Raw genomic sequence first — 72,089 nt, 5'->3', positions numbered from 1 at the left:
AGTATGTCCTTTTGCCTGTCCTGAATCTACTGCTGATCTTCATTGGGTGCCCTTGAATTCTAGTATTATGAGAGAGGGAGAAAAAGATCTGTTTGTCAACTCTCTCCACCCCATGCATAATTTTATAAACCTGTATCATGACACCCTTTAGTTGTCTCTTTTCTAAACTGAAAAAGTCCAAGGTTCTTCAGCTTTTTTCATAGTGCTCCAAACCCTTTAATCATTTTGATTTCCCTCTTCAGTACTTTTTCCAGCTCTGAAATGTCCTTTTTGAGTTAAGGTGCCCAGAACTGCACACAGTATTCCAAATGAGACTACACTGTTGATCTATACAGAGGCCTTATAATATCAGCTGTTTTATTTTCAGTCCCTTTCCTACTGTCTCCGACACACAATTTACCTTTTTAACTGCTGCAGCACCCTGGACTGACACTTTCATTGAGTTATGTACTATGACTTGAAGATCTTTCTCCCTCTCAATGTCAGACCTCATTAGCCTATACCTGAAGCTGGGATTTTTTTCCCTCCACTGTGCATCACCTTGTCTAGTCTTACACTTACTAACACTAAACTTCATCTGCCACATTGTGGTCTGCTCATCCAGTTTGTGGAGATCATCGTGGAGCTCTTCATAGTCACTGTTGGTTTTCACCATCCTGAATTTTTTGTGTCATCTGCAAACCTGGCCACTACACTGCCCATCCTCAGTTCCAGATGCTTTATATTAAATAGTACCAGCCCCAGTACCAGTCCTTTGGGATCCTTCTGCTTGCTTACCTCCATTGTGAAAACTGTCCATTTATTCCTACACCTTGCTTCCTCTCATTTCACCAATTTTTAATTAATAAGGTAACTTGATTGTGTCTTCCTGCATGGCAGGGGGTTGGACTTGACGGCTGGCCCTTGTGGTCTCTTCCATCTCTATGATTCTGTCCTCTTATTCCATGACTGCTAAGTTTACTCAGCAGTTTTTGGTGAGGTACCTTGTCAAAAATCTTTTGAGAGTCCAAATACTGTATCACAGTTATCTACATGTGTTTACTTTCTCAAAGAACTCCAAAAGTATGGTGAGCAGGACTTCCTTTTGCAGAAGCCTTGCTGATTTTTCCTCAGCAGGCTTCATTCCTCTGTATGCCTAATAATTTTATTTTTTATTTCAGTTTCTACTAATTTTGCCTTAGGTTGACTGGCCTGTAATTTCCTGGTCCCCCTGTGGACCCTTTTTTAAACAACAACAACAACAACAACAACAACAACAACAACAACAACAACAACAACAACTGGTGTAACATTTGCAGCTGGTGCACCAGTTACATAAGTGGGTTAGTAGATCAACAAATTCATATTTGAGTTCTCTCTGAACTCTTGGGTGTGTGTCCTAAAGACCCAGAGACTTATTGTTTTTTTAAATTTCCCCAACTCTCATCACCTCAATTTGACTCAGTTTTTCAGACTCCCTGAAAATTGTTATTATGGAATTTCCACAGTGAACACAGAAGCCAAAAAACAATTGAGTCTGCCATCTCACCATCTTCCTTTAGCAATCCCTGTGTTCCTTGGTTATCCAAGGGCCCAACTATTTCCCTGGCTGGTTTCTTGCTCCATATAACTTTGAAAATGTTTGTATTGCTTGTCTTCGTGCTTTTAGTAACCAGCTCATCAAATTCTCTTTTTGTATGCCTAATTATTGTTTTACATTTCTTTTGCTATGGTCTCTTTTGTTCAGTTCATTGGGGCAGACATTCTACTTCTTTAAAAAAGCCTTTTTACTTTTTATAGCTTCCTTGAATTGCATTGTTAACCAGACAGGCATTCTTTTGGACCTGCAGTGCTGTTACTAACCCAGGGAATACATTCTATCTGTTTCAGTTTGTGCGGTTTTAAATATCGCCCAAGCATCCCCTGCATGGATTTGACCCTCTTGCGTTTTCCTTTCAGCTTCATTCTAACTATTCCTTCTTCTCTAGTCCCCTTTACTGAAACTGAATGTTACAGTTTTGACTTTAAGAATAATTTTCAATTGTCATGAATGCTGAACAATAGAATTGTGGCCACTGTTCCTAATGGGTGCAACAACCTCTAAATCTCTGACCAGAACCTGAGCCCCAGTGGGAACAAAGTCCGAGATCGCTGCCCTTCTGTTTGGCACTGGGACATCCTCTATTTCAATGAGATGACACCCGGCGGGGGTGGGGGCGAAGGCATGAAAATTGCTATCAAGAAGTAATAATTCTCAGTTTGGTTTCGGAGGGTCACAGTCTGATGCACTCACTGAGACGGCTCATACGAGGAAAATCTGGAGTCTGTTGCCCCCCCCCCCCGCAAGAATCCCCGCTCCTCAAGCGGTAGGTAGTTCCTTGGAGGCGGAGGGCGATGTGTCATCTGGACCCCAGGCAGACTCAGGCTGGGAGTGAAGGGGGGGGGGGGCGAGGAGCGGAGGGTGCTGCCGGGAGTCACTTGGCAGGCAAATTGGTGGCAATTACTTTGCCGGGGTCGGGATCAAGCGTCCACCCCCACCTCCACCCCCCCTCCGGAGGTGGCGGCTGATTGGAGCCGGGCGGCTGCGGGCGCGGGATAAAAAGCCCGGGCGCGCCTTGCCCCTGGCCCAACGCGCCAGGATGACGGGCCGTGAGGAGCCGGCCGAGGGCGCGCCGGGCAAGGGGAAGGCTGCGCTGGCGCCCAGCGCGGAGAAGGCGGGCGCCCGCCTGGCCAGCGGCAGCCTCCGCTCCAAGGGCTTCGCCATCACCGACCTGCTGGGCTTGGAGGCCGAGCTGCAGCCGCCCGGCCCGGCCGCCTCGTCCGGCTGCGATAGCGGCGGGCCGGTCGGCGGCGGAGGCGCCCTGCCGCTGGGCTTGGGCTTCCTCTGCGGCTTCGCCCCGCAGCAGCCGGCAGGCGCGCATTGCCTCCTGCCGGCCCACCTGCCCTTCCTGCAGCCGCGCCTGGAGCCCTCGCATCAGCCCCACCACCCCTACGGGCCGGCAGCCGAGAAACGCAAGGAGAACCTCTCCGGTAAGCTGGGCGGCGGGCAGCCGGGAAGGCCGGGGTAGAGTGCCTCTGGCGAGGGGGGCTCCACTCGGCGAACGGTGGAGGGAGAAGCAGCGCGTCAGCCTGGAGAGAAGCAGGCAGTGGTGCCCCCGCAGCTTGCCGCACGATGTTCGCTCCCGGTTTGGTGGTTTTGGTTAACGCTGAACCGGCCGGAGCCGAGCGGCGCTTGAGGGCGGCACAAAAGCGCTCTGGGCAAAGTCCGCCTCTGCGGTGCCCGCCGAAGAAGCCCTGCGCTGAACTGCCGTGGGCAGAGACGCCGCCCAAGTGGCTCGCAGCAGCCGTCCCGCCGATCGCCCCTCGCGCCTCAGGGCCGCCTGCCTGCAGGGGTTGCCGCCGCCGCCGCCGCCGCCTCCGGGGCTGTAGCTGCGCCCCTGAAGACCGGGGGGTGTTGGTGGCCTGCCCGCCTTTCCCGCCCCCGAGGCCCGCGCCTTGTTCCCGCCACTGCCGGCGGTGCTTCTAGTTAGTTAGACCGACATGTAGCTTCTGGAAGAGGCGATTTCGATTTCCCTCAAATTCGGCCAGGAGAAAAACCTGTTCGATTCTCTCCCACCACTAACAACAGCTTGTCTTTTGAAGCTGCTTCTCTTTCACACAAGCAGTGTTAAAAAAAAACACCCTGTATTTGCATTTAAAGTAATATACTTTGTCTGGAGGGGTTGCTTCAGTTTTCTCCTCAGTATGATGCCGCTGGAGTCCAGCGAGGTCTGCCTCTCCCACGAATTACCTGAGCCCCAGATTGTGTTTTTGGTGTCAGTGACCTTCCTTTGGAAGAGACAGGCTTCCTTTGGCCCCAACTTGCAACCCCCATGTTTCTAGAATTTTAGAGCCCTGAGTTGCCCCCCCCCCCCAAATGTACACTCTGTTCTACCAGTTGCTGACCCACTTTTTCCTGTACCCTGACAGGATCCAGGGTCTTGGCTTCAAGCATCACTATGGGCTACATCCTCTGAACTGAAACTAGGTGGGGAAAGTAACTTGGGGAGGGAAACTTTTGGGTGAGGAAAAAACCAAGGCACTCTCTTTGGTCCTGTCTCAGGGCTCAGTTCTTGTAAGGTACCAGAACTTAAATCCTGCCTTGAATACAGTATTTCCGGCACCTTCTCTTTTAGGTGGATTTCATGGTGGCAATGGTTAGCCACTTCCATGGAGTCAGTGGGCAAATCCGACCTAACACTTTTGAAATGGTTAACTTTCAAAACAAATCTCCAACATGCATCTCTGAATGCTGGGATATTGTACAGCTGAGAACTGTGAGCTCTAAACTCATATTACATTACTAGTATAGTTGCGGGGGTGGGGGGGGGTGTCCCAAAAGCAGCTTGTTATAACCATTTGGGTGACATCTCTTCATGTGTGGGAACACACGTAAACCAAAGTTTCACATGTGAGGTTTCACTCTGACCCTCTTCACATGTATGCCAAACCAAGCTTAGCAATGACTCTTCTCTGTTGTCCTCTCACACAACTAACTGGCATCCTACCAAATGGGGCAATTTGGTGTTAGACAATAAAGAATCTGCCTAAAACAAGAGATATCTGGCAACTTCTGCTGTGGTTCAAAGAAGGCTTCTTATGGGGTCAACCGGGTTTGCCTTGGTTATTCCACGCCTGTTTCTATTGGTCTTTCGGTAGATGAATTGGGCTGCCTCTAATTCTTTTCCCGCCCTAGCCTTACAGAGAGCTGTGCTGTCCATCTGTTCTTACTGCTCTCCTGGTGCTGAAAACTAGGGTTTGTGCCAGCACTCCCCACTCCTTTCTTTTGCTTGGCAGAGGAGATGGATGAAGTTGACCTATATTCCTGATGACTGGGAAGAGTGGGTTTAATCAACTCTGGCCACTTGCCAACCCTGCTTGCTCTCCTAGCTGGCAGTCATCTGCCCCCTCTCCTCAGTTCCTGGTACAGCAGGCATCCTTGAGTATGGCCTAACTGAAAGGTTGCTTACATAGCGGCACAGGTGGACTTCCTGCTGCATCCCTCTTATGCTTTCTTTTTTCTTTTTCACTGGAATCAAACTGAAAAAAAGAGATTTGATCAGTTTTCATTTTCTTTAAAATATTTAACAGATGAAGATAGTTTGTCAGGGGACAAGAGTGACCTCAAGACTTCTGGGTCCCAGATCAAAAGAAAGAAACGACGACACAGGTAACAAAGCAAACAACACGGGGCATTACCTGGAGTTCTGCTAACCTTAAGTTGTAATTGTAGATTTCAAATTAATTGTCCAAAGAAAATGACATGGTCTCTTCAAGTCCCATTTGGTGGCTCTGCTTTAAAAAAAATTATTTATGCCTGTAGAAGATAGTGGGGCAAGACTCAAACACTTGCATGAACTATCCACTGCTTAATTTCTACAGTGAATTGTTTTGGAGCTCAAGACTATCTGCCAGCCAAGTCTTGTATGCAGGAAGCCTTAAGTAGCTACTTAATAAACTGTTAATCATACTTATGAACTGAGTTTTAGCAGTGAAAATAGGATCCATAGTTAAACCCAGAATACGCAAGTGTCACTTTCTCAGCAACATGAGATCTGATTGAGCTAAGAGACCATCATCTTGTTTAATCACAAGTCTGGAAAGAAAAGTGGCATCTTGATTATGGACATATTTCTCAAGGCTGTTCACCTGAGATTTGGTCTATTTAGTGTAGTTATCAAGTTTAAAAACCATTTTTGGAGATGAAGGATGATTGTGGTGTGTGTGACCATGCAGAATTTTTTTGAAATTAGATTTTCATTGCTAGATGTTGATATTTTTATATAATTGTTTTTAGATGCTGATGTTATGTGGAAACTACTTCTGAAGGCTTTGGTTGAGGCATAATTTTTTAAAAATGCAGTTATCCTCAAGTTTTCATTTACTTGAGAAAGTTGTTTCAGGTAACCAGGAGGCAGAGTGTGAAAAGGTTGTAGCAATTGAGATGAGGAGAATGCAGTAGTTGTGTTAAGGAACACTCTAGTGGTCAGAGTAACCTATGCTAGCATCTTGTTTCCCAGCATACCCGACAAAATACCCCAGAACTCACCAGCAGGACATGACATTAGCTGCCATCAGTTGGCATTCACAGACATGGGGGTGTGGAGTAATTAGAACAATATGGCATAGGTAGAAGAAGAGTTTGGATTTATACACCCCTTTCTGTCCTGCAAGGAGACTCAGGCTTACAAACTCCTTTCCCTTTCTCTCCTCACAACAGACACCTTGTGAGGTAAGTGGGGCTGAGAGAGTTCTGAACAAACTGTGACTAGCCCAAGGTCACTCAGTAGGAATGCAGGAGTGGGAAAATAAATCCAGTTCATCAGATAAGTATCTACTGCTCATATGGAGGACAGGGGAATCAAACCCAGTTTTCCAGATTAGAGTCGGCTGTTCTCACCCACAACACCATGCTGACTGTCAAGGTCCACGATGCTTTCAGTTGTACCTATGTTGGATGCTGCTACCCACTCAGCAGCCATTCAGCTGCACAGTGCTGCTGTAGTACTGGAGCCTCTCTTCTGCTCTGACACCCCTAGTAAGAGTGCTCAGTTCTTTCGTCTTTACTTAGCAGCACTGAGAGGCAAAACTTGTTAGACGCACAAGGGATTTCCATTTTAGCGGTCATTAATTACCAATCAATCTCATTAGATGAATCCTAGTATGATAGGAGAGAAATTGTTTATTCCCACCCCAACCCACTGATAACTTTATACAAATCTAACATATGCTCCAGATTCTAAGCTACGGATTGTAATGCTGTCTCCCTCCTCCTTTCTCATTTCCTCAGAATGGGGGAAGATCTATTTGCCAGCCAAGGTTTTAGACGTGCCTGGATAACTTGTGCCCAAACAAACTGAACATAGTTATGCAGGCGGCATGACCTTCCAGAGTCTTGGTATATCTACTACTTTTGCTCTCAGAGCAGGATGGCTGCCAAATGTGTAACAAGCCATCACATACTTACTTTGAATGGTCAGAAATTGTGCTGGTCTTAAACTGGGAGGTTTAAAGGATAACACAATTTGTTCTACTGAGAGTTTACAGCTTGCCATGACTGTGTCTCATCTGTCCATTTTTTACACTGTTTGGGAAATATGTTATTCATTTATACTTTTTAAGATGCAACAGGCCACTTTGATTACTTTTTGTGATATCTTGTACTTTCAGGACAGTATTTACTGCCCACCAACTGGAGGAACTGGAAAGGGCATTCAATGAAGCTCATTATCCTGATGTGTATGCCAGGGAAATGTTAGCAATGAAAACTGAGCTCCCTGAGGACAGGATACAGGTATGTTGCTACGTATCCACAAACTACGCTCAGATGATCATGGGAAATGCATTGGCAGCCTTGTGAACCTAATAGTAACTTGTATACAGTATTGAAGACCACATGGTATAGCGCCTGATCTTGTCCGATCTCAGAGGCTAAGCAGCGATGGATAGAATGGGCTCTGCAGAAGAAGGCAATGGCAAACCAACTCTGCTTCTCACTTGCCTTGAAAGCCCCTTGTTGGGTCACCATAAGCCAGTCAGTGTTGCTATACATCTATTCACATTACTGACGAAGCTCAGCACTTGAGAACCGATGCCCTTGGTAGGAATGGCTCCTCAATGACTGCTGTGTGCAACAGGAATTTACTCCCCACCCCCGTCGTTGAACAGTGATGGGCATGATGCTTTCTGGGATTTTGACCTTCCAGCCTGTTTGAATCTGACATCCATAGGTTAAGGACAGGATGGGTCTTTTTCCCCCAGAAAGTCCTGTCACAATACAGGTGGCTGATGATGATCAGTATAATTGTTGTGCTGCCTGGTTCCAATTCAGCACCATAAAAATATTTATAGATTGGGATTGTCTATTGAAATGTACAGAGAAACATTTGTTGGTAGTTGCAAACTGCTCCTTATTCAAAGGCATTTCCATTGCCTTAAAAAAGCCATCCTGAATGTTGTTACAGTGATAGTGGAGCTGGTTGGTACCTATGGACATTCTGCACAAGGAAACTACAACACATTCCCTACACAAGGCACAGACTGCATAGCAAGAACACCAGAGTCTATAGCAACCCCAGCAACAGTCACCGATCTAGCAGTGGTCCACAACATTCCTCTGAGTGACACACAGGCACAGTCAATTACCATCTGGTCCTCAAAGCCACTGCCCCCATAGAGCTCCTGAGGAAAGCCCAAATAACAGTGCAACACCAACAGAGGCATGTGGCCTCAGTATCCCCCCCACCCAATAGCCCACAGGGGGAAGGGTGTTATATTTTGTGGCTACATAAAAGATAGGTCTAGTGGCACAATGAAGACTGAAATCATCAATCCCAACATGAACTCCCCTGTGCTCACCTCATAATCAGCATCCTGTGCTAAGCCAGGATTTGTAGGTGAGGCTGCGCCTGTGTGTAGGAGATTGCCTTTTCCATAGCATGAATACCTAGGGCAGTGGTGGCAATTGGCCATGCTGGCAGGGGCTGATGGGAATTGTAGTCCATAACATCTGGAGTGCCAAAGGTTCGCCACCACGGACCTAGGGACTACATTGCAGTTTTTGATGGCATAACTAGCATTCCCCAGCAGAGGTGGTTCAGGGAGCTGGCTAATTCCTGCCACGCCCCTTCCTCCATTGATACAGATGGTGTTGTAGCCAAGGTCCAGTGCATCTCTGAGATACACTAGTGTAGTGGCTTCTCAGGCCCCTGAGCACTGCCCTCCCACTATTATGGTTTTGATCTCTATCCATTCATATAACTCACTAGCAGCTTGAACCTAAGTACATTTTGTTTCAATGCCAGAGAATGATCTTCAAGTAATTGGTCAGAATCCAACCTTAGAACAAAACCTTGTGGATAGGCTGGGGAATTAGTGCAGTATGCTCCAAACTTTTAAGGACCAACACTGGTAATGGGATTGGCCTACTACACTGTAAAAGTTGGTCCTTAAAAGTTTGGAGCATAATCTGTGGCGCAGTGTAGCGCAGATAACTAATGTTATGTGGAATCTCTTTTCCCATAATTTGAATCCATTACTCTGGTTCCTAGTTTCTGGAGCAACAGAAAACAAGGTTGCTCCATTTTCAACATGACATCCCTTCAAATATTTAAACATGGCTATCATGTCACCCTTTAACCCTCTCTTCTAACAGATTAAATATACCCGACTCCTTAAGTCTCTCCTCATAGGGATCCAGGCCTTGATGTAACAGGAAAACAGAGCAGGAATTAATTAGTAGTATTATCATACTCAAGAAGTGCCTTCACTTGGAACTGACTGAAAGGAAAAGGAAATTACCTTCAGTAGGATCAAAACTGAGATGCTGTTACTTTGGGCCAAAGTCATGTATCAAGTGCTTCATTATTATCTTATTTGTGCTGAGAAGTCAGATCTTGCTCAGAACATATGCATGCCTTCACTTCTAAAATATACGCATTAGCTGATGATCTCATCCTGCTGTCTCTCAAATATACATACAAACATTGATAATGTAATACACTGCTGTTATTACACATGTATTCCTGCAATAGGTCTGGTTTCAAAACCGAAGAGCCAAATGGCGGAAGCGCGAGAAGTGCTGGGGCCGCAGCAGTGTCATGGCGGAATATGGTCTTTATGGTGCTATGGTGAGACACTCCATCCCACTGCCTGAATCCATCATCAATTCAGCCAAAAGTGGGTTAGTGGGCTCCTGTGCCCCTTGGCTGCTTGGTAAGAAATGATGTAGTGCCATGTGTAAATCCATTGTGCTAAAACTGTTTTCATTAACAGAAAAAGCTTTAGGCATGAAGCTGTTATAAATGCCTCTCACTCCTGTCAGTGTAGACTACATTAGAGTCACCAAGGCAGAGCGTTAATTAGCCCCTGCTCTTAGTCCCTTTAGCTGTAAGGGAAAAATTGTACTGGAAAAAACCATCAAGCCGCAGCTGACTTATAGTGACCCCTGTAGTGTTTTCAAGGCAAAAGATGTTGTCCTTGTCGGCCTTTGCATAGTGACCCTGGACTTCCTTGGCAATCTCCCATCCAAATACAAACCAGGGCCAACCCACCCTGCTTAGCTTTTATGATCTGATGAGATCAGGTTAGCCTGTGCCATCCAGGTCAGGGGGAAAACAGTGCTAAATTAAGGTAAACTGTTCAGTTAAAGTAAAATTTGCCATGCCCAATCCCTGACAGAGGAAGGTGTGGCCTTCACTGACAGGCATCCCATAGTGCACTTGGCACATGCCCCCCCCCCAGTCATTATAATGGTCAAGCCTTTCCCCCATATATATCCAACCCATCAATGTGTCAAGTATTTTAGTAGTAAATACATATTACAAAGAGGTAACTTGACTATTTAAATATTATTTTAAAATTACGACTTAACACTTATTTGGCACTTATTTTTTATGTTTGAGAAAAAGAAAATGATTGATAGGTGACACTGCATGACCTTATAAGTGTCTACAGAGAACTATCAGATGCCATTAGGTACAGCAGTATTTGTTCTTGCATTAAGTGTAAATTAACTATCTCAAAGCTGATTGGGTGGATCCTATCCTGATCCTACTGCTCCAATGAGTAAAGTTGGAAGACTTCCTCCAAGTTATGTGACTCCTCTACTGGATTAAGAACTACTTAAATTGGAGAAAGGATTCTTGGAAAATGTTTGGATCCACTCCAATGAAATGACTCCCATTTCAGTCTAACTCTCTTTGCATGGTATGGCTGTTGCAAACACAGAAGAGTTGACCAGCTTGTGAAATTTTTATATACTCAGTAGAGGTGGAGCGCTCAGGGGACATGTGGGGTCACATGTCCCCGGTCTCATGCCATCTGGTCACGTGGGAGAATCGCTCCACACACTTCTCCCCTCGGCCCTGCCCCACCAGGCCGCTCCTTCAGCTGGTGGAGCCTCCACTGGCTGAAGGAGCAGCTGGGTGGGGTTGAGGGACGCCTGGCGGCAGTCCAGCCAAATAAGTGGGGTGCAGGGGCAGGTGGGGGGCGCCCTGAGTAGGCTTTGCCCCGGGCACCATTTCCTCCCCCCCCCACACCTCTAATACTCAGATATACTTGGATAATAATGATGGATCTGAACAGCAGATCTACTTAGCCATTGTTCAAGCTTCTGCGTATGCAGAAGTCAATCCAGCAGGATTAAACCTGCACTCCTGTTTCCAATCCAGCACTATGACAGTGTTGCCTCTGGATAGAAATGACACGGCGCTGCTTTACCACATCGGATCTCCAATAGATAATGTGTTTATGTATTACCGAAGGCTTTCATGGCCAGAATCAACTGGGTGTGTGTGTTTTCTGGGTTGTGTGGCCGTACTTTGGTAGTTTTTGCTCCTAACATTTCACCTACGTCTGTGGCTGGCATTTTCAGAGGCATATCATGATAAGATGTGTTTCTCTCCATGGCACAGTCTGAAGGTATATGTTTTATCCTCCTCACAGGATGCAACACACAAACACACCCACAAAACATTAGGAGCAAAAATTACTAGACCAAGGCAACACATCCTGGAAAACCCAAAACACCCAGATAATACGACTGTTTATTGAGTGTCTGGATTGGTATGCATGAATGGGGAGCCGCTGTGTGCCATGCAAACGCTAAAATTAAGAAAGAAGGAAAATGATGAACAAAGAGATTGATCAACTGAGAACTAATCATATATAAAGAAAAAAAATAGTACAACTGCACATGGAAATAAATGTGGCCCAGATCTATAAAGGCACGGATGAGTACATAAATGAGTACATAAAAAACAAACATAAATTGCCTTTGATATTTATTTTTGATAAAAATTGGTAATTAGTCAGGAGAAGTTACAGCATCCTGTTGTAACAGATACATTTTCCCATCGTTTAAGATGAATGCACGGTGATGGAAAAGCTGAAATGAAACTTGACCTGCCCAGTTTCAGTGGACTTTGGACATGCCTGTTTTTAAAAGAAAAGTAAATAATGACAAAGAAACAATTAATGGTGATATAGTTTAATAAAGTTACAGTGCTAGTATTCCCCACTATGGTTTAATCAGTGTTCTCTTTCAATCTGGTCTTTTTGTTGTTTTTTGAAGGAATGCATAAAAAATCAATGGACATTTCGAGAAAGTCTGACTGTGAGGAAAAGGGGGATGGTGGCTGCTGGAAATCTGAACACCCTGGTGAGGAATTTAAAAATAAACAGACAGAGCAGGAGAGAAGTTCCAGTGACAAATTCCACTCAATGGATAATTCTGAAGATATTGCAATTGATCTCTCTAGTACCGCAAAGCATGAGAAAAAGGGCAACACTTTGAGACAGTGTCTCAGTGGAGGGCCACAGCCAAAAATGAATGACAGCAAGCATTAAACATGGGAAAGAAGATATACATAGGACAACTACAAAAAATCTCCAATATTCTGGGAAAAAATTAAAATTTTATTTTAATATTTATTAGTATTTTTCAACTAACAATACAGTATTTCACATTAAATGGAAATTTTTATGAGATGGGGTCCATCTAAGATATTTATTTATTTTTTCAACTTGAACGTTGTTTATATGTAAACATGGTAATATTTAGAGGTAGCAGAAATTGTTTCTTAATATGTTTCACTAACAACCCCATCCAAAGGGGGGTGGGGTGAATAGGGCTGCAAAAGTGGTACATTCCTGTTCCAGCGGATTTGCCCTCCTTGGGGTACTTACCCTGGCGGAGGGGCAGAAATGCTGCAAAGGTGGCCTTTGTCGCACCCTGATGCAGCACTCAGTACCATGTCAGCACTTCCATGCCACTGCAAGCTATGTTGGCACTGCAAGCTACGTAGGGCATGGAGGAGGGCAGTCCCGGGGTGGAGCCAACTTCCACCCTGGGTTTATGGCAGTTAAGCCATGGCCCTGGCTCTCAGATTTACACCACCTTCTCTGGCGGTGCGATTTTTTCTTGGTTGTTTGCCTCCTGGCACCACTGGAAAGCCCTCTTGGAGGTGGCAGGGCAGCGCTGTTGCGGGGGGGGGTGTGTCCTGCCACCAGGGCTCTGAATGGGGCTGCGCATCACCTTTTTTAGCATCCCTAGAAAATTATCACAAAGCTCTATAATAGGGGGAAAAATGGAAGACTACTCTGCAAGCTGAATTAAGGATATGCTAGTAATAAAACAGTGAAAAAAATCAGAGCTGATGATCGAAGCTGGTTTTAGGCAGCAGTTACCAAAATGATAGAACAAGAATAGGTAACATGGGGATGTTAAATTTTCCAGACACTTAATAGGAAGATAGAATATTCCAACTTCATCCAGTAGAGAATGACTTTGCCTACTGGAGAATCACTTTGCCTAACCATTAAGGGCCTCACAAATATGGAAATAAAACTATGGATATTTCCTTTTGCTGTACCAATTAGCATTTGGTGAGGCCAAGTAAAGACACTTCAGATGCTAGAAGTGGCCTGCAGGCTATCAGTTGGTTATCTGTACTGTGTGTGTGTTATGTGCTGTCAAGTTGCTCCCCAACGTATGGTGACCCTAACAATAAAGGTAAAGTTAGTCCCCCGTGCCTATAAATTAATAACTTTCAAAATGTCCTATCATTAACAGCCTTGCTCAGGTCTTGCAAACTGAAGGCTGTGGCTTCCTTTATAGAGCCACATTTGTACTACAGGACATTATCAATGATAGTTCTACACCAAAATTTGCAAGGCATCAGACCGTTGATATAATTTAATTTCAGAGGGGTTTCCTCAATGCAACACAATTGGAGTGAACTATATTCAAAACTCTCAGTACACACTGAGCTACATTTTCATGTATGCCAGAGGATGTTGCGTGCATCTCCAAAAATCATCAGGAAAACCATATTCTGTAATGGATACAGAACAGGCATATATTCCATATGTGTTTCTTATTGCACATCTGAAAAGTTTCTTGACCCTGAGCAAAACTGATAGATGCTGCTTGTACAGAGCTCTGTGGTTATAGCAAGCCTCCTTGGTTTGCACAGGAGATGCTGCATTGGGATTCATGTGTTTACAATGTGCTACTGACCAGTTGCTGCAGAGAAGCAGAAGGCCTCCAGAAACAGTGTGGCCTATATCCTCAGCCACTGTAAATTGTTACAGAAGTCTTTAGAGCTGCAGCACATGACACCAGATAAAGAGTTGGTCCTTTTAAATATTTATATCAGTCTAGGAAATTAATTAATTTAGAAACTAATTTATATCAGCCTAAGAAATTAATTACAGTTTTTCTTAATATAAATTTGTATTTTGGAAAAAATATGCAATAAATCTATATTTTGAATGTTATTATTTTACTTACTATGCATATCAAGCCATAGAACCCAGCAATAAAATGTTACTATTTTGTAAAATGCCATAAGAAAATATTTTGTAATTATTATGTTTGTAAAAGTATTAACCTTTGACCCTTTTCTTGGTCTTTTTCTATTTGTCTGAAGGCACTTTAGATACCTGCATTTTTCTGAATATCTGACCTATTTTGTTTCATCACTTATTTATCATGTGTTCATAAATAAAAAAATGTGTTTCTTTTTTGTGTTTTCTTTTTTGTTTGGGGTTAGAGTAGCAACTTTATGATTAATTCACAGCCATTTGTATTGCAAAAATTGTACCTGTGAAGAATTCCAAAATGTGGCACTGGGGGGGCGGGGGCGAGGGGCAGCCAATTTGTGAGACCCTTCCTTCAGTTTTTTTTGCTAATCTACGATGATGTTATGCACAGTTAATAAACATGGTAATTTTTTAAGTTGACTATGATATAAATTGTGGATTAACAGTACTATTTCAGTGGAGAATGAAAGATCAGAGGGGCTGAAGAAAACTCACAAATCCCCTAGAAAGAGGAGGAGCTGTACAGACAAGATGAAAGCTGGAAGCAATAAAATCAGAAAAGACAGAAGTGAGGCAAGCTGAGTGACAAATATCTCAAAGGTAGAATGGCTTTCAAAAATCAAAGTTGGCAGGAATGGGAACAATGCCTGAGGAAAGAAGATCAGAGAACAAAAAGAGCTGAATTAACGAAAGAAAATATTAAGCAGGGTCTCAGAAGCTGTATGCATGGGGTGGAAAGCAGAGACCTCATCTTGGAGACATGTGGCCACTGGCCAGAGAAAATATTAGAATGAGGCATGGAGTTGCAAACACAAACTGGAAGGAAGTTGCTGTCAAAAGGGAGTAAATTAAAACAACCATAATAAGTCAAAAACTTATAAAGCAGTCAGCAGATAAAGGCCATAAAACTCATAGGAGGTCATAAAACTGTTAGGAATAGGCAAATACCTTTCTAAAAGCCACCAAGGAACATGCTAAATGAACCTCATAAAGGATGCTATTCCAAAATCTCTATGGCACCACCAAAAAGTCCTTGTCATGCATTGTGCTCTGTTGAAAGGATGGAGCACAAATGATCCTTAGTTCTGTATAGTTGTTGGAATCCCATAGCTAGCACATGATAAAACGTATGACTTCTGGGAATTGATGACTAACTTTATAAATACTATATTTCTGAGATACAAAAAGCACAATTCACTGTCACAGTCACAATTCACAATGATCTCAATGCAAGTCATTTTGCCAAAAGAGCCACCATTTCTTCTGTCACAAGTATGGCAAAAATGAAATCGAGTAAAACGGACATTATCTCAGAATAATTTGTTACACTTTGTACCATTTTACAAGGTCACCGTTCATGTTCATGTCCCCTTTCCAAGCCAAAAAAAATGGCCCATAGTCATGTTCTACCAGACACTGAAATATTTCCAATTTTTTCCACCAGCCAAATTTTATCTGAAAATTATCTAAAGGTTTTATTAAAAATTAGGTAATTCTAGTCTGGAAAGATTCCTAATATAGATTACTGTGTGAACAGAAGAGTAATGATGTCTGACAAACACATGTACACAGAACCTGAGCTAGGAAAGTAATGGACAGTAATATTCAGAAGATCATAAAAACTGATCAACAGATTTTCCATATTTCTATTGTACATATTTTAAAATAGTCTATAAAAACTTAAATGGACTTGTGGAGAAATTATTTGTAACAGATTCAGATCCTGATTTTCTGAAATTGTTCTGGACATGATACATAATGACTGGTTAGGGATTATTTAAGCGGAAATTAGGCTTCACAGAAGCCGAGGTCTGGCACATTTAAAGCCTAATCCTGATTCGGCAGCATTTGCTAACAAATTTATCTGGGCCGTGGCACTAGTATTTTGTTGCATTTATGAGTCTATCTCCTGAATGGCACAGATGGCAATATATCTCTTTGGTGATCACATTAAATAACAGCAGCCAGCTATTACTGAAAACATAAAAGCAAATAAAATGTACTGTAAATGTAAAGCACAGGTGTCCACACACGGGGTTTTTCATTCTCCCCTCTTTTAAGCAACAGAAATCACCCTAACCAAAACCCACACTACTATTCAGACTCTTCTGCCTGTTGCATCAGGAAATCCCTTTACTTTTCTGTTGCTCGACCCTCTCATTTCTCTCCACGAGCCTTCACGCTAATACACACCATCAATGTGCTATTCTTTCTTCCTACTCTTTCATCATTTATTTTCCACAGCAAGTATCTACTTGTATATTTGAATAAGCCATCACAGATGGATCACCACAGACAGAACATTCCTGTCACCCAGCACAGCACCCTTTAGTAAAGACTTACACTTGCCTAAGATTCATAATGCTAAATAATGATGTGATGCATCTGCATGTCACATATTTTGTTTTAAATTGACTGCTTTTGCATGTTTTCTGTCTCCCAAACATTTAAACAGTTCTGTCCCAGTGCTAGCATCTGATCTGTTTGAAACAGTCATATTTTAGAATAAATCAGCATATGCCATGAAGGGTCTTTTCCTCTCTGTATCTGGGGATGTGGAATGGTATAGTATAATCTGATCTTGGGAGGTAAGCTGATTTAGTATTTGGATGGGAGACCACTCAGGAAGACTTTGCAGAGGAAAACAATGACAAACCACCTCTGCTTAATCACCAGCCTTGAAAACTCCATAAAGGGTTGCAATATCTCGGCTGTGATTTGATGACACGCAACATACACACGAGTACCTGACACTGTATTTTTAGCTAATACACCATTCCATTGTTGAACAACGCTGTAGGAAAGCTACAATCTTTTAAGAAGGGATGATGTTTCTATCAGATACAGTTCTCAGATGTGAGGCTGTGTCCCTGATCCTGGCTAAAGGCCAACTCTGGTTGATTCAGGCTCTCCTAGGTACATGCTGAATAAGGCAGAGAAGGAAGTTCAGTGACAAAGTCAACAATCTGGGCCAAATGACAGTCCAGAACAAAGACTTCTACTACTACTTGAGTGGGACAGGCACAATCCAAAGGGGGGAAGATGCACGGCAGCTGGGGACCTTCCTTAAGGAGTCCGAGGGAATCTGCCCCTAGAGAGGCTGCTGACAGGATGCGGCGGGTCAGACTGGAATTACCACATTACACCTTTGAAGGGGAAACTGAGAGAAGATTACTGGTTCTGGTTGGTTTTCCGGGCTGTGTGGCCATGGTCTGGTGGATCTTGTTCCTAATGTTTTGCCTGCATCTGTGACTGGCATTTTCAGAGGTGTATCACAGAGGGAAGTCTGTTACACACTTTCCAGTGAGAAGGGAATGTTTAGCGGGGTATATATTGTCCATGTCCCAGGGTGGGGAACTAATCAGTAAGTGTTGAATGGAACTTGCTATGCAAAGATGTGGCTGATAGTATTGTATTGCGGGTGGGGTTTTTCAGTCCAGGGAGTGATTCACATTTGCATGCCCTGCAGCAGCAGCAGTATTAGTGGAGTCCACTGTTCATGAACTTAGCATGCTCTTGAGGTTTGCTTTTGGTGTTTTTAAGTACTGGTAGCCAAGCTTTGTTAATTCTCGGAGTCTCTTCTTTCCTGTTGAAGTTGTCTTGGTGTTTGTGAATTTCAATGGCCTCCCTATACAGTCTGACAAGGTAACCTTCTGAATTGTCCAGAATTTCAGTGTTTTCAAATAAAATGTTATGTACAGTTATGTTTAAGACATGTTCTGCAACTGCAGATTTTTCAGGATAGTTCTGACAGTGTCTTTTGTGCTCCTTAATGTGAGTCTGAATGCTGTGTTTTGTGGTTCCTATGTAGACCTTTCCACAGCTGCAGGGTATGTGATAGACTCCTGCAGAAGTGAGGGGGGTCTCTCTTGTCCTTTGCTGAGTGTAGCATCTGCTGTATTTTCCTGGCTGGTTTGAAGATGGTTTGTAGGTTATGTTTCTTCATCAGTTTCCCTATTTAATCAGTGATTCCCTTGATGTACAGTAGAAATATTTTTCCTGTGGTGGGCTGTTTCTCCTCAGTCCTTTGGGTTTCTCTTGGTCTTAAAGCTCTTCTGATTTCTGTTGTGGAGTAGCCACTAGCCTCCAGAGCCCAGTCTAGATGACTGATTTCATCAGGGAGGAGGTGAGGTTAGTTAAGAGAAGATTAGTTAATTGGCAGTTAACCACTAACTTCCTAGCAAAAAAGCATTTAAACCATAGGTAATTTGTGGCTGTGGTGCCCAACATAATGGCAGTCACCAAGTCCTACTGATGTGTGATTTATGAAGATACTGTTTGATGGCACAGTGGTGCTCTGGAATAAGGAAAAACTCTTTAAAAAGCTAGAGCCCCATTTTGGTGGGCAGAATCCACCAAGAGAAGTGGTGTACAGCAGAACCAGTGGATTTGCCCCCCGAGGGGGGCACTTACCCCAGTGGAAGGGCAAAGCTACTGGTGTACAGCTGCTGTGGCCCTTCCCGGCACTGAGATGCAATGCTGGGCACTGTGCCAGCAACGCCCCTGCTGCCACCAGCGAAACAGGGGCAGGCAGGGGGAGGAGCCAACATTATGTCGGTAATTGGGAACTGAGACTTAAGTCACCCTTTTGGGTGGTGCCAGTCTATTAAACCCCACAGAGGCTTCTCTGCAGCAGGGAGGCATTTTCACTTTTCCAGTTTCCCCACACTGCCAGGAAGCCTCTTTGGCAGCAGTGGCCTGGTGCAGCTGTGGCTGGGCACCTGGCTCTTTGGTGGGGCTGCCTGTTATACAACTAGTATTTTCAACAGCTATCTTGTCAGAAGAGTAACCATTTCTTATAACGTCAAGTTCTGTTAATATAACATTTATCCTGGAGAGTGTGTGGCTAAGTGGTGGAACGTGGGAACTCTCAGACCAAAAACACATTGGTTCGAGCATAAATTGTGATTTCAATCATCAGTAGTTTTGTTTTTTGCTATCTTTAAGCTACACTCACCAATTCACCTTTGACAAAGAAAAGCATCTACTTGTAGTATGCTTACTTGGCACCAGTGGTGGGATTCAGCAGGTTTGCACCACTTCAGCAGAAATGGTTGTTAAAATGGTGCTTGCAAACAACCAGTTAAATTATTTGAATCCCGCCACCAGAACCGGTTCTTAAATTATTTGAATCCCACCACTGCTTGGCACCATACACTATACTTCAGTTATACCCAGGCAACTCCAGGCAACATTGTTTAAACACTCAACTCCTTTCAGTCATATTTCAGGAAATCAATTTTCATTGTCGTAACAGTGTTTGGGTTGCAGACTCCGGAAAAGATCTGGGAGTTTGAGCCTGGGAGGGACCTCAGGAGAGCATAATGCCATAAAATCTATCCTCCAAGGCAGACATTTTCTCTAAGGGAGCTGATTTCTATAGTCTAGAGACGAGCCATAATTCTATAAGATCTCCAGGTCCCACCTAGAAATTGGCAACCCTAAATGATTGCTTAGGTGACCAATGTGAGTGGGATGGCTGCAGTAAACTGCAAAAAAGAAACGGCACAAGCGTAGTTCTAGAAACCACTGCTTCCACATCTGGAATGCTGAAAATAGATATATGCACAATGCTGTAAGTAATTCCACATTCTTTTTTAATTTATCTGGCCTACCACGACATTTTCTGTCATAGTTACATCTTTTCACTTTTGCCATATGGACACTTAGATCCTAGGATTTAAAAGTATTTACTGAATTAATAATAGAAGATAAGACAGCGTGCATGAAAATGACATGTGAAAAAATGTGATTATTTATATTTTAATTTGGGGGAAAGGGGGAGTTCTGAGATTGACTGGATTATGCCTTTACCTTTGATAATAAAGACTCTGCCCCTTTTTGATAATGAGTGATTTGTGCAAGTTAGCATGTTCTGAAAGCGAAGGCTTTGGTTTAGAAACATCTGTATTATGCCATTACAGAATGGCTTAGTGATATTAATTTTTAACTGGCATTTTATCTAGGTTTATCCCATCTTGTTGCTTGATGGAGTTCTAGATTGAAAGATTAAGCAAATGGAAGTTTTAAGAGATTGCCCTCCAGAGGATAATATGAGTTATTGCACTTGAAAATATGTGGCTCATTTTTACTACAAACCTGGAAAAAAAACATGTTGTGATTTATTTTCTCCACAGACCCATGTATAAACTCTAGGATTTCATGCAGGTACATAATTCCCGAAGTGCACTTTGCACTGCTTGCAGCAAATCTGCTTTGACTTTTGTGCTCTTCTCGCGTTTATCTATCAAATGTGGATTTTCTTTTCTGTATGTTCACATAAGCAAATGACTGTACTGAAGATATGTATGTATATGTGCAGACATGGTTCATAACTCCTATTTTGTTTTCCTTTTGCTGATTTATGGGAAATTAAGAATAATCTTTGTGGGGTCAGTCTTCTTCAAAGTAGAGTGCATTCAAGATATATGACATCTTTATAAGAAATTATGCAATTTGACCAATCAAAATAAGAAGTATTTGTTCCAAACTGCCTCCAGGTCCATTAATCCAGTTGAGATTCCCTCTAAATACTTCAACCAGTTTCCTTTTGGGACCCTAATCAAAACAGAACCAGACAAAATAAACACATCATGTTTCTTATTTATTTTCCATGTTTGTTTCTTGTCCTTATACAGTATACTCAGAGTCGGTATCTTTGGTTTCCAGCAGTTCTATTTATTCTGTTATGACATCCCCAAACAAGATACATACTTCATTCTTTGGTTAGTGACTGCTCATAGAAAACAACACAGAACTGTAAATCAGCCTAGATGGAAATTAACCCAGGAAATGGCATCCTGGGATCATTTGCGTAGGTTAATAGCTCTGTTGTCTCTTTTGGCACGTGGAAGTGACCATCATCATTTTTTAAAAAAACATTTGCCACAACTGCTGCATTGTTAGATGTGCTTTCCACATCAGAACCAAAAAAAAAACAGAGAAGTAAGAAACATGCATAAAACCCTTTTAAGATGAGCAAGGGGGCATCTGCTACCCCAAAGAAGCATACACAACCAGATGTAATTGGCTTTGCTTCCAAGCAAAATGCTACAATGTTCCTTCTACAAGTTTACTACATTGTAGCTTTTTTAATTTTAAAGAAAAGTTTATTTTCATTTGCAAAATTACAGAAAATTAACAGTTATAAACATTTAAAATTAGCAAAACATAAATAAAAAAGAGATAATGTATATACTACAATCCCCTAGAATAGGGGTTATCATATGTAGTTATCCATATAGTTTCCCCATTTCGTTCCAGTGACTTCACCAATTGTTAGTTAATTTAATCAAAAGAGAAAAAGTTGGTTAGTTATTTACTAGCCTGTTAAATAAGTCCAAATATAACAAAGGTTATCATTTTAAGTCAAAAAGTTGACAAATCTTCAAATCAGAGATAAAGTTTTTCAAGTAATATTAAACCTAGTCTCAAAAAAACTCTTTCAGTGGAGTCCAGCTGCTTATTTTAAGTGCAGAAACTGCATGCATCAGAGCTGTACAGTTGATAACAAGGCAACACTTACAAGGTTCCTGAAACCCTTCTTATCAGGAACATGTTTAACTGCTTTTTTATTTAAGATTCATTATAGTCCAAAGGTTATTCATCATGAAATAAGGGTTAGTTTTTTAAGTACATAGCATGAAACTGTATATACATGCAATGTTTAATTTTTTTGGTAAATGAACTCCATCAATCCATTCACAATGTCATGGTCTTCTAAAAGTTTCTGTAAGATTATTTTGGGCAGTTTTTCCATCTAGAAGATATTATCACAAGTGCTTGATTTTGCAATTCTCAAAATTGAATTTGTGTCTGCAGAGATAACATGCATTTTCATCAAAGCAAAAATGTTATAAAATAAACATATAGAAAAATAAACATATAGAATAGAGAAAAAGATCTTAAACCCATTGACCCTTTACAAATCTATGTAAACAGAATCAACCCCTTACCTGTTAAGTGCTATCTTTTAAGAAGTTGAATGAATAGGGTGACCATTGGTACTTCTCTTCTGAGTGTAACAAGGACAACTTATGGGTGGTTCCCATCATCCCATTGGAGAGGCATGAAATGAAATGTCTTCTTCCTGTGGAGAGGGACCACCCCTTTACTGCAGTTTGGAGACTCCGAGAAGCAGTAGGCTAAAATGATTAAGACTAATCAAAAACTTAACTTGAACTTAACCATAAACTTTTGCTTAACTTGGTCCCATTATAACTGTGCACTGGAAGAGGAACAACAAACATTAACTAACTGCATGGATTACCTGTGAGGTCATGAGCTGTTAGTAGGTGAGGACTGAGGACAAGAAAGTGAGAGAGAGAAAAACAGACAATGACATGGGGAGGGAAAGATGTCCTCGTTATGCTCAGAGGAGAAGGACCTCCCAGAGCAGTGTCCCCTTAGTTGGGTGGGTCATCACTGTAAGAGGACAGAACGTGTAGCAAGACCTTGTGCCTGAAGGCTGCATCGGAAGAGCTGAAGAGATTAATTTTGTAGTGTTTGATAATGGTTGAAACAGAGGACAATGTGGCGGCCTTTCAGATCTCCTCCATAAAAGCATTCTTTGAAAAGGTGGCTGCAGCCCCTCTGGCAGAGTGGGCTGTGATGCCCGGAGGGGGTACCAGCTTCATGGCCCTGTACACATTTCTGCCCTGTACACATTTCTTGTTCTTTAAATGGAATTTGCTCTCTTGTCATAAGTTATAGTGCAATCCCTCCCTAAAATTCTGAGGTGGGACAAACCAGAAACTGGGTTGACCCTGGTCAGGTAGGTTTAGTCTGCATGCCTTTTAATTTTACCTCTGCCAGGTAAAATTATTCATTATACTGCAGAACTTGTACAGACCTGCCTCCTATTATGTTCACTCATGCATCTTGCTCTTTTATATATTCTCTTTTAAATAAACCAGTACATGATTTTTCTGGTTAAACTGTTTTCAGAATTTCAGAAGCAATATTGCTCACTAAATATGTAATACAGAATAATGAACATAAGAGGGCAATGTTCAACAATCACTCATTTCATAGAAGGGAAGTCTTGAAGGTTACCTACTGGGGCAGAGAGAAGTCCACTAGTGGATTACTGGCCAATTCCCTTCATGAGCAAAATAAGGCTGCCTGTGCTGCCAGCATGAGAAATCAAGACACCTTGGTTTAGGGGCCACCTGTTGCTGGTTGACAATGGTGGTTAAAGATGGCTTAAACTGAATGTGAAACTTATTTTTAATGTAGATGAATTACACTTTTATGTACTCTTCAGAGTCTTGGGGCTTAATACCAGTATATTGGAAAGCACTTGTACTGAGGGAACAGCACTCCTTATCTGTTCAGAGTCCCATCCTTCTTTATCATCACTTTGCATCTGCTGGTTCCACAGAGGCAAAGTTTGAACCAAGGCCAAAACTTTAACCTCCTGCATTTCTGATAGATTTTGTCCTGACAAAGAGGAAATTAATGGATAAAACATTTCAAATGTGATAAAGTTAACTGGGAAATAAAGACCTTCAAATATCTAAACATAGCTAGCATGTCACCTCTTAACCTTCTCTTCACCAAACTAAACACACCCAGCTCCATAAGTCTCTCCTCTTGGGCATAGATTCCAGACCTTGTACCATTTTGGTTTTCCTCCCCTGGACCCGTTCCAGCTTGTCAGTATCCTTCTTGAATTGTGGTGCCCAGAACTTTACACAATATTCCAAGTGAGGTCTAACCAATTCAGAATAGAGAGGTACAATTACATCCGTCATTCTAGACACTATACTCCTATTGATACAGTCCAGAATTGTATTGGCTCCCTTGGTTGCTACATCACACTGCTGACTCATGTTCAATTTGTGGTCTACTAAGATTCCGAGATCCCTTTTGCATGTAGTGTTGTCAAGCCAGGTGTCACCCATCCTATATCTGTGCATAGATTTATCAATCTATCAATGTGGTTATTCATATTTTTAATCAAAAGATATTCAGCAGCAGGGGGAGGGGCATGGGCAATAGAAATGATACTGTAGGACAAAAAGCAGAAGTAGTCAGCAACAAGGAGGAGGGTGAGGGGGAACCATACAAAGCTGGAAGGAGTGGGGATGAGTAAGACTAGATGGGCTGTCTGTGGGCAGAGGGAAGAGGTCCAGGGCAAACCTGTGCCCACTGGCAAATGTGTCCTGCTCTGAAAGTGAAGCAAAATCAAAATCTTGCTATAAGTGGATTTGCTTGCTGGGGAGAAAGAGGAAAGGGAAAGCGGAGCTAGAGGAAATACTTCTGTACAAGAAATCTGCTCCGACAGGCAGCAAAAACCTTGTGCGTAGTGCGCCACCAGACTCCATAAAAGTACAGAAAAGCAGGGTATAAATCCAGACTCTTTTTCCTCCCCATGATGTGGGCTTAGCAGCCTAAAGACGGTCATTCTTTCTTATCCTGAAGTACCTTTTGAGGTCTCAAAACGCAACCATTAATAACAAAAAGGCAGTTGACGGCGGTTTCTATTTCAAAAAGCAGAACCAAACCACACAAGCTGACACAGACCCCCTCCCCCTCCCCCTCCCCCTCCCCCTCCCCCTGCGAGTGCTGTTGAGCAACTCAACGGCCACTTGGCTTCCCTCGGGTCCAGGTGAGCCGGCGCGAGCGAAGGGCGGGGCCAGGGGGAAGTGGGCGGGGCCGATCGTGCTTGGGGGAGCGGCCCCAGTGAGTGAGTGAGCGCGGGCGGGCGGGCAGCGGTTGGCCAAAACTTCCCGGCCTCGAGGCGGAGCTTCCTTGCGGCTCAGATCTCTCGCAGAAGGATTCCTCGGGGGCCCGATGGCAACACCGACGGTGCGAACCTGCCTCCTGCGCGCCCTGAGCGGGCAGCCCCACCACAGGCTCTGGAGCTGGCCAAGCCCCCCCTGGGTGTCTTCCTTCGCCCGCGTTGCCAGCAGCAGCAGCAGGGCCGGCAAGGGCGACGAGTCCCGCGCTGGGTGGAGCACGCCCTGCCTGCAGGGGGAGTACCGGGAGTGGCGCGCGCGGGCGCTCAGGGACCCCGGGCCTTTTTGGGGGGCGCTGGCGCGGGAGGCGCTGCTGTGGGACACCCCGCACCACACCGACTGCGAGTGGGACTTCGCTCGGGGCCACATCCACTGGTTCCTGGGCGGCCGCTTAAATGTGGCGGGTAAGAAGCTCCCATTTCCTTGCCTGAGTGCGTGGCGAGATGCGCCCTGATACTCATCCGCCACGCAAACACTTTGCCTCTTCTCTCCCCGTTTCTTTCCTCCTGGTTTTCCAGCCTTCAGGCTCCTCCAGGAGTCCTGCGGTGCTGTCTCAAGGAATTGCTGCTGCCTATTTCCACCGAAGTCAGTGGACTTGGAAGGAAGTAGCAGTTTAGGATGGCACGTAATAAAAACAACTATAGTGTAAATTCAGCCACAGTAAAGAAAGTGCAAGGATTTGAAAGTGAAAGATGTTCTGTCTTAGTCTTGTACTTGGAGGCCTAAACCAATTCATGTGAAATCTTGGCCTTAAAGCTTAGATATTCCTTATGTGTGCTGAACGAATTACTTACTGATAAAGATTGCTCAATTGCTGCCACCCTTCTGCAGAATCATATTCAAAAGAACTGCAGACGTAAATCAGGTCTGATCAATAAAAAGTATTTATAACATGACTTCAGCTCAGAAAGGGTTGCAGAGCTTGATATCATCCCACCCCAAAAGCTGTAAGATGTGTCATCCTGTTAAAAAATGGCATAACAATTACAAAAGTGTTGTATTGACATGTATTTCAACCTAGAAAACTGCCAACAGGGGTGCTTCTTAAGTACTCTTCTATGGAACACCTTCATTCCTAGGAGGAGGGGAGAGAGGGTGAGCAAGCTAAGGTCCAGCTCACAGGTTCTGCGGCTGCATTTAATGATGAAGCTCATGTTTTAAAGGGCGGTTCTGTCAATGCCAATTAACAGGGGTCCAAACAGCAGGGCCTCCGGATCTTTTGCTGCCAGAGATGTTCACTGTGTCAATGAATTGCTGAGCTGATTGGTCTTATGGTCTGGCAGTATGATATATCTTCAAATGTTCCTGTGCTGCCCCTCCCGGTGCTTGGCTTACAGCCATGCAAACTAATGTGATCTTGTAGCTAGAATAAAGTGTGCTGAAGATGAGGTTCCCATCAGTGTTCAAATATGATCTTTAATTGTGTAGTCTTTGGCAAGTTACTGTCTTTCAAGACTTCTAATAATTGTTTTTCTTGTACAATTAATATGCAGTAATTAGCTGTTTCTTTTGATGGCGCTATCTGTTTGGCTCTGAAGACACACTTGCAAGGAAGGTGTATTTTTATGCTCCCAATCAAGAGTGCATTAGCTTTATCATAGTTCTTTTTTGCCATATGAAGAGTCTAAATTTAACACCTTTTTTGACGTTGATTGCTTTGAACCCATATGGTAAAGGAGGTCGCAATAAAAATGTCATAAATAACTAAGAAAATTGATTTTCCCAACAGACAAACAGTAGTGCTATGTCACTATGTAAAACAATATTTTATTGAATTCTTATGTTTTTTTGGAATGTCATGTTGAATGTGGTTGACAAGTGTAATATTTCATAGAATATACGAAATGTTAGTATAGTTACTAACAAATTCATAGTGATTCTGGTAGTTAATGTTAGATGCCTGAAGTCAGAATCAGGCCAGAGAGAGTACAGTAAAGCAAGCCAGGTCAGAGTACAGGCACCCAGCAGATCAGAAAGAGACAACGCTGAGGGGCACACCTAAAACAGTGTATGGATCAGGATTAATGGGGGACCAGAAACATGCTTGGGGTTGAGCAAGAAATCAGAATCTACAGGACTGTCCACAGTGAAGACAAGACATCAGGTCAAAGACAGGCAGAATTAGGTACATGGGGTCCAGTCAAGTTAGTATTTGCATTTCCGATCAGGTGTGAGTCTCATAGTGTCTGGTACTTGCCGTACATTCATATTTCAGAGCCACTTCCCATGCTTGTACTCCATTGAAAAGAGTCAGCCAAATGCCTTGATAAAACATTTAAAAATATCTTAAAATTGTGAGATTAATAAAATTAGTTAGTTCTAAATTAATTGGCTCTAAATCTTCACTTTCCACAGGGTTGTTTAACCTCGCCAGCCCACGCCCCTTCTTTCTTCTAGTCCCTACTGCCTGTATCCAATCCATAATGCCCTTTACCACACCTGACCTTTCACAAATCCCCTAGCAAGAATGTCCAGTTTAAAGCTAGTTTTGCTAGTTTATCTTGCTGGGGTTGATTCTATTTAAGAATTTGTAAGCTAAACACAGGATGGGCTCAATTTAAAGATCACATTGGCAGAAAAGGAGTTGTCTTACCACAAAGCTCTGCATTGCAGCACAAGAAGATAAATAAAAATGATTACTGGAAATGTGCCCCTTGTAAAGGTATCAGTGTTCACATTTTTGAAAAGCTTGATTGTTTCTTAAGGAAACATATAAGCTTTTCTCTCTGAATATATTCTTCTAGGAATAAATACATTGTTACTGAAGGGTGGGAGTAGATCTACTTACTTAAAGTAACCTAGTTAATTCAGTGCTATATTTTTGTAGCACATGGAGTGCTTGTTGGCTGGGAACCTTCTGTGGAAACTGAACTTGGCTTCGTGATAAAAGAACTCCTTTGGAAATGTGGACAATAAATGATTCAAGCTGTACTTTCTAATTGGGATGTGGCTTCCTCTTTGTAACTGGGCTTCTCTGTGTCTGTAACACTGACATAATTTGCGAATTTACTAGCAATTTACTTTTCAATGCTATTACTATTCAACACCAACTGCTTCAAAAGGCTTATAGCAAGTTTTAGCTCTAGAACTTTGCTTTTTTTAGACATAGCTACTGTTCAACAAAAAATAACTAAAAGAAGATACGGTTTTAAATCCATAGTGACTAATTATAAGATAAATTTCTCTTAATCCCTCCAAAGGCAGGTAGTCTATGTTAGTTGTTACTGAATCAACAGTGGCTTTTGTCACTACAGCAAAAGTGGTGCCTTAACTTACAAACATAACATAACTATCTGTAACTGACTTGATATATACATTACTCAGAAGCATTGACTACAATCCTTCTTGGATTGTATTAGTACATAACGCAGGTGAGGAGTAGAATGATTGACACTAGCAAAGTGCTGTGTTCTGTAAGACTAACCGTAGACAATGCTGCTTCCGTCATTACAATTATTTTAAACCAGAGGAAGCTACAGTGACATGTGACATTTTCCAGAAAAGCCACACAGTCCTTTACTGCCTTTTACAAGTTAATGTTCTACAGGGTTGGTGCCTTAAATAGTTACACATAGGTGGTTTATTATGATAATCCACTGGAATAAAGTAACCACATTAAGAAATCATTGGTCACGACCTAGTGCCGCAGGGAAATTGTATTAGTTTTAATGGAGCTTGAGGTTCAGCACTACCTCATGGATTACAGCTATGTTTGTTAACGTCCACAGCTACTCTGTTGGTCTTACTGATAACACAGTCCAGTGCATACTGAACTGGGACAAGTTTTGACATATACTAGTGGGCATTACTTGCAAGTTAATGATAAATAGTGAAAGGATGAGTGAAAGTTATACTAAAAATAAAGCTGTCATTTTTTCTACACAGTGTTATATGAAAAGTGGGTATGAATAGATACTTTAAAAATTACACATAGGTAGTTTATGAGTATAAATAGATTCCTTAAGATATAATTTAGCACCGCTTTGTGAATGTTCAAGCGCAGACTGCCCTTGTGCAATGCTTGGTGAGGTAGTTGTTCCATGTTTTCTCCATGAATTGCAGTTGGGCAGCCCCATCCCAGAGGCCAGGTGACCAGCTGCAGCCACGATACCCTGCCGCTCCCGAAGAGGCTTCCTGGTGGCATGGGGAAGCTTCAAAAGAGTAAAATTCTCCTCATGTCAAGAAACCCCCATTGGCACACATCCCAACCACTAGTTTAATGTGGTGAATGAACAGGAGGAAGCTGGCTAGTGTCGGCTCTACTAGCTCTGTAAGTGGAAAAGAGGGTCAACAAGAACAATGTGGTATCAATAATAACTTTGAAAGTACAAAAACCTTAGCTTTTTTTAAAGGAAGGGTTTTAAACAATGGATCTTACAATAAAACTGGAATGAACATGCCTGTTCACTGTGACTTAAAACTATCCTGCTTTTTTAAAAGAACAGTTCATTATTTTTGGTGTACATATTTTTAAAATTGCACATGGCAGGTTTCATTTTAGAAGGAACATTCACACAACCTGTCAGGAGAGGAATGTTTGTGTTAGCAGTACCAACATTTCAGAGTATCTTTAGGAGACCCTCCTGATGATACCAGACAGGTTTGGTGAAGTTTGATTCAGGGGGTCCAAAGTTATGGACCCTCAAAAGGGTAGCCCCATCTACTATTAGCTTCCATTGGAAACAATGGGGGATGGGTGCACACACTTTGGGGATCCATAACTTTGGACCCCCTGAACCAAACATCACCAAACCTGGCTGGTATCATCAGGAGTGTCACCTGATGATAGCCTGAAATTTTGGTGCCACTAGCCTAAAAACTGCACCCCTTGGTGGTCAACAAAGTAAAAACCCTAAAATATTTTTTAAAATACACCTCACTCATGTATAAGTCAAGGGGGGCTTTTTCAGCACAAAAATGTGCTAAAAACTCAACTTATACATGAGTATATACGGTAAAACATTCATGAGTAAAGTTTGTTTTCCCTGGTGGTCCCGCACCTTGTGTTTTTTTTCTTTTGTCTAGAGGGAGGTGTATTTGTAGCTGCACAGTCTGCAAGCAGCTGAAAACATTACAACATTACAAGAAGTTCAAAGCAAACTTTTCAAACAGTAAATATTTGCAATTATGTAGCTACTTCCTAATGAAATACTATAATTCTGATCCATAAAGATGTGTGCTTGGAAGCAGATCTACCCATAGCTGAATTGAGAACTCTGCATACAGAACTGTTGTGCTTTTGGATTCAGATGCTTCCCACCCACAGTGCTCATAATTAATGTACTTTGCCCATCAAAGTTCATGTACTTGCAACCAGATTAAAATATGGATGCCCCTGCGCATGGTCACTAATTAGTGCTATACCTTATTGCCTTTGACTAGATCTTGATTGGACCTGTCTGTTTAAATATGTATATAATTAAATGTTATTTCTTTGCAATTTGTTTATATGTAGTTAACTGCTTGGACCAACATGCACATCATTGTCCGGACAGAGTGGCTTTGATTTGGGAAAAAGATGAGCCTGGCACTGAAGAGAAAATCACTTATAGGTATGGTACTGTCCTACCATTTTGCTTCAGAAGGCATGTTGTAGAGCAGCATCAGAACAATATTTATTGCCAGCTAGAAGAGCTGGTACACTCCTTGAATAAAATATTTTGCCTTTCTTGATGCTGGCCAGACAAAAGAACATGCAATTGGATATTGTTTGATATTGTTGGAAAAAGACTTATGGTCTTTATTAGAGAACTGCCAACACAGTACCAAATTCCTTCCTTATGGAAGATAAAGCAGCCAGACACATAAAAACAGAGACATTGGCTGTACAAATAAAGCAAGCCAAGACTTATTATTAATGACTATTCAGAGAATTGCAGGTGGGGGGGCTGCAAGGATGTGTGCTGGGGTTTTTTCATTTTACCCTTCTCACTATTTCTTCTTCTGTTTCCCTGAAAGCTCCTATGGTTTCTCCCATTTTCCTGATTCCTTCTCTCCTTAGCACACATCAAGCAACCTATCTTTATCTGCCTGCCTGTCCTTTGCTTTCCCCACTTCCCTACCCTGGCAGTGTCTCTCTGGAAACACTTTGTGTGGATCTAGCTGCTGGCCTGGACCAGGCCCAGTTGCATGGTACTGGCTGTTGGGTAGGAACTATTTGTGTGGTTCTAGTCACAAAGCTGGGTCCAGTTTTGTGGTGAGAAACCCACAAAAAAAGTGAGGACACCTCACTTTTCCCCTTATATCCCTTCTCCTACTATTTCCTCTTTTCTTCTTCCAGCCAACCCTTGTCAACCTTTTCATACTTCCTTTTTTCCTGCCCATCTGCTTACCCATCAATATTTTATATACCCTCCATCTTCAACTGTATTTATCTATTTTGTTTTTTCATCTTTCTCCACAACAAGGCCCCAAGGTGCTACAGAATTCTTCTCCCTGTGAAGTAGACTAGGCTGAGAATATATTAAATGGCCCAAGGTCACCCAGTAAACTTCCATGGAGAATAGGGATTTGAATCTGAGTTTCTCAGATGCTAGTCTGAAACTCTGACCTGTTGTGGTTGCCTGTCAACCACCACTGAAGACATTCATTTCTTAAAGCTGCAGGTGTATGCAAGTGAAGGGCTGTCAAATTGCTTCTGATTTATGGTGACCCTATAAGCTACAGGTACTACATCTATTGTTTTGGTTTTTAAAAAACTAAAATAAGATGTTTCTGCAAACCTGTGGCTTTTCTTGGGTTTATAGAAAGATCTGAGATATGTCTTACCTGTTCATGGTTCCAATCTCTGGATTTAAGTGTCCACAGATGAGGCCATATCGAGAAGTAGATGAAGAAAAAAAATCAGTTCTTACAGATGTGTATTCTAAATTTCATTTTCTAAAACTTTAGGTCTGTGGAAGGGCTCTGACATACTTTCATCTCTTCTGTGTAGTTCTTGAGTATATTGTTCCCACCTTTATTTTGTCATGTTCAGTTAATGTGTTTCCATGTTGATCTTTCAAAATGCCCAAATGTGTTTTAAATTTTCCTTTGATTTCTTGGATCTTGTGGATCAGATTTCTTGTTCTTCATTTTTGTTGTTGTTCTCATCTATTTCTTTACATTGGTTATTTTAATTGTTTTCTGGCTCTGTGTGCAAGTCACTGGAATCTTCCATTTAGGCTTTTGATTCTGTTTCTGTTATCTTATACTTTTGCTTCTTGTCTATCTTTGAGGAGTTACTCAATCATCCATCAAGGCTTTTCATTTCTTTTGACAACAGGAATAGTCTTTATGCATTTCCCTTGATAATATCATTAGTTTCAAACCATAGTTCTTCTGGTTTACATTCACCTGAATTTAGTAATGCAAATCTGTGCTTTACTTGGCCTTTAAACTCTTCAGGAATGTATTGTCCAAAGCTTTCACAGTCGGAATCACTGGGGTGTTGTGTGGTTTCTGGGCTGTATGGTTGATTCCAGTAGCATTTTCTCCTGACATTTCGCCTGCATCTGTGGCTGGCATCTTCACAGGATCTTATGGTAGAAAAGCAAGTGGAGTATATATCTTCAGGAATGTTGCTTAGATTGTATTTTGGTACTATGAACGTTCTGGCATTTTCCTTCAGATTTAGTCTAATTTTCGATATTAACAATTCATGGTCTATGCCGCAGTCGGCTCCTGGTCTTGTTTTAGCAAAGAGAATAAAGCTTTTCCATCTTCTGCTTCCAATTATATAATCTATTTGATTTCTACATTGACTATCTGTTTTTTCTAGCAAGCTTTAATAACACCTGCCATCTAATCAGCTAAAGTGCTATAAAAATAAATTGACTCATCTAAGGAGTGTACTTCACTCTCAAATGCTGCTGGCCAGATAGCAGTTATCAGATACTGTACGAGAGAGAACAAGCAGAGGACCAGTAAGATAAAACAAGTTTGTAGAGGTAAATTATCGGAACATGTGACTTTGGATTATTAACTGTTGTTTGCTATGTCTACACAGATTTGTATGTTTAAAAAGTAAATAATTCTTACTTCCTACTTGTGTCACCTGGGAAAATATGAGAGGTTGATGGGCCTGATTGCCTATCATTATTCTGGTTGTTCAGTATGGGGGGGTGGTGGTACAAGAAGTCTTGTTGCCATCCTGTTCAGTAAATGTTGGAGTCCATTGGGAGACACTTGTAGTGATTTGTTGGAAGGCATCATCAAAATACTTCAACTTTTCCCTTCCTCTCATCCGGTCCCAGATATTCAGGCTGTGTTTCCAGGCGTCATTTGACTCCAGTGACAGAACTTAGTGTAATTTAGCCAGTTCCCACTGAACTGATAAGGGTTGGTGGCCTCTGAGGTGTTGATGGTTAGCAAATATGGTGGTATTTCAGCCATGTGGTGCAGTATTCTCTGTTTACTGAAGTTTGCATCTGTGCTTCTGGGCATTTCAGTTGCAGCAGCTGGGGCTATATATCCTGTATATGTGCAGCGGGGCCAAAACAGATGTGATTCTGGATGTTCTGCAAATGGATCTCATAGTGTGTTCTCTCCCTTTCCTCTCCACCTCTCCCTGTATTTCTCTCTGTGATTGAGGAGATGTTGTGGGAAATGTATGCAGAAAAGGCAGATCAAGTTTACTACAGTGTCTAGAGAACTACTTTTCAGGGACAGAAGCATCTGTGCTAGAAGTTAAAATTGGCAACCAAAGTTCTTAGAAGTGTAGCATGGTAAATTCTTCTGCCTTAAAAGGCACTGAAACATTAAAAAAACCCCTGGCATCTATTCCCTCTGCTAAGTGAAACTTCATCTGATAAATAGCCAGAAGAGAGAAATCCAGTAATACCTGTGGAGAACTGTCCAGTTGATAACCTTATTCCACCTGTTATTGGACCATTGCTTAGGCTTGGTTCTTGCAAACAGCAGGCAAAGAGGTAGGGTTTTCAGGCAGTGGAGCAGGGCAGACACAGACTCTTACCATTCTCTCTAGGGGCAGGGAAGTTGTGGCTGCCATGTTGAGTGGACCTTTTAAAGTACATCCAACATATACCTGAGCAGTGACATTGGGGCCCTTAAGAATCCTCCATTGGTCAATCAGCTATTTGACAGTGGTCTGTTGGAAAGCAGAGAGGAGGAGCTGGGCCATGTCCAGGAAGCAGCTACTGTGCTGCAATGCTGCATTCATAAGGAGAAAAAAGAACGCTAAGAAGGCTTTTTCTTTAGACTGCACAGCAGTAGAGTTAGAATAGAGGAGAAGTCAGGGAGCCCCAGAATTCCCTCTCCTACTCCTTCATCAGAAGCCCTGGGTGCAGGGAACAAACATTTTCTGCTGTGGAAACTAAAGGGTAGCCTGTAGCTTCAAACTGCAAGTGGGGCAGACATAGGGTTATTCATCTCCAATTGGGGACTGGAATTCTTCTGGGATTACAATTGATCTCCAGACTGCAGATATCAGTTTTCCTGAAGGATAAGGCAGACTGTTTGGAATCACATCTCCAGTGAGCTCCCTAGGGTTGCTAGCTAAGTGCTGGTAAACAGTGGGAGGACACTGGGGGTGGGGACAACAAAATAGACGTTGCGCTGATTCTGTAACATCAGTTCATATGTAAACTGCTTCATGGTCAGATTCTAGGATTCACCCAAATTTTATGGTTTTCCTCATTTTGTTTTTAGAAGTTGAATAATAGACAACTTTAAACATTTCCAGTCGCCAACCAGAAGCCCTGCTTGGCAAAAACCCCACCTGTTCCTGCTCACTTTCTAAAAATACTAGGTGAGCGCCAAGAAAGGTGTTGGCTGGTGCCAAGGTACCCATGAGCACATTGGGGACCCCTGCAATATATCAAAATGTAATACGTTTCCATAGTACAGAAATGCTGATTTTCTGATATCCATATAGCTGAGGGTTGTTGTGTCAATTTATGTATGGTGAAATAGAAATTTAGTTAAATTTTAGATTATCCTCAGCTATTTTCTTTTACATTACAATGTGAATTAAAGAGTGAAGCTTACTTTGCTCTTTGTATTATCTAGTAGTAATAGAAGGGAATACAGCAGAGAAAATATTGCATAGGTGAGAGCTACAATAGATGACTGGGCTAGCATTTATATATTTTTGTTTGTACGTCTAAATCTTTTTTTGCTGAAAGACTGTTTAGAAGAGGAATAGTAGTTTGGATTTATATCCCGCCTTTCTCTCCTGCAAGGAAACTCAAGGCAGCTTACAAACTCTTTTCCCTCCTTCTCCCTACAAAGCAAAATTAAACACACATTTCTCATTATGTTTCAGGGAACTTCTGAATATGACCTGTAGTCTTGCTAATACCTTGAAGAAAAATGGTATAAAAAAGGGGGACCGAGTTGCTATCTATATGCCTGTGTCTCCACTGGCAGTGGCTGCCATGTTGGCTTGTGCAAGAATTGGTGCTGTTCACACAGTTGTTTTTGCTGGATTCAGTGGAGAAGCCTTAGCAGGAAGGATCAATGACTGTAAGTAATTTCCACAATGTTGGGAAGAGCTGAATGGTCAACACTTCTGGTATGACTTCCTTTTCTGATGCACAACAAATAAACCTTCTTCATGGAAAATCACTGAAGCATCTTTAGTGTATTTTCTTAGTGGTGAATCCTACAGTACAATAGTTCTGAGGTGTATATGAGAGGTTTAATATGCTCATAAGATGCTGCTATGTGTGCTGTGTGTTCTAGGCAACACTGTGGATTTCCATTAACTAAGTGGACTGTTTGCCTTGAGTTCTGGCACCTGTTTGCTCATCTGGAGGGCAGAGGTCACATCTGACTTTGGCGGGGGTCATGACTCTGGAAGGTAGCACACCAGGCACAAATACAACTCCAAGCAATTCTTCATTGTCACTTTGGGGCTGTGATTTTGTTCAGGTAGCCTCCATTGTAAGGTGGTAATCCCTTCTTTTTTCCACTGGTCATCCTCATAAGTGTAGTATTATACTCCTCAAGGCTTGACCGAGTGAATACATAAATAAATACAGTCCACTATTTGACACAGATTTTGCGAGTTGTGGAATGTGATATATTATTGCTAATCACATTATGAATAACAGCAAAATATTCATAGAAGAAAACAATATTCTAATACTACATGTGATTTATATTGCTAGCTGAATGCAAAGCAATCATCACCTATAACCAGGGACTCAGAGGAGGACGGATTATAGAGCTGAAGAAGACAGTGGATGAAGCTGTACAGAATTGTCCAAGTGTCAATTGTGTCTTTGTGGCTCAGAGAACATCCAACAAAATCCATTTGGGGAGCAAAGATATTCTTCTTGAAGAAGTATGTTGATGATGTTCAGTGTACCTCTTTTAAACAGGTACTCCTATAGGGCACGATACTGTTTCATCTCAGCAGGTTTTATAATTTGATTGATGAGCTAAAATTTAGGAGTTAGATTTTTCAAGTTATGCATTCACAGAGGGCAGCTACTTATCCTCCTAATTACAAACACGACATGAAGTTCAGGCAGTGTCATAGAAAGAAGCAGCAACCTTTTCCCCAGTTTGCAGCAACCTAATTTTGTGCATTGCACAGGTGTACTAGTGCTGTCGTGGTTACTGGCTTTGTAGCCTGGTGAAGGACTGACAGTCTCATTTGTGTATGCTACCTGCCCTTTCTCCAAAGTGCTTTAGCCTCAAATGGCCCTTTGAGATATGCTAACAGCTAGCATGATGCAGACTTGCTCGTCAGTTTAATAGCTAAGCAGAGATTTAAACTTTAGCTTCAGATATTCAAATCCACTCATTTAGTCAGTTCATGAGTGTTATATTGTCTCCCGAATGTCTGTAAATCTCCAATTTGCCTGAAAACAATCGAGTAAATTTTCAAGTTACTGATAGTACAGTGGTACCTTGGTTATCGTTGACTTCAGTTTTCATCGTTTCAGTTTTCGTCGACTTTTTCTGGGCAAAATTTGTCTCGGTTTTCGTCGATTGCCTTGGTTTTCATCCTCAAACCCAGAAAAAATTTGCCCAGGAAAAAGTCCACAAAACCTGAAACCAACGAAAAGTCCACAAAAAACGAAACTGGCTGGGGTTTGAGGAAGTCCAGCTGGGAGGCAGAGGGAGCTCCTTATTTGGGTAGTGACACCCCCTGATGTCACTGCCCAAATAAGGAGCTCCCTCTGCTTCCCGGCTCGGGTTTGAGGAAGCCAATTAATCCGTTGGAGGCACTTTTTTGAGTGCCTTGAATGGATTAATTGGATTTACATTGATTCCTATGGGAAATGGTGCCTCAGTTTTCGTCGATTTCGGTTTTCGTCAATTCCTTTCGGACGAATAATTGACGAAAACCAAGGTACCACTGTATAGCATTGTTTCAAATTCCTTTCTTCCCCTTTTGGTTTGGTAGATTTTTAAAAACTGAAACTTTCTTCCTCTTGTCTGGGTGTTACTAGTTCTAGCAAAAGGCCGCAAAATGCAGCTGATCTTGCTTGTTTTCAGTTATTTCTCCTTCTAGTATTTTTGAAGAATTCACCTCCCTGTTTGTGTCTTATAGGAATGTATGTAAAATTGACCTGTATTTTAAGGAATCATACTTCTATGTTGTCTTGGGAAACAGACCACAAAATAGGGCCAGTTAACATCAGCAGGTGGCTGACAAACACTGGAGGTTTGGTGTGCTTTGTATATCTGAATTGCTAAGAAACCTTCCTGTAGACTTGCTCTAGGAGCAGCAGTGGCGTAGGAGGTTAAGAGCTTGTGTAATCTGGAGGAACCGGGTTTGATTCCCAGCTCAGCCGCCTGAGCTGTGGAGGCTTATCTGGGGAATTCAGATTAGCCTGCGCACTCCCACACACGCCAGCTGGGTGACCTTGGGCTAGTCACAGCTTCTCGGAGTTCTCTCAGCCCCACCTACCTCACAGGGTGTTTGTTGTGAGGGGGGAAGGGCAAGGAGATTGTAAGCCCCTTTGAGTCTCCTACAGGGGAGAAAGGGGGGATATAAATCCAAACTCCTCCTCCTCCTCCTCCTCCTCCTCTTCTCCTCCTCCTCCTCCTCCTCCTCCTCCTCCTCCTCCTCCTCCTTCTTCTTCTTCTCCTTCTTCTCCTTCTCCTTCTCCTTCTCCTTCTAAAACTGCAAATAATGATCCATTTCCTTGGAGTCTGCACTAGGTGGTGAACTGTCTCATATTAATCCAACTGTAAATATTCCTTTATCAGCTGTGGATAGAAAATGCCTGTTATCTGTGGGGTCATGGAAACATTTGTCATATCTGACAGCAAAAATCACCATGGAGTCTGCAAATGTGATGTGTTGTAGACAGAAGCAATCATTTATAGATGTTTCATATAAACTGAAAGAAGGAGAAGAAGGTCAGATTGTTTTGCTTTCATAGTTGGGGCACAAGATGCTTACCTATTTCTTTACTTGGTCTTGTTCTTTTGAGTAAATTAAATTAAATGAAGTATTATCTGCTAGGCTTGAGTTGAAAACCTTTTGCGGGATATTTCCTATGAAATTACAAGTAACTGCCCAGAGGTCTGGTATGATGTAGAGTTGGCCATATCCCCCTCCAGACCAGCACCATCAGGTCAAATCCCAGTAAACCATGGACATACCTTGGGCCATGTTCAACACTTGTAGCAGCTTCCTGAGGAAGCTGGGAGCTGTCAGGCTAGTAGCACAGCACAGCCTGTTTGCTTTTGCTACTGTATCAGGACAGACACATGAGAGACGCCAAAGAAATGAAACTGCAACTCTGAAGCAAGGTATTGCTTTAATTTTGAGGCAATTATAATTAGAAATAAAGTACTTTTTATACTCTTTTTTCTTTTTAGGAGATGGCTAAGGAGTCTTCAGTTTGCCCCCCTGAAATAATGGACAGCGAAGACATGCTTTTTATGCTTTATACCTCAGGCAGCACAGGGAAACCTAAAGGGATTGTCCATACCCAGGCTGGCTATCTGCTTTATGCTGCATTAACACACAAGGTACTTCATCATGTTTGTGAGAAAATAACATAGGGTGAGTTATTATATCAGGTGAGGTTGTGGAGGAAAAAAACATTTGAAAGAGTTTCATTAGTCATCTTTGGAAGCGCTCACTGAAGATGGGAACAGTTCTTTGACCCTTATGAACACCAGCATCTAGCAGGCCCCTTTACACTTCACAGCAACTTCACACTCTTATGAACACCAGCATCTAGCAGGCCCCTTTAAACTTCACAGCAACTTCACACCCTTATGAACACCAGCATCTAGCAGGCCCCGTTTAAACTTCACAGAGACCTAAGCCAAAACTCCCACAATGGTGTTCTATGATTGAAAATGATTGTAAAATGCAATAACACCCTTGTTTTTATTCGTTCTTTTTCTGTTCTGAGAGGCAGCTGAGGTTCAGACATAAGCTTTGCCTTGGGTTTATGGAAGAGAATCTTGGGGAGAGGATATGAGAAACCTTGGTTAAGAGTGGTGGACTCTAATCTGGAGAACCAAAACTCTTCCACATGAGCAGCAGTGAACCAGGTTTGATTCCCAGCTCCTACAAATGAAGCCTGCTGGGTGACCTTGGGTTAGCCACAGTTCTCTCTCTCAGCCTCACAATCTGACAAGCTGTCTGTTGTGGGGAGAGGAAGGAAGGAATTTTTAAGCTGCTTTGAGTCTCCTTATGGTTGAGAAAAGTGGGGTATAAATCCAGACTCTTCCTCCTCTTATCCATGATCACTATAAGTTGGCTAGGAAAGGATGGCAATAAAATAAAATTCAACCTCTGTGCTTGTGTTCCCATAGCTTTCATCCCATATGTGATATCAATGTCTCAAGTAGAGGAAGGATCTTTCTTAAGCCCTTTCCCCATAGTAAAGTCGCAGGAACTTTTGTTGATTTTTAAATATGTTTCTGCTGCTGTCTGTATTTGTATTTGTGTACAGGGGCTGTATTAATAATTACCTTTATTCGTTTTTTTAAAACTACCAATTTGAGCAAATTAGATTCAAATTTTCAAATTTTGTTAATTTTTACATAATTGATTAGCTACATTCCATTCCCCCAATTCAGGAAAGGAAGGCTGTATGTATAGCTGATTTATTATTTATGGATTGATTATAACATTTATATCCTGCCTTTCCTTGTGGTTCAGTGCAGCTTACAATGACAGGTAAAGTTTTCATTTTAAAACCAAAAATAAAATTACTAACCCCAAATCTTTTCCCCCTCCTCTCCTTAAAAGATGCCTGCCAATCCAGACTCTCTCCAAAGCACTGGCAAGCAGGCGGGCCTTGCAGAATCTTCTGTAGATCTCCAAGGAGGAGGCTTCTCTCACCTCTTCAGGGAGCCCATTCCTCAGAGCTGAAGAAGCCATAATGGAAAAGGCCCGGCTTCTGGTCAGTGCCAAATGGGGCTCCCTAAATGGTGCTATAGCCAACAGATGGCTGCCTGGGGTGCTGTGTGGTTTCTGGGCTGTAAGGCCGTGTTCTAGAAGCATTCTCTCCTGACGTTTCACCTGCATCTGTGGCTGGCATCTTCAGAGGATCTGAAGATGCCAGCCACAGATGCAGGCAAAACGTAAGGAGAGAATGCTGCTAGAACATGGCCATACAGCCTGGAAACCACACAGCACCCCAGTGATTCCGGCCGTGAAAGCCTTTGACAATAGATGGCTGTCTAATGACCATAGTTGGCAGTGGCCTACAGAGGCATGTGGAAGGACATTGTCCTTCAATTGTGGATATGTATTCTGAAAGTGATATTCTCAGGTCTAAAACTGCACCAGATGCCAGATTCTGTATTTGCACAGTGAACCTGTGGTTGTGAAACTGATCCTAATATCATGGATTAGGATGCTGCCTCAAAAGTTTCACTGTGTCAGCAGAGATGGTGCAAATATGCCAAACTAGCAAAAAATCAGCTTAATTAGTCAGATGTAAGTATGTGGAGTAGTTTATGTAGTTGGCTGAACATATAGACATGAGTTAGATCTTTGGTTTATCAAGATCAGTCTTGTCTATTCTGACAGTGGCTTTCCAGGGTCTTTCTGCTACCTGATCCTTTTAATTGTAAATGCCGAGTCTTATGCCTGGGATGTTCTGCATGCAAAGCAGATGCTCTGCCACTTCTCATCTACCACTGAGCCATATCTTCAATATGAGTTAATTGCTATGGGGGGCAGTTATTGAAATTACAGTAGTCTGTATCATTAGTGGGTGCTTGCAGAAACCCCGTAATTTGTCTGTGTTTGGTTAATGGCATAAATATTCCCAGCCATGAATTCACAAGATCTAGAAATTAAATGACTGAAACCTGTGGCTGTATCATTTTTCACCACACAAGGATGTACAATGTAACTGTCATTGAGAAAGAGTAGTAATATCTGTCAAAATCAAATGTATAAATTTATCGCCTATTTATCTTCGTAGCACGTATTTGACTACAAGCAAAATGATGTTTTTGGCTGTGTGGCTGATATTGGCTGGATCACAGGACACAGCTATGTTGTATATGGACCACTCTGCAATGGAGGCACCACGGTTCTCTTTGAAAGCACTCCAGTTTATCCTGATCCAGGTGATTTCAGAAGAAATTGCAGATATAAAATGTGGAAATACTATTGGGTAAAAGAAGGCTGCATGTTCTGAGTTGAGGATGGCTTCTATAACTGGAATGAATATTCAGAAAGGGAGTTGGTCCAATTATGGCAGTGTCTCATTGTAGCTATGATTACTGCATGTAGAAACAAACACACTATCAAACCCTGCTTTTCTTAACTAACACTTTCAAACGCAAAACCTTTCAGTGCCTGATATATTACTTTGCAGTAGTTATAGAACTGGTAGTCAACAGAATGAAACTTAGCGTGTTCTGCATGGCCAAGAATCCTGTAATTCAGTGGACCTGGAAGATATTGCTCTATATGTGGCTCTCCACGACACATTCCCCATTGTGGCCAACACTTTTGAATATTTACAGTAATAGACTGACTGGTTGGTCTTGTTCTACCATCGAGTGTTTAGTGATGGGGTGCACAGATTGCTGCTTCAGCTCAACAACCCAAAGCAAAATGATGAGCTGGCATGGCAAGTGGAGAAATCATGCCAATTTTAGGGTTTGGGATTCCAGCTTGATTTCAGCCAGTTCTATTGTATACAAACTAATTGTTGTCAATGCTGCATTAAGCTGTCAAATTGAAAAATATTTTTATTCTGCATGAAATATTCTGAACTTGCAATGCTAAGGACTTCTCATCACAGGCAAATTAAGATTGTTATCTGGATCTTTGCAGGTCGCTATTGGGAAACTGTAGAGAGGTTAAAAATTAATCAGTTTTATTGTGCTCCCACTGCATTGCGGTTGCTTCTGAAGTATGGAGATGAGTATGTGAAGAAGTATGACCGATCTTCTTTAACTACCCTTGGATCAGGTGAGGATAGGAATTGTAAGCTTGCTGCTCCCATTTGAAGTTGATACGTTTTGTGGATTTCTGTGAAGACAGAATTTCACAAGGGCTGTCTCAATTCTGTGTTTAAGTGACTGGAAAAAATTAGTATCATGTAATGGATCAGGTGAGTCAGGTGAGCCTTTTCTTGACAACACCTGAGATAATGCAGAGTGCAGTACATGTTTGTGTTAAGAGAAGGTCAAATGGACCATGTGAGTTATATAGGCCTGAAGAGCATGCCATGGAATGAATGATGCTGCATCTGAAATCTGAGCCTGGAGTCCAGCGGCAGAAATTTTAATATTTATTAATCAGGCAAGAATTTTAATAAACATATAAATAACTAGATTAGTTGCCTGGCATACACAGTAGTCACTAAGCATCTACTGAAAGGGTGACACTGGATTGCATCTTTTGTCGAGATCTGAAGAGAGATCTGTTGATTTTATTTTTCCTAACTTTTTGGCTCAAGCAGTTAAGGCCCTAGGACAGGAACCAGGGAAAGTCTGCTCTTTTCTTTTTAAATAGTATCATCATAAGATTGCTTCCATTCATTCCTCAGAAAAGTCTTTAAAGATGTGCAGTCTTATCAAGCTGCTTGTTCTGCTGAACACAACTTCCAACCCGCTTTACTTAAATATACTTTAATTTTGTCCTATTGCGTTACATCATACTCATTATCATGGCTTCTGTGCAGGCAAACATTGGTGTGTGAGCAGGCCAGCTACAGAAAACATTTCCAAAGCTTTCTAGTAGCATTCTAACACTCTACTCTCCTGTTGTTTTTCTTTTAGATAAAATAAGCCTCTTTTTGAAGCCAGTCCTCATATGACTTGCTTTGTAGAGTCTTTATTAAATATAAAATATTTTGGCCAACAGTTAGAATTCTTCCTTTACTGTTTTTGGATTTTAGTGGGAGAACCAATAAACCATGAAGCTTGGCAGTGGTTCTATGATGTGGTAGGAGATGGACGATGCTCCCTTGTGGATACTTGGTGGCAAACAGGTAAAAGTATGGCAGCAAGTAATCGTGCAATATCTTGTATAGTTGCTTCTATTGGTAATTGTTGGCATCCTAGTACAAAGCACATTGCTGATTATGAGATTGTTTCCTGTTTTGGGAAACTTGTGAAAAGAATACACAATTGGTAATTCCTGGGACCACCAGGATTACAATGTTTGTCTAAAATGTGTGCCAAGCAGACTCTCTGTGCTGTATATTTCAACCAGTTTCAAACTTGTTTAACTGTCATTCTTCACATCTACATTCCTCACAACTAAAGAGATCTAGGTTATTCTGAAAATGGGCAGGGCTTCTACAAAGAATTTTTATCAGCCTTTCTACTTACAATCCTGGAATTCTTTAAGAAAGATGTGCCTTTAGGTTACCACCTTAGTTCCCCTCCCCTCATCCATAATGTCTTGTAGAACTGTGTACAACATAATTTCACAACAACATATAACTAAAACCCATCTATATATATAAAAAGCTAACAGTGTATTTGTTCCTGATGCTCTAACGCCAAAACGTTTCTCTGGAATTTCACATTATTTTCGCTCTTTTTTTTGAAATTGTCATTAATAACGCCACATCTTCGTGATGTGGGCCATAGTGGTTTCTCATACTTGTTTCCACACCTCCTTGTTGGGTGTACATGTCACAACTGTGCCAGTTATTGTGTACATGCCACACCTGTGACAGTTGGAGCCACAGTTCTGTTCTGCAACAGCGCCATCTGCTGGCCAATTTCAAAGCAACACACCTTCTTGATAAAAGGGAAACAACTTTCATGCTGCCTTTGAAAGTCCCCCCTGCCACACCTGTAGTGAAAGGGACGTGGGTCTGCCATCTGGATACATGGCTCCACTCCACCTTGTTCTAGCAGAGTGCGAAGGAAGGTGAGGGAGGCGCCTGGGGGTTTGCTGGACCAAACACTCTGGAAATTTGAACACAACGTAGTTCCTCATGCCTCCCCTGCATTGTTTTAAGCTACTTCTACCTATTCTCATGTACCACACCTGTCCCAGGTAAAAAACCATGATAATAAGCTAAGTGTTCCGCCCAGTTCTCCCTCCTCCCACACATAGGAACCTAAAAGTCAAGTAGAAACGGATACTCTTTCATGCACACATTCCTCTTAGAGGTGCTGCTCCCAGCTCTAATCTCGTGAGTAAAAGTATTGTGTACGCGCTTTCACACTCTGGGTGGGAGCAGAAGTTGGAACCATGGTTTCTTGTCTCCCAAGCAACAGTTTGGCATCTTGGTGGACGTCAACAGCAAATACATCACTTCGGGCCTGCAAGGGAAGGGAGGGAAAGGGATGGGTGGCCGCCATCTGGGACATGGGCCACCCAATTCCTCAGTAGAAGAGAGGAAGGTGGGATGTGGAGGGAGGGAGGAAGGGGGCAGGGTGCTGCATGCAAGGGAACGGGAGAAAGGGAGGGAGCCAGGGGCCCCTTGCCCCTCCTCCCTGCATTGCAAAGCATTGTGCAAATGACACATGTTAGAACCGCTCACTTGACTCTTTTCTTTCTTTTTCCATCTCTCAATTCTCAGACTGGAGCCCACAGCAGTAGCTCCGTGGCAGGGTACGCTTAGTTAAAAATTAAAATACAGCTTATCAAATACAATAAAACGGCCTCCAGCAGCTGCATAAAACTCCCGGTTTATTAAAACTCCTTCCAAGGAGGGGAGAACGGGTGGGTCCTATGGATGTTAAAGCGACCCTTTAACATAAGGAGAATAAAAAGGGGACATTGCAGCTCAAGTGGTACTGGCTTCACTCCAGCGTCCTGTGGAACAAAACTCCAATCTTTTACAGGCTCCCGCATGGAATTCTGAATTAAGCGATCCCATTGCGGTGACCCAGTGCACAGCTGAGGAAGAAAGTGTTTCTACCTCAGGCAAGGTATTATTGACTCCTCTTAATCTAGCTCCCTTCTAGGCAATACTCTCCCCCATCTACCTGCATGTAATGGTTGATGAGCCTTTTTCAGTGTATCTGAAGAAGTGTGCATGCACAACCAGTGGCAATAGCGCCTGGAGCAAGCACTGAAATTGTGCCCTTCCCAGACATCTGATTCTCATTTGGTTGGGAAAGGGCAGGATAAAAATCTAAATAACAGCAATACACACAATACCCTATTTCTCAATACACTAATGGAATGACTCATAGAAGACAGAAAACCTTTTCTTACAAGCAACACTTGGAGCATGTACTTACTTCAGGAAAGCCACAGCATATAAACACCATATAAATGTCTCTTTAAACTGCGATGTTTCAAGGATCATTCATTTTTAATCACATGGCAGACTAAGGGAAGATAGAACTGGAAAGAATGTGAACAGTGTTAAGTTGTACAGCTATGGTACTTCCACCCAGTACAGAAGCAAGCTGTGTAAGTATTTGAAACAAACTTCAAGACAGCCCCAGGTTCTTTCAGCCCATTTTGGAGGAAAAGTGGGATATAAATACTTTAAGAATGTATTTAAAAGAAGAGAATCAAGCAGCGCACTAGATAAGGCAACTACCACCACATTATGTAATGATGGGAGAAAAGCTCTTGCTATTCATCAGGCAAGCCAGAGTTTGTAAAATACTTTAACTGGCTTTGTTATTCCCCAGTAATTACTTTTATTTTGATGTTCAGCTGTTGTCCTGCTCTGGTACTTTCTTCTTTAACCTTCATCAATAGCCATTTCAAATCTTCACTATTCTCTGCTAGTAATGTTGTGTCATCTGCATATCTCATATCATTAATATCCCCTCTGTCAATTTTCACTCCACCTTCACTGAAATCTAATCCAGCTTTCTCTAATCCAGCTTTCTTTAATCCAGCTTTTCTAATCCAGGAGCAGAAGTGGCTTAGGAGGTTAAGAGCTCGTGTATCTAATCTAGAGGAACCGGGTGTGATTCCTTGCTCTGCCGCCTGAGCTGTGGAGGCTTATCTGGGGAATTCAGATTAGCCTGTACACTCTCACACATGCCAGCTGGGTGACCTTGGGCTAGTCACAGCTTCTCGGAGCTCTCTCAGCCCCACCTACCTCACAGGGTGTTTGTTGTGAGGGGGGAAGGGCAAGGAGATTGTAAGCCCCTTTGAGTCTCCTACAGGAGAGAAAGGGGGGATATAAATCCAAACTCTTCTTCTTTATATGTTCTGCATACAGATGGAAGAGATAGGAAGATAAAATATTTGCCAATTGGAGCTATTATGTTTCTCCATATTCTAGCCTAACAGCTTCTTGTTCAGAGTACAGGCTGCCAAGCACACCTGTTTCTTTTAAAAACAATCACAGCTTTTTGTGATTCACTCTGTCAAATGCTGTGCTGTAATCTATGAAACACTAATCTTCTGAAAATGATATTGAACTGTACTATCTCAGGTTTCTGCTAAACCTGTTGAACCAGCCCTTGAGCTAAGCTCTTGTGTGCCCAGGTTTAATTAATAGTAGCACTTAGCTTTTATGTAATTATCTCCTTCAGTGCCTAGAGTCCTTCACAGGCATTATCCCAGCAATCCTCACAGCCAGAAGATAAAATAATTGCCACAATTATTCCTATAGTATAGTTGGAGAGAGGGTTGGGAGAGCATTCTGCGGCACACTTCTTGGCTGAAATGACATCCAAAGCAATCCGAAGCTTGTTATCAATATATTACAGTTGGCATGTATTTGAATATTAAGTCACTCTTTCACAACCTGAAAGCCATAGATCTGCTTTTACCATGTTTTTACATGCTCAACTCAAGGGATAATAACATGATGTGCTGCTGACATTGTAGTGAACATACTGAAATTCGTCAGGGATGCTACTGAATTTTGTGACTAAGAACATAAGAACATAAGAACAAGCCAGCTGGATCAGACCAGAGTTCATCTAGTCCAGCTCTCTGCTACTCGCAGTGGCCCACCAGGTGCCTTTGGGAGCTCACATGCAGGAGGTGAAAGCAATTCGCCTTCTGCAGCTGTTGCTCCCGATCACCTGGTCTGTTAAGGCATTTGCAATCTCAGATCAAAGAGGATCAAGATTGGTAGCCATAAATCGACTTCTCCTCCATAAATCTGCCCAAGCCCCTTTTAAAGCTATCCAGGTTAGTGGCCATCACCACCTCCTGTGGCAGCATATTCCAAACACCAATCACACGTTGCGTGAAGAAGTGTTTCCTTTTATTAGTCCTAATTCTTCTCCCCAGCATTTTCAATGAATGCCCCCTGGTTCTAGTATTGTGAGAAAGAGAGAAATTTCTCTCTGTCAGCTCAATACCATTTCAGATTTACTTCTCTCTTCTACAGATCTAACCCATCAATATTGACTTTCCATTTTATATTTACTTCCACCAAATGGAAGTACACCAATGTATTTTTAAAATACATGAAATACATTTTGTGTCAAGTTTGTACAAATAACATAAATGTAACAAGTTAATTGGGAAAGCCAACAACATAAAAGGGTGACTCCTGACCTGCATTCTATGTAGGACAGTCTCTGATTAGTATAAAGTAGTAAGGCTAATAAGACCTTCCACCCAAAACCTTGTAAAGTAAGCCCAGGGGAGAAGCAAGGGCAGAAGCCCAAATGGGGGGTGGGAGGGTGGTGGCAGCAGCAAAGGTGGGCCGGCACCCAGCGCTGGGAGGGAGCCAGCAGGTTGAAAGAGAAGAGAAATCTGCAGGGTGGGACTCAAGGTTAGGGCTTCCTTTCCCTTGCTATGCCAAACCGAAGAGGGAAAGGGGAGGAGAAGCACAGGTGGGGAGGGCGAAGAGAGGAGGGGAAGAAGGTTTCACGCTGCACGGTGAAAGAGAAAGACAAACTCTGGCCCCAGAAATGAGTAAACAATCCTGCACTGTGTAAGAGTTTCTGCAAACCATGGGGCACAGTGTTTCCCTTCCAGCTTTCTCCATGCTACCCTAATGTAGTACAAGTGAAGGGAAAGGAGTGTGTGTGTGTGGGGGGGGGGCAAGTGTCTCTGTGGAGGGGGTAGTCTCAGTTACCTCGAGTCAGGCAAGCAGCGCTGGCAGGGAGCCAGTGCAAGAGAGAAAAGAGCGGGGAGTGAAGGAAGAGAAAGAGGATGAGAGAGAGAAAGGGGGAAAGAGAGAGAAAAGAAGAAGAACAGAGGAGATTCAGAGGAGAAGAAAAGCAGAGTAGATACCTTGCTCGAAGGGGTGGAGAACATCACTGAGTCAGTTATGCTCGAAAGTTCCGCTACACCAGGTGGCCCCTCCTTGGCCATAGCTGGCTGGCAGACTGATCTTCGGTCCCGATGTCTTTATCGAGGATTGAAAACCGCTGTGGCGGTGCCCACATCTCTCACCACCTGAGCCAATGGGGTACTTGTGCAGAGAGAGTCAGGGGTGCTGCCTGGCCTGACCTTTCCTGCAGTTCCCAGCAGATAGATTCAGGCCATGGTGGCAGGGGCTGGTGGGAATTGTAATCCATGAACATCTGGAGAGCCGCAGGTTGCAGACTCCTGCTCTAAATGGTCTGGGGCCATCGTACCTATTGTAATGTCTCTCCAGGCATGTCCTTCAAAGATCTCTGCATTCAGCAAAACAAAAGACTACTGGTGATCCTTGGCCCAAAGGATGCCAGTTAGCTTCAACCAGGGCCAGGGCTTTTTTGGCCCTGGCCCCAACCTGGTAGAATGCTCTGACTAGGTAGCCCTGAGCCCTGGAGGATCTGATGCAATTCTTCAGAGCCTTAAGACAGAGTTGTTCTACCAGGCATATGACTGAGGCAGCTATGGCTGCACATGGTTGAGGCAGCTATGGTCCATCAAACAGACCTTCCCTACACTTCCCCCAACCTTTTTCACTCCAGTTTTAAAGTAATTAATATAGGTCATTAATCTTAGTTGCCATTGTGTTTCAATAGAATTTTAAATATATAAATTGTTTATGGTTGCTTAATACATTTATTAGATTCTTAGAAGCTGCCCTGAGCAACTAGGGAAAGGCAGCCTACAAAATCAATAAAATATTGTCTACTCTGATTGGCAACCATTCTCCATGGTGTCAGACAGAGGTCTTTCACATCACCTACTACCTGGCCCTTTTAAATGCAGATGCCAAGAATTGAACCTAGAATCCTTCAAATTGTAGCCCCAGCAGCTGAATTTTGTGAAAAAAAAACCCAACCAAAAGTGTATTAAAAATCATGGAATTATACATAATATGATTTTCTGACCTTTCATTGTAAGCTGTTTAGGGCAGAGATTTTTTTTTGTAGTTTTTGGTTATGCTACCATATGAGGAAGCAGTCAGGGTGTTGTCATCAACAATATTGGTGAACATTTGCAACTTAAAAACAATTTTACAGTTGCAGAAAACAATTATTTTGATACAGTTCCTTTTTCTTGAGAACAAAAGCCGTAGTAGTGTCTCAAAACCTGATTATTTGGTAGAAAAAACCCCAGATGCAGACATTCCTGTGAGAATGATGCATGGAAAAACATTTAATATAAAGAGTGCAGGATATGAGTTGATTTGCCACAGAGTTAGTTCAGTTGCACATCTCAGTTTAAAAATAGCTCATTAATTGCTCTTTAACCGCTCTGGAACATTGCTCCCTGAAGCAGCAGTATGCCACAAGATAATCAACTTGAACAAGCATAAAGATTAGCAAATCAGATTTACTGAATCCATTTGAAAGTGGGTGAGTGGATAAATGAAAAAGATTATAAAGATGGTATATGTACTCACTGTACAAATTGTAAGTGTTAGTATGTTTGGGAAATTTCATCAAGCTTTGTTCAATAGTGTTCAGTAGGTATCCCAACACTCCCCAGGCCCTCGATGTTAACAGTATAGTCCTCTTGAATAAATTATTCAGTATTTAAGATTCAAAATTACCACCAAATAATTAAAATAAATTGACAACAATGAGCTCCAAAGCCATTCACCATACCAATCCTTTTCCAAACAGTGCACAAAAAATAGATTTAGAATGGAATGTTGGTTACAATTTGAATTCTAGGAGCTCAGAGAGAATCATATATATATCAGTAACCCATGTAACATATAAAGTATATAAGTATAATTTTCCTCATTTTGTGTGGTGAGAGAGCACTTTTAGACTATTTTTAGGCATGTAGTTTAGGGGCTAACTATATGTTATGTATAGAACCCCAGCGCCATTATGAAAATTTAAACAGCTCTTGGTGGAGAGAGGCTGTTCCCAGGCGCAGCCCTTTCCCCAATCGGCTGCCAGTCAGCTCCTTTGCCTCTTAAAATTGTGTGCATGTATCTTGGCTAAAGCATGTTATTTTTCACAAACTTGCTTTTCATTCTCTCCTGAAGGAGGGCAGATTTGCAGTGGGGAAACAGCGTATAGGGGAAACGTTTGAGCCTCTTTTCTGTTTTTTTTTAAATACTGCATTAGATATCACCTAAGTTAAGTATAATACTTAGCCCATCAGCGAACTTACTTCAGCGGTTTGTAATGTAAAAGCTGCAGAAGCCAGTATGCTGATTTCCATCGTAAGTACATCTTCTTCATGCAGTTGACAATAAAAGCATAGCTTTGCTGATGCCTGCTGAGCAATACTGATGCTGTAATTTGTCAAAAAGCATCTTTTGGGTTGTTCAAATGTTAATTAAAACAAATAACTGTATTCATGTCTGAATTATGACTGTAGGCAATGGTGGTAGTTGTTTCTAAGACAAGGTATATGAAAGGGCAAACTTTTGGGAGCAGTCCTAAGGTTGCAACCATTTTCTCTGACATGGGTATGTTTTCAGCCCTCCTGTGTGGCACATGTCTGGGTTTTGATATGACCTAAAATAGGAATGCAGTGAGTGTGTTAACTAGATTGTTATGAAGAAAAACAAGACAATTAGGTCAATGTCTTAATTGTGCAATGTCTTAAATGTAATGTATATAATAAATAGGAATATCGCTTTAAGATATTTTACAGGGGTACGTCATTACAGAAAACAGCTGTTAATTCTTTGCTCTCAAATAACTTTCCTATTAGCTTGTAAGACATGTTGGAGTCCTGATCTCTATAAATGAGAAAAGATGATGCATTGCTGTTTTATGCCAAGTTAGACAGCCCTTTCCTCTCCTTCAGCATTCAGAAGAAAAGCAAGAGGCAAAATCCCTTAACTGCATGTGAATAATTTAGACATTTACCATTTGATCTTCATGATAAATCCTTGCTTTCAAAGGAATTGTATACATTCATGTCAACATTGGGATATGGTCATCATTATTAGTTAGTTTAATGCTCCTGTAGTTTTGTGGCTGCTGCTTTTTTCTCTATAGGTCAGTGTTTAGTTGTAAAAGATCTGATTATGTTTGAAATCTCTGATCTGATTTAACATTTATCCTGAATAGAAATGAGGAAGGAATGATTAAGAAGCTTGGTCCTGAATTGAAAATAATCACAGCATGCCCATAATGGGTGGGAAGGTCTAATCCTATATAATAATAGTATTTTAGTCTCATAAACCGCTTTTCAGGCAAACCATTCAAAATGCTGTGAAAGCAGCATAAGAAAGCACATTCCATAACATCCTTGTACTTGTCATTGCTGCTGAAACCACTGTGCCAGTGTGGTGTAATGGTTAAGAGCAAGCAGACTCTAATCTGGAGAACTGGGTTTGATTTGCCACTCCTCCACACGAGTGATGGCCTCTGATCTGGTGAACCAGGTTTGTTTCCCCCCTCCTCCCCAAGAAGCCTGTTGGGCGACCGCGACCCTTGGCTAGTCACAATTCTCTCAGAACTCTATCATCCCTGCCTACCTCACAAGTTGTCTGTTGTGGGTTGGGGAAGAAAAAGTGATTGTAAGCCACTTTGGGATCCTTCAGAGATAGATTAAAGTGGGGTATAAAAAAACAATGACCCTTCTTCATGTTCAATGCATGAAATTGGGTTGAATATCATTTCCTGGAAAGCTTTAAAGTGAAGATGAGAATGAGGAGTGTCCCTGTCTTGTTACATAAGAATTGATGCTTCTTCTTCAGGTCCTTCAGCAGCACTGCAGAAAAGAAAATCGCGGCGCCAAGCAGACTTCTGTGCGCACCTCTGCATAGGGGGCACCTGTCAGACTGGTTTTTGTTGTTGCTGCTGTTTTTTGTTATGTTGTAATTCTTTTGTATCTAAATTTGCATAATAGCTTTGTATGCAGTATTGACAGAAAGGTAGGGCATTCTGACCTCTGCTACTTGTAAGATGCTACATCTGTTAAATCACTTATTTAATATTTAATTTATCATGAAATATTGAAAGGCAGTACCAATATTTGATGTATGCAAGTCTTTATCTACACCCACAGAAACTGTTGTCATGGTCCAGAGCTATGGAAATTACAAACAAACCAATAAGAGTACACTGAAGATACATTTGCTTTCACTTGGTCTGTTTTCCTTAGATTTGAATTGATTGTACACGGAGCTCTTGCTCCACTCTCCCTGTTCCCTGTGGCAGCAGTTTTTTCTTTGGACTTTTGCACCAGATTGCTGTGCACTTGCCCTCCTTTAGAGTTTTTAGAGTTTCCCTGGCTCTGCTGCAAGTTTTCCTAAATCTGCGTTGGTGCAATCTTCAGGGAAGTGGGTTTAAAGAAAGCCCATGCTTGATGCTATTTTGCCTTGCGCCCACCAATAGATAGATATATATCTATGGTCATTTGTACATTCAGCTCTTTTTGCCTGGCTGTTTGCTTTGCCGTGTGTTTTTCCTGCAGTTTTTTGTTTACACTGAAGTGTCCCTATTTCCTGCTGATTCTCTCTCCAGCCAACAAGCCAAATGATTTTCTTCACCTGAAATCATGTTCCCTGAGAGATTACGTGAAACTGATTTGCTGTCGCTCAGCTGATCAGTTTTCAGGAATGGGTTTTGCTGCAGGTGCCAAGATCTGCTGGTGCTTCCTTTCTTTCAGTGCTGTGAGGGTGACACCTGCTGAGATCAGGGCTTGCAAAAACTCAGCTTGCGCAAGAAACGGGCACGTTGTCAGAACTCTCCAAGCAGCTTGGAAATGAGGGTTTATACAGCTCAGGTTACGAGAGCAGATCCCATGCTTCTTTGCAAATTTTGAAGTGGAACAGCCAAAAAAGTAACAGCAGTCTTTTAAAGAGATGAAGCATGAGAGTGGGTGCAGGTCTGGAGCTGAGCACAGTATTGCTGAGCTGAACTGCCATTTGGCTGCCTGCCGCTTCCTTGTTGTTTCCGCAACCTCCATTTGACGAGGTTGCCTGCTGCTATTTTTTGCCATCTTTTGTCTAGTTTAGTATTGCTACACAACATCAATTTCACAGGGTTTTTGCAAAGTCTATTGCTCCTGCAATAGATCTTCAGCGTCAAAAATTTTAAAAGAAGTGTGATGCTCACTCTTAGTTCTTTACAAATAAAAATAGTAGGTGAAAAGTAATTTCTATTTATTCCTTTCTTTCTTTATATATATATTCACCAGGAATGTAATTCAACCCCCCCCCCCCTTTATACTTTCTTCTGAATTCGTGCGTCCAAACTTTAAAGCAGTTTTGAAGGGTTATGTTGCTAGTGTGGAATCCCAGGTTATATTTAATAAAATAAAATTTTATTTATATATGTTCTTTGGCTTAAATGTTTCAAGACATAATTTACAAAAAAATAAACAACCTCAGGCAGGGGAGTAGCTAGGGAAAATAAAGTCTGGGGCAGGCTCCCAGTTTTCTGCCCCCCTTGGGCCTCCACGCTGTCCCCACACACCCCCATATCCCACTTACCTTAACTGGCAGCGGGGCCTGGTGGGGCAGGGCTGGGCCCGGGCAGGGCAGGGACTCCTGGCAGCGGCCTCCTCCGGGCCTGCTGGGTGAGGCTAGCTTGGCAGCAGCCTCTACTGGGCCTGGTGGGGCAAGGCAAGGGGGAAGAAAGAGGGGTGTGGGGGCGTCTGCCCGGGTTCTGGTCTCCACCCCTCCCCTGGTCCCATGAAGTTACGCCTCTACTGGGACCTTGGAGATGACAAATCTCTCTGCTGAGTGTGACTTTCTTTATACCCTTCTTACACCAGTTCCCTCTCTCCTTCTTTGCATATATGAGATCATATTAGGATTTGACTCCTTTTCTAGTCTCTCACTCTCAATACAGCAAAGACTCAGTCTTCAATACAGAATATTGTCTCTCTCTGTGTTCAGCACGTAATATATTTTCTCTCTCTTTCAAGTTCTGTACACTGATTCAGTTAATCTCAGACTGTCTCCCTGTCAGTCTCCAGCACAGACTGCTCTCTCTCTCTCTCTCTTTCTCTCAAGTTTAACAGACACTCTGACTCTCTCAATTCAGCAGACTCTCTACAGTCACTTTCCAGTGTCAACCAGTCACCTTTCTCTTTCATCCCCCTTCATCCTCCTACAACTTACCTCTAAATTTAAAGACAAACACACACACATTTTAAAATGTTACAAGAAGCACCTCTTATCCTCCTGAAATGGTGGCCTGAAGAGCAGGAGGAACTGCTGTGCTGTGCACGGGGAAAGACAGGAAGGAACGAGAAAACCAAAAAAAAGCTTAATGCACAGTGACCTCCTTTGCTTTCCTGGCAAAGGGAGAGAAAAAGTTGCACTCAACAGTGTTCTTCAAAAAATCCATGGAGACTTCCCCTCTGATCTTGAGAGGGATGGTGAATCTCCTAAAAAAGGGTAAAAAATATGCAAGGTGAAACGGTGAACCATCCCAAAGGGAATGTACACTCAATGCGTTGGGGGCCACTAGTGTGTCAGCACACACGTTACATTTTCAATGCTAAAATGGTATTCCTGCAGCCATTTAAAAAATACTGGTGAAAAACCCACCAGAGGCATAGGGGATCATGATTGCAAAGGGAAAACATGGATATTATCTCCTTGCAAAGGCTCCATTGCCCCTGCAAAGGCCTTTTTGTTTGCAGCTTCAGTGAGAGCAAAATGGGGAATGGTCTCTGTGTGGAGGTAACTTGGGATATACTGTACCTTTTCCTGTAATTCATGACAAACCTACTATTGTTTTAATGGGTCTAGTTTGTGCCTTTTGTCAGAGGGTAATGGGTACATGAATTTCAACTTCTTCTTTCCTTGTAATTCTTCCAGAAACTGGTGGCATTTGCATTGCTCCTCAGCCTTCAGAGAAAGGAGCTGAGGTTGTTCCTGCTATAGCAATGCGGCCATTCTATGGGATTGCCCCAGTACTGCTGGATGAGCGGGTGAGTTGACAGCCTGCAAGATTCTGGGCAACTAAAATGAAATGACCTTCAGTAGAGATACTGCTTCTGAGTTTATATGACTCATCTCATCCTGGAAAAAGTGTACTTATGTGATAAAAAACTAGAGTCAAATCATTCGTCCAACTAACCCAATACAGATTACACTCAGCACGAGCCCATTTAGTTAGCCATGTTATCTTTGCTTAAGGCCAGTGCAAGGTCAGCTTGGGGGACAAATGGTTCTATGGGCTGGATAATGTATGTCTCTAATTCTGGAAGCAAAACAAACATCCAGACATGCTGTGGATACTTTCCTGTCTTTAATACATCTTCTTACTATTATTCTCATTTTATGATAATGGCTTGAGGAAATAGTGGCTGAGCAGGAATTTGAAGCCTGTTCTCTTAGGTCCAAGTTAACACTCTGATCACACTGGCTTTTCATTCCAAGGAATGTCATGTGATAATAACTGTTATCTCTTTGGGTTACCATAACTAATTATAGGAATGGAGCCAGCCGTCTAGCAGCTGTAGAAAGTTGAGGATACAGTTCTCCTTCTATTACAAAATAAATCCAGAATTTGCAGAGCTGGGGGAATTTCTCATATTGTATACATTATTTATGTATTTACAGTGTTTATTAATAAACTTTCTACCTTATAGCAACTCAAGATGGCTTACAGTATAAATAACAATAAAAATATTTTTTCAGTGGGTAGCTATATTGGTCTGCTGCAGTACAGCTAGATTCGAGTCCAGTAATGCCTTAGAGACGAACGAGATTTCAGGGTATGAACTTTTGAGAGTCAGAGTTCTTTTTGTTAGAGAAACATGGATCATATAGGCCTTCAGAGATATTTCTGATCTTGGATATTTCTGTTTCATATTGAAATATGTTGTTATACTTGGGCCCACAGGGAAAAATTATAGAAGGCAACAATGTCTCTGGTGCTCTTTGCATTGCGCAGCCATGGCCGGGTATAGCAAGAACCATCTATGGGGACCATCAAAGATTTATAAAAGCTTACTTCAAAACCTATCCAGGTGAGAATGATGAAGGGAAATGTTGGTGCAGTGGGCTCTCAGCAGTCTTCCACATAAAGAAATGTGAAGATCTGGAAGAACTTGGTTTTAGGAATAGTTCATAGACTGATGCATGGAAAGTGCATTAGAGAAAAATGACTATTCCAGGGCCATTTTTGTTTGAGAGCTATGTATTTTTTTCAAAAGCGTTGGAAACTGCTGGTCACAAAATGGTGGCTTGATTGGTGGAGCCAGTCACAAAATGGTGGCTAGAACAGGTTTGCAGTACTCAAGTTGGGAATCTTTCCTTTCCTTCTGCAGTTTCAGTCCAAATCAAGATCACTCGTGGCTGCTATTTACAGTGAAAACGAGCTTTCGAGATTTGTAATCTATTCTTATAAAGCCATCCAGCATGGTGTAGTGGTTAAGAGCAGGTGGATTCTAACCTGGAGAACCGGGTTTTATTCCCCACTCCACCTGAGTGGCAGAGGCTTATCTGGTGAACCAGATGTGTTTCCATACTCCTACTGGGTGACTTTGGGCTAGTCACAGTTCTTTGGAACTCTCTCAGCCCCACCTATTTCACAAGGTGTCTGTTGTGGGGAGAGGAAGGGAAAGGAGCTTGTAAGTTACAGGAGAGAAAGGTGGGGTATAAATCCAAACTCTTCTTCTTACATCTAATTTGACCCCAAGTCACCTGCACTGCTGAGATTCCTGTTTCAAGAGCTCTGTCCCCCTACTATTTCCTGGTATACATACCTATATCACGTACATATTACTAAATACATGGTTGCCATTCGTGAGCACTAAATTTTTAGATACAGACATGATAAGACATAATGGGTGAATCAGGTTGAAAGTGTTATGTATTGCTATTATAATTACAGTTGAATTCTTTGCAAGTATTCTGTGCAAGTATTAAGTTCTGTGGAAGATAACACAGTTATTACTCTGGCTAGTGGATAGTGCCTATTTGAGAGTGTCTTGATCTTGAACTATAGTACTAGCATAGTTGTATACTCTGTGACTCTCTATTATTATTTCACAGGTTACTATTTCACAGGAGATGGAGCTCACCGAACCAAAGAAGGCTATTACCAGATAACAGGTCGAATGGATGATGTTCTAAACATTAGTGGACATAGACTTGGAACTGCAGAGATTGAAGATGCCATGGTAATTATTGAGACGAAATTCTTCTTTGTAGCTCCAGTAATTCACTAACAAAATTCCATTGACTGTTAAGGAACTGAACTAATTTACAGAACTTTGTGCATTCTGATGACACTTATAGACGTAATGAACCACTAAATATTAATCACCCCACATCAACTCCAGTACTGTTGGTCAATTACACCAGTTTGCACATCATCAAGTCACCAAGGTAAAGACCTGGTTCTCACAAACTGTTGAGGTGGAATACCTGTGTTTGGGCTGTATAACCTAGACTGTCTCGGGGAAGTCATATGATCAAATTAATCTCTATATAAAGAAAAATTCCTGCACAACAAAATTTGGGAGAAGTATTTTGTCTTTCACCCAGACTAGTTTTCATGTAACCCTCACCTGCTGTCTGAAGTGATAGAACTGTTGAGCTCCTTCACTTTTCCTTTCTCTATTTGCATGTGAAACTTGGATCAAACTTTCAGGTTTCATTAAGTTCCAATTGGTTGTAATGCTGACTGCAGGTGCTTGAATGAATTGTGGTGTGCTTACTTCATACCACGCTGGGATTCAAAACTAGAGTCAAAATGAGGCGAAGTATCTCAGTTTATCCTGTGCTGGGTGGGATGGGAAGGGATGAGACAAACTGCAATTCACTCATGCCCCTGCTCATACGTCATGGCAAACTGGAACCTGATCAAGCCAAGAACTTTTGAATCAAGCTGTGGGAGGTGGGAGAAATGAGGAGAGAAAGCACACCAGCAAGCTGTGCTCATGCCCGTTGCAGTGTGATTTCAAGTCTGTTTGATGTGATGTTTGAAATGCAGCCTGGTTTGCTTTCTCCTGTACTGTTTGTGAGAAATAAACCCTTTTGGCATCTCTTCAAGTAAGATGTGAGGTTGAGTCAGTGTAGATGTGTTGCCTTATTTATGATTTTTTTACTCATGTGTGTAAAGGCTGACCATCCCGAAGTACCAGAAACAGCTGTGATTGGTTATCCCCATGAACTCAAAGGGGAAGGTAAGTGAATAAAATGCATTACAATCCGTTATCTAAATTAATTTTATTTTAATCATTGCTTCTTTAAGGCTCAGGTATGAAGTAGGTGTGAACACATATGGTTAAAGGTGAAACAAATAAATTGATTTGATTCAAATTGATCATATCTTTAAAATAAGGAGTAGCATATTAATAATATTTTAGTACATAAAAATGTCTTTCCTTCATAGAATGTATACCTAGAAATGAAGACAGTTTATGACCTCGTTTAATTCCATTTGGCCTCACAACTTGGTCCAAGAATTGTCCAAGAAGCAATCATTGTTTACACTTCCTGATTACTCTCCTGCCCCTCCCAACCAATTAAAGAATTACCTGTAGAATACTGTCTTAAAGAACAATGATAGCTTTTGCTTCTTAGGATATTTTTGAGTAATATTCTTAGCACTGCTTGTGAGTTTTACACAGTTTAAAATCAGGGCTTCATAATAAGATTATGTATTCGTTTCTGACTTTCAATTTGGCATGAACAACATATAGATGTTATTCATTAGGAATGGAACAGCATTCTTAGTTACACATGCCAGCCTTTTGAAAATACCATATCAGCCATAGATGTTTAGATTGTCACGCTTCATTGCATTGAGTAATGATTATTTGTATCTTTGTCCTTGGCCAAAAAACCACCTCACAATTGTTTAAAAGCAGTTTAATGTAAAGTAAGTGAATTCTGATTTCCTTTCTTTCAGCTGCATTTGCTTTCATAGTGCTAAGGGATGACACTGCTCTTCCAGAAACTGTTACCAAAGAACTCAGAGGAATAGTTGCTTCTAAAATAGCAAAGTATGCTGTGCCTGATCATGTTCTGGTAAGTTCCTCGAGATGACAGTATTTGTTTGGCAGCACCCTGGACATTCCACAGGTATGTATACTCCACTTGCTTTACTACCATCAGATCCTCTGAAGATGCCAGCCACAGATGCAGGTGAAATGTCAGGAGAAAATGCTACTGGAACATGGCCATACAGCCTGGAAATCCCACAACACTCCAGTGATTCCGGCCGTGAAAGCCTTCAACAATACATAAAACTCAATGTTGTTTAGATGTTTGAGAGCCAGAGCCCAATTCATTAGAAAGCTGAGTGTAAAACTTCATGCTTCTGACAAAGTGAGCTTTGGCTCAGGAAAGCTTGTGTTGTAATACATTCATCAGGTTCTTTGCTGTTTAGCTGCAGCAGACTAATAGGACAACTCTTTGGGAAATTATTTGCTGTGAAAGCCAGAAACATGCATAATTTTCTTGACAACAAAGCTGTTGTCAAGTATATAGGTGGAGTGATACTTTTATTCTGCATTTTAAAGTACATGGGGGGTTTTGTGATGGGTTGCATCTTGTCTATATATTTAAATCATGTGGTGATATGTGGGAAATTGTTCATTATGATAGTAAAGCATATTTCTTTCTTTCTGGTCAAACAGGTGGTAAAGCGCCTTCCCAAAACTCGATCTGGGAAAATCATGAGACGATTGTTACGGAGAATAGTGACAGACAATGCCAGTAACCTGGGAGATATCACCACACTGGATGACCCCAGTGTCATCAAAGAAATACTTGACACGTATGAGGAATACAAAGTAAACCATCCTGCTTTATAACAAGGAACTATGGAGATTTGCTCTGTTAGAAAGGATCTGTTAGAAGGATCAAAAGTAATCACCAAGTTTGCTTGTGCTCTGTCATAGGGTTTTGTTTATTTCCATGAAGACCAGAAGATTATCTTCCTAGAACTATCCTATAGATGTTTCTAACACTCACTTTCATGTGTTGTCTTTCTTGTCCACTGATCACCATGGAAGATGCAGTTTAGATCCTAATATTCTAGAGACTTAACAGATCTTTCACATATTGAAGACTTCATTAACATCATAATTGTGGAACCTACAGGCAGAAAACATGAATTTAGCCTTAATATCTGTGCCCCAAAGAAAATTTGAAGCACATTTTTAAACTATGTTTTAAAGATAAGAGAAACTGCTCTCTGAACATTTGCGACTATTTAGGTAGATTGAATTTATTAATGTTTTATTGAATTTCTAAGCACTTTCAATCACACAGATAATTATTATAGTAGGAAATGCTGTTTTCTGATTTTTAGTTTACTGATTTTGAAACTTATATATGGTGCCTTATTAGTAACACTTGTCAAAATTGATTGGCTGACAGATCAAGTGGGAAAGAAGATGTGGTGGATTGTTACAAACTGCAGTACCATTAGCTGTGAATTTTGGACTTGGCTCAAATATCCTCTTTCCTTCAAAATGCTATGATTTTGCTTTGAGAATGAAAATATGCCCTGAGTCATCCCAGCATGTAGACTGAGGCAGTTGTTTTCATTAATTTCCACACTATAGTGCCATATTATTTTTTGTGTGACCATTTTTTGCCACTCAAAAATCAGGGATAAAAATCAACATTTTCCCACTTACTGTTAAATTGCAGTAATGCCTTGTGATGGTTTATTCTGGAAATTGCAAAAAACGGCTAGGAAATCCCCTTCAAGATATCTGAAAATACATTCATATATGTGGAAAAAATAAATTGTCTTGGAATGTGAAAGGATGGTCTCCCAGGAAATCTGTAATAAAGGCCAGGGTTGAACTATCACACTCTGATTCCCATCCCAGTGTTTTAACTAGAAACACATTAGTAGCTCTCAGGGTGCTACATTTTTCAATAGAACTGGGCTTTCAGAGGATTTGAAGAAGGATTCCTTATTTGGTATTTCTCTTATTTTATGTGCTTCTAATAAAAGAGATTGTCTTTACCATTGTCCAACAAAACAGTGTGTCAGTTTTAGACTGATATCATTCCTGCTAATAGTAAAATGACTTATTATCATTATGTTCATAAAAGCATCAGCTCACAAGTGATTCTTTGCTTGTCACTCTATCTGATAGTTAAGTGGCTAGCCCTTGTATTGATCATGAAAGCAATATAGCTGGACCACTTAGAAAAAAATGAAACATAATTTGAAGAATCAGCAGGGCTACAGAGTGGTCTTAACTTTGTTAATAATTGTTATATAAAACCATCAGAGCCCAATGAAAATGGGATATGTACCTGGAACCACAGAATGATGAGAAGTTGAAGAAAAAACAGAGGGTGGGGAGAAATTAGCTGTTTGAAGTGCTGTAGAAAATACCCCTTGCAGAATCTTGGAAGAGGTGAGAGGGGAATTTCCAAATAATTTATTCTGTCAGGCTACAATTCTTAATGTGGGTCCGCACTAGGGTTTTTTGGTTTTGTTTTTTTACACACAAAAACACGGAACAGGAGTACCCTCTAGTGGACAATTTTAATAAAAATGGCCATAAAATCTGTTGAAAGAGATGAGGCTATTTGGCTAAGTTCATATTCATTTATTTTAAACTGCTGCCCATTTCGCTGCTTTACAGTCAGTTAGCCCCCTCAATAAAAGGATGGAAAGACTGAGTCTACAGCCTCACTATGGGGTATTATATAGTTAAGAAACCATATAAAAATCATCTCCTGAACTGGGCCCTTGTCAAGCATGACTTCAGAAATCTTTAAGCACAGATTCAGTACTATTTCTTACAAGATATTTTCTACTCAGGCTTTGGAGCCAGAATGCAGAATGAATTCATGTTATGCTAGTTATGAACATTGTATTAGTATGCATATTTTAACATTTCCATTTAAAATACACAGGAGAAAGGACTTGATCCTTTCTGAATCACAGCTCACAGATCTTTGAAAGAAGCTGCTGTTTATATGCACTTCTTAGCTGACATAAGATGCAGGTGCTTTATAGCTATGTTTCAGACTGGAGTCCAAAATACATCCTAGGAAATGGCCCTCAGAAAGAGCAGTGCTCTTTTCACTGCTATTAGCTAAGGAAAGAATGTAGTGACTGGGGTTCATTCATACTTCACTCTCTTTAATGATGAGATGTATTGAATAAATATCTTCCTGATTTGGCTGCCGGAAGAAAGGAGTTTCCTTCCAATAACCTATGGAATTGTAGATACAATATGAGGTACCAACTGAAATGGACAGGGTAGGTGTTTCTAATGAATTTGCTCATTTGGTTTTTTGAAACAGAATACTGAAAGCAGGACCTTTACTACTTTGTATATGTCAGCATATTTTATATCAGTTTCTCTCCTCTTTGCAGAGTAGTGTTCTGTGGTTAGCTTGAGCAATAATTATATTAATAATGCTTTTAAAGAGTCTTTTTGCAGGGGGGAGGTGATGTGAATTGTATAAAACATAACATTCCTTGTGCATTTTGTATTCTTGAAATTGATAGTTGCAGAGGTATGAATATTTAACACAGTGCCTTAAAATATAATGGAACAATGAAAGTTTTTATTAAAGATATACTTGTATTTTTGTGGCTATTATTACTTCAGCAAGTAACTTGTTTGAAGCTATTTAAGGCAGGAGTTGGAATCTTGTTCAGAGATGCTGCATCAAAACCATATGCTGAGTAGAAATGGCTGAAGTTAATAGGCTCTAAATGTATTGCATTAGTTATACTTCCCACACAAACATTGGAAATTGAGGATTCTCAGCTATGATGGAGATTGATATTTTCAGGGATTTGCTGATCTGAACAAAACTATCATCATAGCATTTGAATTATCATCATACTATAAGGTCCTGTGTCCAAGGCATTCTGGCAAAATCCATGAGGCGCATAAAATAAATTATGGAAATAGCAAATAGTTTCTCTGTTCTTGTTTGGAGCCAGTGTGGTGTAATGGTTAAGAGCAGGTGGATTCTAATCTGGAGAAGTGGGTTTGATTCCTTACTCCTCCACCTGAGTGGCAGGGGTTTATCTGGTGAACCAGATGTGTTTCCGTACTCCTATATTCCTGCTGGATGATCTTGGGCTAGTCACAGTTCTTTGGAACTTTCTCAGCCCCACCTACCTCACAAAGGCTCATTCCGCACATGCAGAATAATGCACTTTCAAACTGCTTTCAGTGCTCTTTGAAGCTGTGCGGAATGGCAAAATCCACTTGCAAACAGTTGTGAAAGTGGTTTGAAAACGCATTATTTTGCGTGTGCAGAAGGGGCCAAAGTATCTGTTGTGGGGAAAGGAAGGGAAAGGAGCTTGTAAGCTACCTTGAGCCTTCTTACAGGAGAGAAAGGTGGGGTATAAATCCAAATTCTTCCTCTTCTCTAAATGGGGCAACCGGTCCTTAGATCACCTAGGTTGAAGACTAGGATTTTCCCCATTTCTTCAAACAACTCTTGATTGCCGAACAGTTCACTTCTCCTTGTTTCTCTTTCTGGCTACCAGGTAATGTATCTTAAAGCAACTGAAATCTCCCTAGATTCTAGCTATGTTTGATGATTTCTAAGCTGCAGTCTGCAAAATATATCCTTGGCTTTATAACTAAGACTTTGCGGGGCCTCAAGCACTCGACCTAATGGTGCAGGCAGGCTTAGTTTTGGAACGTTTACAGGAAATAGGAATGCAATTTTGAGTTTATCCATTTCTGAATTTTATAGAACCCAAACACAGTGGATTTTTTTCGAATTTACAGCCCTACAAACTTCAGGTCATTATTGTTAATGTCAAATTGAGTATGGCCTATTGTAAATATTCTAGTGTATTTGTTTATCTATGCTTGGGCTTCATTAGCTTTCTTGCTTGCTTACTGGCCAGGTATCAAAATTAAGGTAGTTCATAAGAGATAGCTGAAAGTACACACCTTAAAACAGGTCATCTCTCTCTCAGAACTTGAGGGAGGTGTTCTGGAGGAGTTTACATTGGTAGCCAGGTGCATACCAATTCTTACATAATGCAGGCTCTATTACTAAGGAGGAAAAAGAACTCTCCATCCAGTTTCTCCACCTGATACTTAAATTTTATAAACTTCTTCACATTAGCCTTTTTTTCTGAAAGAAAAATTCCCAAACTCTTTTTTGTGGGAAGTGTTCTCCAACCCCTTGGCTATCTTGGCTGCCCTCTGCTGTATTTTTCTAACACTGCAATATCTTTGAAGATATCACAACCAGAACTGTATGTAGTGTTCCGAATGAGACCAAACCATGACTTTATACAAAGCCATTACAATATTTGCTGTGTTATTCTCAATCCATTTTCTAATAATCTTCAGCACAGAGTTTGCCTTTTTCACCAGAGTAGCACACTGAATTGACATTTTACTTGTATCTACTATAAGCCCCAAGATTTCTTTCAATCTTTGTCTTAGCCATTTCAAAACCTGTCAGCATAAGTTTAAAGTTAGGATTTTTTTGTTCCACAACAAAACAATCTACAAGTAATTAAATATTTTCCTTTAACACATGAACAGGATAGCAGCAAAATATAGAAAATCCAACTTTGCCAATTTCAATCTACATCTTCAATACATTTTCCAATTTAATGCAAGTGAGACTACTGGAGGGCTTCCTGATAGTTTCAGCTGGGCTGGCAAAATGCCCCCCTTGCAATTGGGGTTGAAGGAGCAATCCCCTATTCCTGCCCTGTGGCTGGTTTCCCAGGCAACAAGAAAGAGGAGGAGAGACATCCTGAAGGGACAAATAAAGAGAGGTCGCTGGGGCTTTCATTTGCCCAAAAAGTACATTGCAGCTTAGGTTTCCTGCAGCCTAGAAATTCTTGAGAGGGGAAGGTGGAAGTGGGAGCAGAAAGTTTATTTGTTTGTTTGTTTTTATGCTGCCCATTCCCGAAGGGCTCAGGGCGGCATACAACGATAAAACCAGTACAACAAAATATCAGAATTAAAATACTGACAACTATGAACAATAAAACATCAACAATCTGACAATAATAAACCCAGATCTCCAAGAATGGTGGCTTCCCCTCACAGAGCCACAGAAGGCCAGTATAGCATGACATTTCAGCCCAGCTGGCCAGGTGGAAAGGCCTGGCAGAACAGCTCCATCTTGTAGGCCCTGTGGAACTCATTCAAATCCTGCAGGGCCCTGATCTCAGTGGGGAACTTGTTCCATCAGGTAGGGGCCAGGACTGAAAAGGATGGCCAGCTGGACATCCTTTGGGCCAGGGACTTCCAAAAGGTTCACCTCTGAAGAACGGAGGGACCTAGCAGGGCAGTATGGAGAGAGATAGTCCCTCAGGTATGTGGGTCCGAGACTGCTCACAGCCTTAAAGGTTAAAACCAAAACCTTGAAGATGGGCTGGTACTTGATCGACAGTCAATGGAGATGGTAAAGGCCAGGTGTGATATGGTCCGCGCTCGAGATCCCAGCTAGGAGTTAAGTGGCTGCATGCAGAACGAGCTTCAATTTCCGGACCAAATTCAAGGGTAGGCCTACGTAGAACGAGTTACAAAATCCACTCTAGAGGTGATCATTGCATGGATTACTGTGGCAAGGTCAGAACCAAAGAGGTATGGGGCCAACTGACGGGCCTGCTGAAGATGATAGAAGGCAGTCTGGCAGTCCTGGAAATCTGAGCCTCCATGGACAACCTGGAGTCCAGAATCATGCCCAGATTGCGGTGCGCATAGATGAGGCTAGCTGTAACCCCTCACCGGCTAGCTCAAAGGCAGCTCAAAGTCGCCTGGCATCTCTGTGTAACCTACCCACAGAACCTCCGACTTCACTGGATTCAATATTAGCCCGCTTGCTCTTTAGAGTGGCCAACAGGATTTCATGTTAGGAATGACACTGCTCTTGGGCAAAGTGCAGGTATTTTCTGCCTGGATTTCTTTTAGATTTTTCTGTGCATAATCAAGGAGTATAAACAGGAGGCCCCGTTTCCAGCAGACCCCATAGTAGGCAGTTCAGTGCAAAGCTTGGCTAACTGGTTTCTGGTTCTTAAATTGTGCCATACTCTTTGGATTACTACCTGCTTGCACTGGATTCCTGCATTCTGTCCACCACCTGGAAAATATGTTGAATGTTTTGTGATAAATAGTAAATTTTCTAAAAAAAAAAAAAGTTCATGAAATGTGCCTGTAGCACATTTTTCCTTTGGTCTGTAGGTGGGTTGGCAAAATGTCCATTGGCAAAATGGATGATCATCAAATCTAAATGCAGTTGGAACCTGTTACAAAATTTGGTAAGTTTCCTGAAAATTCCATGGTGGAATTTAATTTCTCTCCCCTTCTGGAACTTGACAGCATTTGTATAAATATTATCCTATGGATAATTTTTATACAAACCACAAGAACACTGAAATTAACCAGGCACTCTTTGAGTGTTCACATATTCCATAAATCAAGAAGTCAAATTTCTCATGAAGATTGTATTTATGAACATTTGAGCATAACCTAACATGACTTAATTAGTAGCAAAACATGGTGTTCATAGCATAGGTACACTAATTAGTTTTTCTTCATTTGTATGTCGCTGGTTGGTTGCGACAGAGCAGGTTACAGCTGAATCCATCGAAGACGGAGATCCTCTGGCTGGGCCGTGAGGGGGAGAGGGGGATGTTTCAGCCACCGGTGTGGGAGGGGGTCACATTGGCACCGACCCCCTCCGTACGCAACCTGGGGGTCCACCTGGATTCGTCTCTATCAATGGAGACCCAGGTGGCTCATATAACCCGGGTTGCTTTTTTTCCATCTTAGCTTCAGGCGTGGTGGCCTGGCCCCCTTCCTCTCCCATTGACCGGCCTGGCCACAGTGATCCATCACGGCGGTCATCTCCAGGTTAAGACTATTGTAACTCACTCTCACGGCGGGCGCTTCCCTTGCGCCTGATTCGGAAGCTAAAACTGGTCCAAAATGCAGCTGCGCGCCTGCTCACAGGCAGTGCCATCTGGGATCATATCCAGCCTGTGCTGCGCCAGCTGCACCTGGCTCCCCAGTAAGAGGATTCCGGAATCATTTTCCATAAAGGTGTTAGTGATGTTGACCCCTTTAAAGGCCTTACAGCGGCCCTGGGACAGCCTTCGTACCTTAGGGACCTCATCATCCCACCGTCCCTGCTCACGGTCCCTCCGGGTTCAGCGAGGAGGCCAACACTGGTGGTCCCCTGGCCCTCGGTGTCACGGCTGGCAGCTCCACACGGGCCCAGAGCGCTTTGCGGCTCTGGCCCCAGCCTGATGGAGGCAGCTCTTCCTTGCCAGCTGTCCGGGCCTCGCGGGACCCTTACTGAATTCCGCAGGGCCTGCACCAAGATAAGGAGCTGTTCCGCCCGGGCCTTTGGGAGAACCAGCCGTTGATGAGTGCCCAGCCCTTCTACATCACCTGCTGCCTCTTGTCATCCTGGGATTGGTTGCTCTTCCCCCCCTGAAAGAGGGTTTGAAATGGAATCGTCGGACGCCATTCTGCAAACTAATTCTAGTTATTATGCTTAGTTTTCTATTTTATCGCTGCTTTTAATAAGTTTTAGTCGTTTTATCTTGTACATGTTGGTTATTGTGCTGTACACCGCCCAGAGCCCTCCGGGGATGGGGCGGTATAGAAATTGAATAAATAAATAAATAAATAAGTGTAGAATTTATTTCTAGGTGCATTTTTGTCCAAATAAATCTATGAAATCTAAATGTTCTTACTCTCATCAGCTTGTGCTAATCTAACAAAGGGTTCCACTTAACCTTTGTTGTGCTTTTCATATTTAATATGGTAATTGATATGGCCACCTGCTGTGAGAGGTGAAAATGTTGCTTTTACATATACTATAGAGGTGTTACTTTTATAAGAACATAAGAACATAAGAACAAGCCAGCTGGATCAGACCAAAGTCCATCTAGTCCAGCTCTCTGCTACTCGCAGTGGCCCACCAGGTGCCTTTGGGAGCTCACATGTAGGATGTGAGCTGAAACGCTTAATGGCCTTCTCTTGGCTGTTGCTCCTGATCACCCTGGTCTGCTAAGGCATTTGCAATCTGAGATCAAGGAGGATCCAAGATTGGTAGCCATAAAATCGACTTCTCCTCCATAAATCCTGTGAAGCCTTTTAAAAGCTATCCAGGTTAGTGGCCATCACCACCTCCTGTGGCAGCATATTCCAAACACCAATCACACGTGGGCGTGAAGAAGTGTTTCCTTTTATTGAGTCCTAATTCTTTCCCCCAGCATTTTCAATGGGAGATGCCCTGGTTTCTAGTATTGTGAGAAAGAAAAATTTCTCTCTGTCAACATTTTCTACCCCATGCATAATTTTGTAGACTTCAATCATATCCCCCCCTCAGCCGCCTCCTCTCCAAACTAAAGAGTCCCAAACGCTGCAGCCTCTCCTCATAGGAAAGGTGCTCCAGTCCCTCAATCATCCTTGTTGCCCTTCTCTGCACTTTTTCTATCTCTTCAATATCCTTTTTTTTTTTGAGATCGCGCTGACCAGAACTGGACCACAGTACTCCAAGTCTTGATTTACAGCACCACTGCTTTATATAAGGGCATGACAATCTTTGCAGTTTTATTATCAATTCCTTTTCTAATGATCCCCAGCATAGTGTTTGCCTTTTTTACAGCTGCCATGCATTGAGTTGACATTCCCATGGAACTATCAACTAAGACGCCTAAATCCCTTTCCTGGTCTGTGACTGATAGCACTGACCCCTGTAGCGTGTATGTGAAGTTTGGATTTTTTGCCCTATATTGCATCACTTTACATTTTGCTACATTGAACTGCATTACCATTTCTGGAGCCCACTCACCTAATTTATCAAAGGTCCGCTTGGAGCTCTTCATATGATCCTTTGTGGTTCTCACCCACCCTACATAATTTGGTATCATCCTGCAAACTTGGCCTGCAGCTACTTGCCCCTACTTCCAGGTCATTTATGAATAGGTTAAAGAGCACTGGTCCCAAAACGGATCCTTGGGGGACACCACTCCCGACATCTCTCCATTGTGAGAACTTCCCATTTACACCCACTCTTTGTTTCCTGTTTCTCAACCAGTTTTTAATCCATAGGAGGACTTCCCCATAAACATAAGTATACACGGGACAATGACAATGATTGCCTTATAAGTTACAAAAGAAGGTATCTTTAGATGTTTTCATAAGGTGTAAGACTATATTAAGTTATCTACACACATAAACATATTTTAGTGCACAAATATGGGATTTAGAAGTCACAAAGAATATACCCTTCACAGAATCACAAGATTTAGTAGGTGAACTCTGAATATAAAGTTCATGTATAGTATCTACACTTGAATATAATGAGGTTGAAAGCCTGTTAAGTTGGATGGAATCCAAAGAGAGATGGGAGTATGATGCTTAGTATATTCCATTTGACTTGTGTATTTCTTATCATATCCCAATTAAAAGCACACCTGCTTTAAAATAATGAGCTAGCAGAAGAAGAAAGGTCAAGGGTTAGAGGGGAATAATAGGTGATGTGGTGATGTAGTAGTTTATAATCATGTTTGTATATTTGAATGCTTTTATATTGTAGCTAAATAACAAAACTTAAAGAATATGTTAATCACTCATGTTCAACATATGTATCCTAATGCTTCATGTGTAAATGAATCCTGCTATAAATGTTATTCTCTCAGTTTAAAGTGTAAAATAGCTAAAACAGCTTGCTTCTCTAGACCCTAATCAGTAGGTGCTATTAATGGAACATGAGTTCTTGTGCCAAACAGACACCTGCTGATAAGAGGGCCCCTAGCAAGCTTGAGATAGTGTCTTCAAAGCAGGGGGGAGGTGGAGTCAAAGGAAAACCTAGGTTCTTTGTGCCAAGAGGTACCCACTTATAGAGAGGCTAAGATCCTGTGCCAAGATAGAAGGAAGGCCTTTGGATGAAGGGAGTAAAAATATGATGGTGTGCTTCCACGAGAGTAAGATAAAGGGAACCAAAGACGTGGCAGATGCATCCAGAGGGCATCCAGAGGAAGGATATATATCATGAAGATATATATCATGAAGACACGGCATGGATATATATCATGAAGACACTAACGAAGGGTTGACAGTTAAGAAGAACCAAATATTAATTACAGGAAATGACCATATAGAGATGTATTAATTGGAGGAGATACCACCTGGTATATGACATAGTATGACTAGATGAATTGTAATAGGCTATGGCCCTCATCTCCTAGCCAATGGAGAAGTGAGGGAGGGATTGAGTAGTCCTGAAAAAGTAATATAAACTGTTGTAGAACAAAGGAAGTGTGTGCCTACTACTGGGTGGACACCCGATCTTGCAAGACCGTAAACCAATAAAAGCTTTGTTATCTGCTTCACCAACTTTGTCCAGATTATTTTGAGGGTCCTTGGACCCACGTTTCTAACACTGCCTAGGCCAGTGGTGGCGAACCTTTGGCACTCCAGATGTTATGGACTACAATTCCCATCAGCCCCTGCCAGCATGGCCAATTGGGAGTGCCATCTGGAGTGCCAAAGGTTCGCCACCACGGGCCTAGGCTTATCATGCCTCATGTTTGACAAACCCATGAGATGAGAACAGAGAGAAGATTTTGGCCATAAGATCTGAAACCCCAGAAGAATAAAAGCACATTAGCAGAGCTTCAGGAAATATGCAGCTACATTTTGTGTACAGTGAAGTTGTGTACAGTGAAGTAGAATATTCTACACTGACTGTTGTTTTTTTAAAATATAAGAGCAAAAGTGCCATCTTATATTGCTAGGTTACTACTTCGGAGGTGACAGACGGGGATGGTAACCCTGGCTTGTAGAAAGAAGCTTGACAAAGAGGGATAGAATCATATGATTGCTGACTCGTGTTAACTCCGTAATGAATGTTTTTCCTTTCTTTTATACTGCATCTTTTTTCAAAATACATTTTTGGACTTCATTTAGTACAATATCTGTGGGGTATTTCTCTTAATCTTTTTCATAGGTGCTAGGTTGCACGGGGGCTGTGATGTTGGTTATAAGATATTTTTGGAGGTTTCTACCCTGTCACTCCATTACTGCTCTAGTAAAGGGCTAATAGAGTACTTTCTCAGAGGGTCAGTCTAGATTGTTCTCAGCAAGTTCTGAGTGGTGGTTTTGAGTAACCAGTGTATTTTGTGAGGGACCCCAGATCTAAAGGAGCTTCCCATAAAGAAAATACACCTTCATATTGTAACCAAGAGTCACTAGGTTTTTTTCTGGCATGGCTCCAGTGCCTTTAACAGCTACATGATGGGCAGAAATCTGGCAGGCAAAAACCATCCCATCCCTAGGGAAACCATGTTAGGTAAAGCTTCATCGTCTGCTTATCAAGTAGTGTTTAAAAAGCACAGGAGCCCAGCCAAAAAATAATAATAATTGGGAAGCCCAATAAATGGGAAGACTTGTCTACTGTCAGCATTAATTTCACCAAGGGGGAAGTGTGCTGACTCAACATTCCA

General features: G+C 41.8%; 2 protein-coding genes across 2 annotated transcripts; both read left to right on the top strand.

Annotated features, from left to right (window-relative positions):
• Positions 1-2,590: 2,590 nt before the first annotated feature.
• Positions 2,591-14,544, top strand: VSX1 (visual system homeobox 1). Its single transcript, XM_048519543.1, has 5 exons — positions 2,591-3,009; positions 5,110-5,188; positions 7,189-7,312; positions 9,552-9,732; positions 12,092-14,544. Exons 1-5 carry the CDS (start codon positions 2,619-2,621, stop codon positions 12,364-12,366), a joined length of 1,050 nt encoding a protein of 349 aa, XP_048375500.1. The 5' UTR covers positions 2,591-2,618; the 3' UTR covers positions 12,367-14,544.
• A 10,568-nt stretch (positions 14,545-25,112) lies between these two features.
• ACSS1 (acyl-CoA synthetase short chain family member 1) lies at positions 25,113-63,216 on the top strand. Its single transcript, XM_048519534.1, has 14 exons — positions 25,113-25,489; positions 30,541-30,637; positions 35,350-35,549; positions 36,197-36,372; positions 38,871-39,023; positions 41,447-41,594; positions 42,310-42,447; positions 43,379-43,471; positions 55,508-55,620; positions 56,538-56,664; positions 57,692-57,819; positions 58,764-58,827; positions 59,556-59,674; positions 60,286-63,216. The coding sequence occupies exons 1-14, from the start codon at positions 25,141-25,143 to the stop codon at positions 60,460-60,462; spliced, it is 2,082 nt and encodes a 693-aa protein (XP_048375491.1). The 5' UTR covers positions 25,113-25,140; the 3' UTR covers positions 60,463-63,216.
• The last annotated feature ends 8,873 nt before the right edge of the window (positions 63,217-72,089 follow it).

Source organism: Sphaerodactylus townsendi, linkage group LG01 (assembly GCF_021028975.2).
Source record: "Sphaerodactylus townsendi isolate TG3544 linkage group LG01, MPM_Stown_v2.3, whole genome shotgun sequence".
In the NCBI taxonomy this organism is placed as follows: domain Eukaryota; kingdom Metazoa; phylum Chordata; class Lepidosauria; order Squamata; family Sphaerodactylidae; genus Sphaerodactylus; species Sphaerodactylus townsendi.
This window is presented reverse-complemented; position numbering and strand designations above follow the sequence as displayed.

Bases quoted from the DNA above. Each gene is read 5' to 3' on its own strand.
- VSX1 (XM_048519543.1), top strand. From the start codon at position 2,619: ATGACGGGCCGTGAGGAGCCGGCCGAGGGCGCGCCGGGCAAGGGGAAG. The intron at 7,313-9,551 runs GTATGTTGCTAC...TTCCTGCAATAG, and splicing joins TCCCTGAGGACAGGATACAG to GTCTGGTTTCAAAACCGAAG. The intron at 9,733-12,091 runs GTAAGAAATGAT...TGTTTTTTGAAG, and splicing joins CTGTGCCCCTTGGCTGCTTG to GAATGCATAAAAAATCAATG.
- ACSS1 (XM_048519534.1), top strand. From the start codon at position 25,141: ATGGCAACACCGACGGTGCGAACCTGCCTCCTGCGCGCCCTGAGCGGG. The intron at 57,820-58,763 runs GTAATTATTGAG...ATGTGTGTAAAG, and splicing joins CAGAGATTGAAGATGCCATG to GCTGACCATCCCGAAGTACC. The intron at 58,828-59,555 runs GTAAGTGAATAA...CCTTTCTTTCAG, and splicing joins CCATGAACTCAAAGGGGAAG to CTGCATTTGCTTTCATAGTG.